Source organism: Saccopteryx leptura, chromosome 6 (genome assembly GCF_036850995.1).
Source record: "Saccopteryx leptura isolate mSacLep1 chromosome 6, mSacLep1_pri_phased_curated, whole genome shotgun sequence".
Lineage (NCBI taxonomy): Eukaryota > Metazoa > Chordata > Mammalia > Chiroptera > Emballonuridae > Saccopteryx > Saccopteryx leptura.
The window spans coordinates 40320449-40382507 of NC_089508.1; the positions used below are offsets into that span (position 1 = coordinate 40320449).

General features: G+C 37.0%; 1 protein-coding gene across 6 annotated transcripts; it reads right to left on the bottom strand.

Moving 5' to 3' along the window:
* Positions 1-10645: 10645 nt before the first annotated feature.
* PCNX4 (pecanex 4) lies at positions 10646-53371 on the bottom strand. Of its 6 annotated transcripts, XM_066388271.1 has the most exons (12): positions 52132-53369; positions 38308-39052; positions 33920-33964; positions 31311-31490; positions 30707-31221; positions 30374-30474; positions 30134-30256; positions 25203-25563; positions 21902-22005; positions 19403-20430; positions 18864-19050; positions 10646-11322 (listed from the first exon to the last, which is right to left on the bottom strand). In XM_066388271.1, exons 2-12 carry the CDS (start codon positions 38994-38996, stop codon positions 11071-11073), a joined length of 3585 nt encoding a protein of 1194 aa, XP_066244368.1. In that variant the 5' UTR covers positions 38997-39052; positions 52132-53369; the 3' UTR covers positions 10646-11070. The 6 variants fall into 6 exon arrangements, with proteins under 6 accessions (XP_066244368.1, XP_066244370.1, XP_066244372.1 ...); XM_066388273.1 differs by lacking the exon at positions 30134-30256 and having other exon boundaries at positions 52132-53371; XM_066388275.1 differs by lacking the exons at positions 33920-33964; positions 52132-53369 and adding an exon at positions 37739-37760 and having other exon boundaries at positions 38308-38383.
* Positions 53372-62059: the final 8688 nt, after the last annotated feature.

Sequence of the window (62059 nt, forward strand, 5' to 3'; positions counted from 1 at the left end):
GAGTGCTGTTGTTAAGAACACTAAGAAAACAACTAAAAATATGAAAAATTAATATTAAAAAATACAATAAAAATTTAAAAAATGACAAGTAAAAAACACATAAAGATCGAAAACCAAAACAATAACAACAACAAAAAACACCCACAAAAATTAAGAATAAAACATATAAAAATTAGCCCTGGCCAGTTTGCTCAGTGGGAGAGTGTCAGCCCAGCATGTGGAAGTCCCAGGTTTGATTTCCGGACAGGCACTCAGGAGAAGGAACCATCTGCTTCTTCATCCCTTCCCTTCCTCTCCCCTCTTCTCATTCTTTCTCCCCCCACTCCCATAGTCATGGCTCATTTGAGCAAGTTGGCCCTGGGTGCTGAAGATGGCATCATGGCCTTGCCTCAGGTGCTAAAATAGCTCAGTTGCTGAGCAACAGAGCAACAGCCCTAGATGGGCACAGCATTGCCCCAGTCAGGGGTTGCCCAATGGATCCCAGTATGGGAGCATGTGGGAATCTATTTCTGCCTCCCCACCTCTCAATAATAATAAAAACCATAAAAATTTTAAAAAAATTTCAAAAGAGAAAGAAGAAAAGAAGAGGGAAAAAGAAAAAGTTTAAAAAGGGAAAAATAAATTTTGGTTTTGAGAGGCTTCTTCTAGTAGGTGTCGCTGTACAGTATTACAAGTTTTAGCTCTGAAATTCCTTGGCTGTCCTTCGCTGAGACGGTTCCATCATAGTGCTGTAGATGGTGCCGCAGTTGCGTTGTTGAGTGGGGTGTATTGTGAGGGCATTGCGGCTTCTGATTTTGGCTTTAGGGCTCTAGTAATGGTGATCTCAGGCTTCCGGGTGCTCCTCCCCACCTGTCAAACGGCTCCAGGTCTAAATGCAGAGTACCTCTGTTCTTCAGGAGAGACCAGCTCTGGAAAGCTAGCTGTGGGGTTTGTCTCTGCCACTCTCCATACTGTGAGGTGAGGGAGGTGGGATCTGGGAGGCTGGGGGCCACATTTTAGCTTTCTCTGAGTGCAGGCTGCAGGCTGAGTGTGAGCTGCAGTTTGACTGTGGGAACACTGCCTGTGACCCTGCCTTCCAGCCGCTTTGATTCATCTCCCCCTCTGCTCCTCTATCCCACTGCTCCTCCTGGCAGAACGAGACCGTCTCTATGGGTTTCCCTCTCTGTACCCCTCAGACAAAACCGAGAGAGCCTGACATTCCTTCCTCCCTGTTGTCCAGCAGAGGAAAAAAAAACCACCCTGTCATTCCAGGTTTGTTTCCTCTCCAGAGCTGACCCAAATGTGCTTTTATCTTCTGGTCCCCTTTTAAACCCGTCCCACTTTTACTCCATTCTGTGCGTGGATCTTTCAGATGCACCTGTAGCCCAGTTGGGCTGCATTATAGTTATTATATTTATTGAAATTTCAAGGGGAGAGATCAGGAGTATCTCTCATCCCGCCATCACTCTTATGTCATCACATACTTTTTAAAAAGTGTTTATTACTTTGCACTGACATCTTATTTCCTAATTATCACCAATGGCCCCTTGAATAGGGAGGAAATGGTGTGTTCCATTCTACGAGTGCTGAACGTGAGGCATAGACAGGGTTGTACAAGATGATAACTGGTGAGTCGGTGGAAGAGTCACCAGTAGATGCTATGGTTTTAGGGTTCCTCTGCTTAACTACTGAGTGCACCAGTAAATCACATGAGACCTTAGAGTCAATTTCTAACAAGCAGGTTTAATAAAATCCTGTTAATTTTTAACACCTTTACTGGAGTATAATCAATATACAATAAACTGCATGTATTTAAAATGTACAATTTGATGTTTTCCACTTTTTTGCGTTATTACTTTCCTCCTCAGCTTAATGATATACTTGTTTTCTTTCTATTTTTTAGTGGTTATCCTATTGGTGATACAGGAAGTCTAATTACTTGGTACTTTTCCTGCAGCAACTTACATACTGTTATTGTCATGTATTAAATATATTTATTTTAACCTCCACAACCATTTTATTTCATCACTATTAATAAAGTTGAACCACATTTTTAAAAATCACTGTTCCTTCCTGTATCCCTGAGCTACTTCAGGATAATTTTTCTTCTGTCTGAAAATATACTTGTTTCATTTTATGAGAATCTGCTGTTGGATTTACTGTGTTTGAAAGTATCTTTACCCTCATTTTTTTTTTTTTTGTATTTTTCTGAAGTTGGAAACGGGGAGGCAGACAGATTCCCACATGCACCTGACCAGGATCCACCCGGCATTCCCACCAGGGGGCAATGCTTTGCCTATCTGGGGCGTTGCTCTGTTGTGACCAGAGTCATTCTAGTGCCTGAGGCAGAGGCCATGGAGCCGTCCCCAGCGCCCGGGCCAACTTTGCTCCAATGGAGCCTTGGCTGCGGGAGGGGAAGAGAGAGACAGAGAGGAAGGAGAGGGGGAGGGGTGGAGAAGCAGATGGGCACCTCTCCTGTGTGCCCTGGCCGGGAATCAAACCCGGGACTCCTGCACACCAGGCCAACGCTCTACCACTGAGCCAACCGGCCAGGGCCACTCTCTTTTTTTTTTTTAAAGTTACTTCCCTACTTTATTTTTTAATTTTTATTTTATTTATTTATTTTAGAGATGAGAGAGAGAGGGAGAGAGAGAAACAGAGAAAGAGAGGAGAGAGAGACAGGGGGGAGGAGCTGGAAGCATCAACTCCCATATGTGCCTTGACCAGGCAAGCCCAGGGTTTCGAACCGGCGACCTCAGCATTTCCAGGTCGATGCTTTATCCACTGCGCCACCACAGGTCAGGCCCACCCTCACTCTTAAAGAGTTGTTTTTTGGGGGAAGGCTGAGTATAGTTTACTGTCTTTAAGCAAATTTAAGATATTCCACTGATTTTTCATTTACATATTTTCTATTGTAAAGTTGGTTGCCATTTTAATAATACTGTTGCTCCTTTGATAATAATGTTATATCTTTCCGGCTGCTTTTATGATTTTGTTTATATTTTTTCTTAGGTATAGGGATGTGGTTTTATTTATCATGCTTTGATCTTGCAGGGATTGGTGGCTCTAAACAATTTGACAAATTCTCAGTCATTATCTCCTCAAATATTGCTTCTGCCAGATTCTCCTCTCCTGGAATTCCAATTCCTTGTATGTTAGATCTCATGGTGACTCTATGTCTCTTATCCTCAGTGTATTTTCTAGTCTTCCAGTCATTTTTCATATCAGATTTTGTTTTTGAACTAACTTCTAGTTCACGAATTGTTGCTTTAGCTGTGTCCAGTATCTATCAAATATATTCACTGAGTTCTTAAACTTGATTTAGTATTTTTCAGGTTGAGACATGTCAATTCTTCTGTATCATTTCTAATTCTCTGCTGAAACTTTCAGTCTTGTTTTATACCTTTAAATGTACCAAATAAAATTTTCAAGCCTGTGCTTAGAAACTCATTATCTGGATCCCTGTGGGTCTGTTCATATTGTCTATCATTTCCCTCGGGTTTTGATCATGCTGTCTTATCTCTTAAGGTGCTTTATTTTAGATTGTCTAATATTAAGTATGAAAAATTATAAAAATAACTTAAAAGGTCAGTCCAGAGAAGGTTTACATTTGCTCTGGGTAATGGCTAGGTACACTAGGAATTAGGGTTACCTTAATCCAATTTTAGGGATTGAGAAGATTCAAACTGCATCTATTTTTTGTTCACCCTTAAAATTAGGAGGTAGTCTTTGAGGTCCTAATCTAGTGTGTGGTCAGTTACTAAAGTCCCTCCTTCCTACTAGAGGTTTGGACCCCAATTTTTATCCCTCTAATTCCATAGCAAGGCTATATACAATGTTTAGCTTCTCAGACTCTCAACCACCTCCTCCTGATCTGCAAATGTTCCTAGAAGAAAAACAGCCCAAATGCTGGGCTCAAGTCTAAGTTTCATTCTGCCTTGAACTTTGATGTAATTCTTCATTATCATCTTGGTTCACTAATACCTTTACATTGATTTAAAAATATTATTTTCCCCAGCTTTGCTAGGTTTTCTCTGTGAGATGGCTGCTGTGAAATACCTATATGCTACTAAAATTAGAAGTCAGAAAAGTAGGCTTCTGGGGAAATTCAGTAAAGTCACTTTTGCATACATCAGATAGAGAAAACGAACAAGTTACTTCATGGCCTTGGTGCTAAGAAGAGAGGCTGACTTAGGTTCCTATATTTGAACATCCTCAATGTATTGATATTTAAGTGTTGGGAGTGGATTAGATTGTTTATGGTGTCTTATGATTTTTCTTTTACGGGTTGGACTCGCAAGGAATAAGACACATCAGATGAAAGTAGTATAAGCAGAGGGCTGAAACTCATAAGGTGGAATGAGACCCAAGAAACTGCACCACTGCATATTTATTGAGTTCCAAAAGCCACAGCTCAGCAGATAAAACTAGAAAGCTACAAAAGCCTTTTTTCCCAACCATACCATCCCCAATCCTGCCCGTTGACTGTTTCCTTCATGATCAAAGACACAAGAAGAGTCAGAGTCTCAGAGTTTATCAATCATAAAGGACATCTGGTTCTTGAAGGCATTCCTCCAAGAATCCTGTGTACTTGCATTCAAGAGACCCCAGGCCAGTCTCCTGTTATGGTTAACACACTCCAAGATCTCTTGTCTCCAAGTAACCCCTGCTCTGAAGTTAGCTACCATTTATATTTGTGCAGGGTCTTTCCCTTCATATACCCCTTTTTTGTTTAGTTCGCACTTCTAGTATAAGAGAAAACATGGCAGATGGCTGCTCTATTTTGCTTTGATGCCGATTTCCTCGTCTTGTGAGTATATATAATAAAATAAATATAAAGCAAATGATTAGTATAATGCTTCCTACAGTTCCTCCAAATATATTAAACTGTTTTAGAGGATTCAAATTACTGATTCCATCAGAAATAGCAGTTAATAAATTTTCTCCACCAATCAATTTCAACTGATCCTTAAAAGTAGTGTCGTTATGCTTTTGTAAATCGAAAATTTCCATAGTTAAGTTTCCATGATTTAACAAGTGTTTTTTAACAATTTCCTAAGGGAAATGAGTATGATTTTAAGGAATAGGGGTAATACAAAAAGTAGTTACAGGCCCTGGCCGGTTGGCTCAGCGGTAGAGCATTGGCCTGGCGTGCAGGGGACCCGGGTTCGATTCCCGGCCAGGGCACATAGGAGAAGCGCCCATTTGCTTCTCCACCCCCCTTCCTTCCTCTCTGTCTCTCTCTTCCCCTCCCACAGCCAAGGCTCCATTGGAGCAAAGATGGCCCGGGCGCTGGGGATGGCTCCTTGGCCTTTGCCCCAGGCGCTGGAGTGGCTCTGGTCTCGGCAGAGCGACGCCCCCTGGTGGGCAGAGCATCGCCCCTGGTGGGCGTGCCGGGTGGATCCCGGTCCGGCGCATGCGGGAGTCTGGCTGTCTCTCCCGGTATCTAGCTTCAGAAAAATACAAAAAAAAAAGAAAAAAAGAAAAAGTAGTTACATTCTAATCACATTTTAGTTCAATTTGTCTTTGCAGACTAACAATTTGATCTCCTGACATAATCACAGTCTGTTCTAAATCATTAACCTTAGCATTAATTTTGCTATCTATATGTCATTGAAAATCCACAGTTGTTCAGAATTTTCATGCCAGTTTTGTACAAAGTCCACAGTCTGTATACTTTGATGTAATGCAACTCCAGATATAGCAGCCATGGTGGTTACAGCTATTAATCCTATAAAGATGGTGATGATCAGTCCAACTAGTCTCTTGGTTCGCTTCAAAGACTTAATAAGATGTTGTAACAGCATCATAGAAGGGGAATCTTGTCACATATTTTGCATTTGTACTGGAATCCATACTCCTGTTTTGGCTCTTAAAATGTATAGATTTTGATGGAATTGTTACCAAGACAATCATTGCTAAGAACAGATTAGTAGCATTTTGTTCTTTTCTAGTAGCTTGTAGCATCTTGTTACCCTTAAAGGTCAGCTTTTTAAGTTGACCCCAACTTGGTATTTTAGCCTGTTCAGTACTAAGCAGTGGCACCTTTAAGGTTCTTCTGAGGTTCAATGCTTCCATCTCAGCAATGGGCAGATATGGAAAGAATCTATTTCTTTTACTCATGTTGTTAGTTTAATTCTGCAGGCAGGGATCCAAAGGACTTCACTGGATTCTCCTGGCTAAGTTTCTTTAGTTGCCCCCAAGTAGGCAGTTCAGCTTTTTGTGTTGTAGTTGCCTTCATCTTTATTTCTCTAAGAACCTTTGGCTCTAGGCTTAGTCTCCTTATTTCTTCTTCTGACAGCTCAAAGATGTCAAATCTCCCTTTCTTTTATTTCTGACTCATGTCGAGGCTTCAATCTTCTGGAAGGTATCTACTGGTCTCCTGTATCTGTGGAAATAAGAGCAAATCCTCGCCCCTATATTTTGCTTATATTGCTGTTGTAAATCAGTAAACTTTCTGTGTCCAAAAAGTTTATCTTGTGTAAACAGGAGGGTTAGCGTTAGCATTCTGATTAGCCTGAATACAAGCCTGATCGTCCTACTATGTCATAAATTGTAACTATTCCACTTTTGAAAGAAGAGTTTGAGCTAACATCTCTAAATTTTTTGAGATAAAACGTTTAGAGTCCGTGAAGGAGGGTAGCAGTCTCTGCATATAAGGAGAGTTAGTTCTATACTGGGAGCAAGCTGTTTTTAACTCTTAACGAGTTTTGACGGGAATTTGGTCATACTGAGTATAAAAACCTCCTTGAAGGAATTGTGCATTAGGTCCAAATGGAGTGAATGTGACAGAAAAAGCTTCTAATGCTGGAATTATGAATTTTAAATCCCCTTCTTGTCTAGCCTGCATTATTCCTTTCGTAAGAGGTGTAAGAATAGGTCCCTTAGCTTGTTTTTCAGGTACAACAATAGGTACTGAATCTACAAATGGATTAGCAGAGGGGGCTTCTGTGGATAGGGCTAGATACAAGGAAAATGGTGGTGGAGCAGAGGAAGCAACAGAAGGAGATGGAGCCTAATTATCTTGGTCAGTTTTGAAAGAGTTAATACTATATCGAACCACCTTGTCAGAAAGTTTAGACTGTAATTTAAAAAGTCGCTCCTTTAATTGTTTAGAAGATAAATGTTTTTCTTCATCAGAGGCCAAATGATTCTTGTTATCTTCTCATTGTAAAAAAACTTAGAGCTTTGTTAGGGTCTTTGCCCTAAGTTTTGCAGCTTAGTGACTACTGCATAAGTGGGCCAGGAAGAAAACCAATGTTGCTTAGCAATAACAGATGCATTAGCTTCTATATCTAAAAGTCTTTTGTATTATTAAGGCTATTTCAGGGCATGAGAGGAGCCAAATTCCTGCTTTCCTTGGGGCCCCTTTTGCAGAATATGGCCTGACAAGCAGCCAACTGCCTGAAGCACTTTGAGACAAATTCTTGAAATGACTTATCAGGGCCCTGCTTAATTTTGCTTAATTCCTTTGTTTTACAAATCTGAGCATATCTTTACACACAATCAAGACAATTTTCAGCACAGAAACACAAGTATAATATATAACTTTGATTAATCCTAATACTTGAATTACTATTTGACTTCTAACTTTGAATACACCTTACAATGCATTAACCAAATTAGCAAGTCTTAAGGATCCATATTCTATTCAATTTAAATTTAAATGAGCGTTCCTTACAAGTTCTAATTTTAAAATAAAAAATGTAGGGATGAAACTATTTTTTCCATATAAGAGCAGGCATTTCCAAGTTTTGCATGCAAGAACTTAATTCAGGCCTTAAAAAATCACATTTTAGACAACATCAAACAAGAACTAAACAGAAACTAGAATCAGACAAACCAGAGAGAAATCCAGGATTTCAGAGCACAATCAGACTAGAAAGATGCCTGCATGATTTTAGCCAGGGCATTTTCTGACAGAGACTAAGGATGGATGAGACTAATCAAAATCTCTCCAAGAAGAAAATAAAACTCAGTGGCCACTAAGAGATTTTGTAATTGGATCCATCAGGAGTCCCCCATCTAAATTTCCAGGCAAAGAATAAGAAAGAAACAAAATGATAGTTCAGAGAATTGTAGCTAAACATTAAAGAAAATCAGTAAGCATTCTCCATATTCCAGATTTTCTTTTTATTACAAAGACTGGAGAATTCCAAGGACTTTGTGATTCCTCTATATGTCCTAATTCTAATTGAGTCTGTACCATTTGATGTAAAGCTTCAAGCTTCTCTCCTTTTAGCAGCTACTGCTCAACCTATATTGGTTTTTTACTTAATCATTATCAATATCAGACATTACCTGACGAGCTGGAGGCTGTGAGGATTCAGAAGCAGATTGTAATGGTTGAAAAACCAAGGAAATTGAATTACAAAGAGACCAAACAGAAAGAGGAACAGTATCTCCTTGTTGATGAGCACGTCGTAAAGCTCTCATTACTTGTTTCCACATTTTCAAACATAAAGCAGCTTTTCCTTGTGGCTGGAACCAATAACAATGCTTCCTAACATTTTTAAAAAGTAACTTAAAATTCTTATCCTTAACAGTTATACCGGACCCCTTTAACAATGCCTGCAGTAATTTTATATACTTGGTCTCAACTGATGGGGAATTCCCCATGACTCTGTCTAAGATATCCTGAAGGTTTCGCTTACCACGGAGCAGACTTTTTCTCCTTTGGTCTGATGATCCTGAGACTGCAAACTCACTCCTTTTTGAGCCCTACATTGGGTGCCAGATATTAAGATTTTTCTTTTACGGTTTGGACTTGCAAGGAATAAGACACATCAGGCCCTGGCCGGTTGGCTCAGTGGTAGAGCGTCAGCCTGGCGTGCAGGAGTCCCAAGTTCGATTCCAAGCCAGGGCACACAGGAGAAGCGCCCATCTGCTTCTCCACCCCTCCCCCTCTCCTTCCTCTCTGTCTCTCTCTTCCCCTCCTGCAGCCGAGGCTCCATTGGAGCAAAGTTGGCCCAGGCACTGAGGATGGCTCTGTGGCCTCTGCCTCAGGCACTAGAATGGCTCTGGTTGCAACAGAGCAACACCCCAGATGGGCAGAGCATCGCCCCCTGGTGGGCATGCCCAGTGGATCCCAGTCGGGCACATGCAGGAGTCTGTCTGACTGCCTCCCTGTTTCCAACTTCAGAAAAATACAAAAAAAAAAAAAAAAAAAAAAAAAGGAATAAGACACATGAGATGAAAGTAGTATAAGCAGAGAGCTGAAACTCATAAGGTGGAATCAGCCCGGAGAAACTGCACCACTGCATATTTATTGAGTTCCAAAAGCCACAGCTCAGCAGATAAAACTAGAAAGCTACAAAAGCCTTTTTTTTCCCAACCATACCATCCCCAATCCTGCCCGTTTACTGTTGTTTCCTTCATGATCAAGGTCACAAGAAGAATCCAAGTCTCAGAGTTTATTAATCATAAAGGATCTCTAATTCTTGAAGGCATTCCTCCAAGAATCCTGGGTACTTGCATTCAAGTGACCCCAGGCCAGTCTCCTGTTATAATAAGCACACTCCAAGATCTCTTGTCTCCAAGTAACCCCTGCTCTGAAGTTAGCTATCATTCATATTTATGCATGGTTTCCCCCTTCAATGGTGAATGTAGAATAAGAAGAGCAGGCCTGGAACTAATTGGTGAGAAGTTTCAAAAGTTATAGGTTAGGTAGAAAACGAAAAGCAGTGAGAGACTGAGTTGTAGCCAGGGAGATAGGAAGCAAATGAAGATAATGTGGTTTCAGAGAGTCCCCAAAAGAAAAAAATAAAGGGGCCATGCTTGTAACCAAGCTATTTTTAGTGCATGAGTCAGAGGCTCCATGGAGCCATCTTCAGTGCCTGGGGCCGATTTGCTTGAACCCATCAAGCCACAAGCCCTATCTTCTTAATAACTATATTGCTTCCCCTAAATGGACTAACATACACACCTTACAAATTCATTAATTAAAAATTAGTCTGAAAGTTATCCTTTAACATTGCTGGATCAAATTGTTCCATATACTAAATAAATGGAATAATAATAAAAACCCAATCACTACATTTCAAACAATTTCTAAAGAGAACGTATTACTGTATTACCAACCTACGAGTCTACAACAGATTTATTGTAGATGGACGTAATGGATAGAGGATTGTAAAGTCTCAAGTGATGCAGATTTACTGTTCATCCTCATTATAAGTACCTGTAAAAAGTTTGTAAGCAGCTAGAGAATGAAAATAAAATCTTAATCACATTATGAAAAAATTTCTCCCATCTCTTTTTGCCTTTGGCTTAGATACCTTAAGACACTAATAGCTGGTAGTTCTATTGGATAGGTCATTCTTTAGAAGCAATATATTCAGTTGAAAATAAAATGCATAAGGAACCAGATCAGAACAACCTCCATCAATCATACTCAGATTACCCTAATATTGCTTATCCTGTATTAAGTGATGAATGGGATAAATCCCTTTCCTTTTACATGTATAAAAAACATGGAAGAAATGTGGAAGAAAAAAAATTTTATTGGAAGAAATTTTGTTAAAAAATTTTATGCTTTCTGAATTGAGGTATATATGAAAAGAAAACAATTATGAAAATATTCAGACCATGTTAAATGTTAAAATAAAACAGCACAAAGTTTGAAAATATAAAGTTTAATTGTATTTAAAATAAATATATATACATTATATAACCTTTTATAGCATCCATTAATTAAGACTTAAAAACATTGATATGTATATCTTTTAAGTATGTAAAAATTACATAGTTGTTGACTTTTGTAAGGCAAATCACCTATCACATTTAAGAAAACATTTAAAAATTCATTATCTAATCACACAAATATTGTATTAATATTTAACAAACCCTACCACAATCCACAGGGCACAAGTATTGGCTAATAGTTACAACTTTTATGTTCGACAAACTTTTTAAATCATTAAGATAGCCAAGAGAATCAACTTTATAGGGCTTAGCTTTTCCCAGGCATCTGACTTGTGGGAGGAGAGAGGGAAGGTCAGTGAAGTTTGAGAAATCACCTGGTTACTTTTCTAGAATGAAACTATAAAGGCATCTCATTTGATGACAATACATTTAAAGTCAAAATGAGCTCTAATACAAACGTATATAAAGAGGTTTTGAAGAATAAATTGGATATCCCAGGGGAGGATCAGCTGCTTGTACTGTGAGGTTTCTTAAAAGTAGTGGATGAGCTTGTATACTATAACGTTCCTCATCATCATTTGTGGCATAAAGCAATTCCCACGAAAGATTGGCCCACTGACCTCTAACAGCTTCAGCATTTAACTTCCCAACTTGGATCAATAATTCTTGAAGGGTAAGTACTCTCCCAGTGTAAACTTCCTTTAAAATATAAAAAGGGTGGGGAAGGGAAAAAGATTATATTTAGGCCTTTGTATTTTATTTATAAACTTAGGAAAAAATTCCATTGTATCGAGGCAAACTTAAACCTAAAGTGGCATATTAAAATGTACACATGTAAGTTGCTTGTCTTCAGAATTACCCAAGTCACCTCTATTTGGTAATTCTCCGAATAAATATGAGAAGAAAAATTCCCTGACAGTCATTTCACTCAGTGAACAGAACAGCAAAATCTTACTAATTTTCTTCTCTATTCCTTCATCCCATTTGGTCTCAGCAATGCATTAGTCACAAATACTAGTCAGTGGACAATCACACAATAGGCTTTTTTAAAAAACAGCTTCAGTTCATACAATTTAATGTAAAGTGTATTCAGTAATTCAACAGCTTTTTTCATTATATTCATATATGTACAACTATCACTCTTCAATTTTGAAACATTTTCACACTTCAAAAAGAAATCTGTACTCTTTTAACTATTATCCTTCTATCCCTTCATTCCCCCAAGCCTAAGCAACCACTCAAGTACTTTATCATTTTTTCTATTTTTTTGCAGCAAGCAAAGGAAGAATTTATTGGCCAGGTAAGAAGCATGTTAGAGGAAAGAGGACCATGGAGACAAATTCAGAGGTCAGCCCGGGACAAGCTGCTGCTGCCCACTGTTCCCCTAGTTGCAAGTCTTGTGGGGGTCCCTTAGAACTTAGGAGAGAGGGGCAAGGAAAATGTGCCAGAGGGTGAGGAAGGAGAGAAGAAGGAGGAGGAGAAGAGAAAGGCACAGGTGTACTCCTGGAAGGGACAGTGCCTAAAGTACTATCTAACTCCAAAGATTTGCCTGTTCAGGAAATTTCATATGAATGGAATCATATATCATAGTATGTGGACTTCTGTGAGTGGTGTCTTTAACTTAGCAGAATGATTTCAAGGTTCACTCATGTCAAGCACATAACAGTACTTCACTCCTTTTTTATGGTTGAATAATATTTCATTGTATGGATATACCATAGTTTGTGATCCATCAGTTGATGAACAGTTGGGTTATTCATCTTTTGGAAATTGTGAATAATTGCTATCAACAGTCATGTACAAGTTTTTATTTGTATCTGTTTTCATTTCTCTTGGGTATATACCTAGGAGTAGTATAACTGGATCAGATGGTAACTCTGTTTAAGCATTTGAGAAACTATCAGGATGTTTTTCAGTGTTTGCCCCATTTTACATTTCTGCCAGCACTGTATTAGAGTTCCAAATCCTCTATATCCTTGTCAGCACCTATTATCTGACATTTTCATTTTAGCCATCCTAGTGTTTATAAAGTGGTATTTCATTGTGGTTTTGATTTACATTTCCCTTATGATGAAAGATGTTGAATGTATTTTTATGTGCTTTTTGTACATCTCCTTTGGAGAAATGTTTATACAGATTTTTTGATCACTTTAAAATTGGGTTGTCATTTTATTATTGAGCTGTAAGAGTTCTTTATATATACCAGTAACAGGTTCCGTATCAGATATATGCAATTTTTTCTTCCATTCTGTGATCTGTCTTTTCACTTTCTTGATGGTATCTTTTGAAGCACAAAAGGTTTACTTTTGAAGTCCTATTTATTTTTTTCCCGTTTTTGGTGTAATATCTGAGAATTCATTGCTACTTTGAGACTGTGAAGATTTACTCCTTTGCTTTCTTCTAAGATTTTTATGGTGTTAGCTCTTACGTTTAGGTCTTCATGCCATTTTGAGTTCATTATAATATAGTTTGAAGTAAGGGTCTACAGTTGGTTGAATAGCATCTTTCAAAGAAAATATATCCCAGCCCTAACCCATGGTACCTGTGGCTGTGACCTTATTTGGAATAGGTCTTTGCAGATGTAACTAAGTTAAGAATCCTGGGAAGATCCTTACTTAGGTGAGCCCTAAATACAATGACTGGAGTCTACTTGAAGTTCACTGAGCTTCCTAGATGTTTAATGTTTTTCAACAGATTTGGGAAGTTTCTGGCCATTATCTCTTCAAATAATTTTTTCTGCTCCTTTCTTTCTCTCCTCTCCTTCTGGCACCCTCATTATGTGTATGTTGGGGAGTTAATGGTGTCCTACAGAAAGGTACACATTTCTGTAAGGCTCTTTTCCTTTTTATTTATTCTTTTTTCTTTCTCATCTTGGATTGCATATCTCTGTTGATCTAAAATATTCATGTTCACTAATTCCTTCTTCCACCAGTTCAAATCTATTGTTGATTCCTTCTAGTAAATTTGTCATTCAGTTATTTTTTTTTACAAATAATTTCTATCTTTATCAATATTCTTTCTCTATTTGATGTGAGATTGTCATTATTCATTCCTTTAAATTATTTTTAAAAATTTAGATAGAATTGACATGCATATATTAGTTTCAGGTGTACAACATAATTATTTGATATTTGTATGTTGTGAAATGATCACAGTAAGTCTAGTTTACATCTATTATCACATATAGCTACACTTTTGTTTCACCTTGTGATGACAACTTTTAAGATCTCTCCTAGCAACCTGAAAATATACAATGCCGTATTATTAACTAATAATTATTACTAAGTACAGTCTCCATGCTATACATTACATTCCAAAGACTTATTTTGTAACTGGAAACTTGTATCTTTTGTACATTCACCTATTTTGACCATCTCATAATCCCTGGCAATCACCAATGTACCCTCTGTATCAATGAGGGTTTAAAAAATTTTTTTTAGATTCCATGTAAAAGTGAGATTATATAGTATTTGCATTGCTCTGTCTGGCTTATTGCAGTTAGCATAATGCCCTCAAAGTCCATCCCAGTTATTGCAAATGGCAAGATTTCCTTTTTTATGACAGAATAATATTCCTGTGTGTGTGTCTACTGAATTTTCTTTATCCATTTATTTATTAATGGACACTTAGGTTGTCTTCCATATCCTGTTATCTTGGCTATTGTAAATAATGTTGAAGTGAAAATAGGGGTCCATATAACTTTTCAAGTTAGTGTTTTCATATCCTTTGGATAAATACCCAGAAGTGGGATTGCTGAATCATATGGTAATTCTATTTTTAATTTTTGGAGGAATTTCCATATTGTTTTCAATAGCTGCTGCTGGATTTACATTCCTACCAATAGTACACAAGGGTTCCATTTTCTCCACATTCTTGGCAACACATTTTATTCTCATTTTGATAATAGCCATTCTAACAGGTATGAGGTGATAGCTCACTGTGGTTTTGATTTGCATTTCCCTGATGATTGGTGTTGTTGAGCACCTTTTCATACACCTGTTGGCCATGTGTCTGTCTTCTTTGGAAAAATGTCTATTCAGATCCTTTTCCTATTTTTAATTAAATTATTTTTTGCTATTGATATGTATGAGCTCTTTATATATATTTGGTGTCCTATCCAAAAAATCTTCACCGATATTGATGTTAAGGAGTTTATCAGCTATTTTTTTTTTCTAGGAGTTTTATGGTTTCAGGTCTTATGTTCAAGTCTTAAATACACTGAGGTAGTTTATATGTACAGTGTAACATAGTAGTCCAATTTCATTCATTTGCAGGTAGCTGTCCAATGTTCCCAGCACCATTTATTGAAGAGACTGTCCTTTTCCCACTGTATATTCTTGGCTACTCTATTGTAAATTAATTGAGTATATATGCATGAGTTTATTTCTGGGCTCTGTATTCTGTTCTATTGATCTGTTTATTTTTTTATGTCAATACCATACTGTTTTTGATTACTATGGATTTGTAATAGATTAATAGTTTGAAATCAGAAAGTGGGATGCCTCCAGCTTTGTTCTTTCTCAAGACTGCTTTGGCTACTTGGGTTTTTTATGGTTTTATACAAATTTTAGGTTGTTTATTTCTGTGAAAACTAGCATTTAAATTTTGATAGGGATGCACTGAATCTGTAGATTGCTTTGGGTAGTATGAACATTTTAATAATATTAATTCTTCTAATTCCATTTACTTGTATCTCCTTCCATTTCTTTCATCAATGTCTGAAGAGTTTTCAGTGTATAGGTCTTTCACTTCCTTGATTAAATTTATTCCTAGATGTTTTATTCTTTGTGATGCAACTGTAAATGGGATTGTTTTAATTTCTCTTTAAGATAGTTATTATTCTACAGAAATGCAACAGATCTTTTATATGTTAATTTTGTATCCTGAAACTTTACTTAGTTTGGTGGAGTCTTTAGGGCTTTTTATATATAACATCATATCATCTACAGGTAGTGACAGTTTTATTTTTCTGATCTTGATGCCTTTTATTTCTTTTTCTTGCCTAATTTCTCTAGTTAAGGCTTTCAATACTGTATTCAATAAAGTGGCAAGAGCCTGACCAGGTGGTTGCACAATGGTTAGAACATCAACTTGGGACACTGAGGACCCAGGTTCAAAGCCCTGAAATTGCTGCCTTGAGCATGGCTTCTCAGCTTGAAGTGCTAGGTCACCAGCTCAAGTGTGGGATCATAGACATGACCACCCTGTCACTGGCTTGAGCCCAAAGGTTGCTGGCTTAAAGCCCAAGGTCACTAGCTTAGCTGAAGCACCCCTCAACCCACCCCACCCCCCATCAAGGCATATATGAGAAAGCAATCAATGAACAACTAAAGTGCGCAACTGTGAATTCATGCTTCTCATCTTTCTCCGTTCCTGTCTCTCTCTCTCTCTCCCTCCTACTAAAATAAATAAATAAATAAATAAATAAATAAAGTGTTGAGAACAGTCATCCTTGTCTCGTTACTAATCTTACAGGGAAAGCTTTTAGCTTTTCACTGTTGAGAATATTGGCTGTGGGCTTGTCATATAAGGCCTTTGTTAAGGTATATATTCCTTTTATATCCATTTTGCTGCCTACTTTATTGATTTTTTTAAAGCATAGTTTCTTTCAGTCTGTTGAACATATTTACAATGACTATTTTGAAATCTCTGTTAAATCTGACATCTGGTCACTCTCACAGGCAGTTTCTGTTGTCTTTTTTTCCTCTGGTGTATGGGTCAGACTTTCCCATTTCTATTCATGTCTCATAATTTTTGTTGAAAACTGGACATTTTAGATAACACTGTAGCAATTCTGGGTACTGACCTTTGCTTCTCCCTACCGCAGGGCTTGTTATTGCTTTTTTGTTATAGAGACAGAGAGAGGGACAGATAGGAAGGGAGAGAGATGAGAAGCATCAATTCCTTGTTGCAGAACCTTAGTTGTTCATTGATTGCTTTCTCTTATGTGCCTTGACCGGGGGTGGGGGAGCTACAGCAGACCGAGTTACCCCTTGCTAAAGCCAGTGACCTTAGGCTCAAGCTGGTGAGCTTTGCTCAAACCAGATGAACACATGCTTAAGCTGGCGACCTCGGGGTTTGAACCTGGGTCCTCCGTATCCCAGTCTGACGCTCTATCCACTGCGCCTCTGCCTGGTCAGGCAGGGCTTGTTATTGTTATTTGCTTATTATGAAATATTTTAGTGAGTTCTTGGATGACTATAGTGAAATTAATCCATACCTTCCTTCCAAGTGTGAAGTCTTCTTTCATGTTGCTCCTTGGAGTGCTGTCTTGTGAATGCCCAGTTACCGTGGGATAGCAGTGGTTGTGGCAGAGCTCCCTTTGTTAAGTTCTCACATCCAGTTGTTAAGTGCCACTGATTGTTCTACATTTCCAACAATAACCTAGAGTATAAATTGCTCCATAGACTGACCCAATTAAATTTGGGCTCCTTTGAAAGAACAGCTTTGGAGATGAATATTTGAGATTTGTTCTGACCCTAGGACAGTTCTCTGCTGTTCTCTGTTAATCCACCCAGCCTATAGTTTAGCTTATATTTCTAATGAATTTACCAGCTGCCTGTTAATTACTTTCCATCACAATCTCCATCATTTCTGAAAGAATCTTAGGTGTCAATGTGTTCAAACTGTTTTGCAAATAACATTACGTACTTCCTTTGGGAAGAGATTCTTTTTTTAATGGTTTGCTTCTCCCACTGAGCAAAAAATCTCTGAGTCAGAGCTCCGAATCTGAAGGAGAGAGAATGATGTGCTTCTCTCTGAGTGACACCTCTGCTTTAAGAGATAAGTGCTTGGTAGAGGAGGAGCAGTAGCTTCTGGTCTTCTTGTTTATGCCTCTCCCAGTGTGGAACCTCCACCTTACAGGTAGGCAAAGATATCAGCGCCATAGTATTCTCAGTGGCACCACGCCAAGGTTAAAGCCTCAATCCAATGAGTTGGATTATTCAGAAAGGAGTTCCCACTTCTTGACTACACATGCTCAGAACCTAGCCTGACAACAGGTAGCTGAGAATAAGATGAGAAATGCCGAAGTCCTGCCTCTCTCAGGAAAACAGTCCTCCAAGTGGCAGCTGAGGAGAGAGGGGGCTCAGTGTTCTTGTCTGAATGAATGATTCTGTCTTACTGAGCTGGGAGAAAAATGGGTCTTGGCTCAAATACTGCAGTGTCTCATTATACTTACTGGGTTTTAGTTGATTTTCTTAACTAAATATTTCTTCATTTCTTGTAAGCTTTTAGGACCATTTCTAAGACTTTAAATGCATGCTTATTTTTAAAAATATCTTTAATCAGCCTGACTGGTGGTGGTGTAGTAGATAAGAGTGTTGACCTGGAATGTTGAGGTCCCAGGTTTGAAACTCCAAGGTCACTGGCTTGAGCACGGACTCAACTGGCTTGAGGGCAGGCTGGCTAGCTTGAGTGTGGGGTCACTGGCTTGAGCATGGGATCATCAAAATGATCCCATGGCTACTGGCCTGAGCCCAAAGGTCAGTGTCTTGAAGCCCAAGGTCATAGGCTTGAACAAGGGGTCACTGGCTTGCCCCCTGGTCAAGGCACATATGAGAAGCAATCAATGAACAACTAAAAGTGAAGTACCTACGAGTTGATGCTTCTCATCTGTCTCCCCCTCTCAAAAATAACAAAACAAATACAAACCTTTCATCATTTTCACTGGGAAGGACATCCGCAGAGTGTCTTTGGCTCTGTGCCAGACATGAAACCCAAAGCAGCTCATAACATTGAATCTTTCATACTTGTAAACACTCAATGACTTTTTAAATACAATGAAAACAAGTACTAAATCTTAAAAAATGTTATTTACTGTTTGGAGTCTCTTAATTTTCACTGGTCAGATACACTTCAAATAAAGAATAAAAAGAAATATTTTGCCACTTATGAATTAATTTTTATCCTAGGAGTCCACTCCAAAGTGTTAATTCACCTACTCGAATTCAGCACAGAAATACAATCCTTTTCATCAAATATGCTATAACAAATAACATTTACTTGACTATATGACTATTCAACATTTTTAATTGGCTCCAATTAAGTTTGTAAAAGTATATAATCAGTCATTCTAGGATTGAACTATGTTGGCCATAAAGTCATGATTACAAATGCCTTAAAACTGTAATTAATATGTAGAATGTCATATCTCTGTCACTCAGTTCAAATACTTTATAACTGATTTCCATTGTTTAAGATAATATACAAAAACATTTAAAACCTCATTTTGACCTTACCATATTATGATCATACCCCAAAGAAAACAAGTATGGTTTTTCTTGTAAAACTGCTTCTTTCCATTTTTCATCAGATACCAAACCAATGTACCAGTCACTTTCATATTCTTTAAGGCAGTTAGTTAGCTCTTTGAAATCTTCTATTGGACCTAAGCTTGCTTTATCAATCATTAGTTTCAGGGTATACCTAAAAAATGAAGAAAGAAAGAATTTTTATCAACTTTATAAATAAGTGAAATAGACTTTTTCAATCAATATTAGTAAGACAGTAAATTGTAATGATACATATGGATTTCAGCTAAAAAGGGAGAATTGATAAAATAAAGAAATTCAAATGAAAAAAAGTTCCCCATATAGAGAAAACAAAAGGAAGTGTACTCCTGATAGAATCACCATACATACTAAAGCAATTTTTTCATTTTTAGGAAAGTGATTATTTCTTAAAATTAGAAATGAAGGTGTATCTCCTTCTAGGTTATTTAAAACACTCAATACATTTGTGCAAATGTTACAAGTTGTATATAATCAGAATGAATTACCTGAAAGCTTTCAGTGCTAGTTGGAATAGTTCTGGCTTTTCAGTCAGCCAATCCAAGGCAAGAGACCAAGGCAAAACACCACTGTAAACTCTTAATATATGACCAGGACTGGGATTCATATTTTCTACTCCAAATAAACTAAAATAACAAGTCATTACTGCATGAACATAAAAGTCTTTTAAAACTCTGTCCTTTGCAATTTCTTCCAGTATATTTGGAACATTTTCTTTTGAAGGAAAATATTCCAAATGCTTTAAGACAAATTGGTACCAGTCTTCTGGAAACAATAAGCTCATCTCTCTCATTTTGTAATTAGGCAAACAGTTAGACTTCCACTCTTCAGGTAAGCTTAACAGGTGAGAATGAGAACTGAACTCCATGAGAGGAATACATGCCACGTCTTCTTGTTTTCCTTTGTCAACAGCAGGGTATCCCAATAAAACTGCTTTGTAAAGATTATCTTCAGGAACTTTGTCTACAGAATGATCTCCGAACACCTGTGATTCTACTGACCCTGGAAGAGGCAAATTTATACTTTGTAAAAATTTTAATTGATCTTTTACTTCATTTATCTTTTTGGTAGTTGGCTCATCACCCAAAACGTCATCAGACCAGTCTTCTAAAGTTTCTGAATTTAAACTAAGTGTATCTTCTGAGGATTTGCTTTGTGGTGAAGTATTCAAATCGGGCAAAATTACCACAGATGCTTTCTCTTTTTCAGTTTTGTGAACGTTTTCCTGCATGCTGGACTTTCTGGAGCAGTACTGAACAAGTATCCACACAAGTACTTTAACAAGGTCACCTTTAAATTCTCTTAAGTTATCCTGAGAATCTATTATACCAGAAAGAACATTCCTGGCATCAGAATAGAGTTTCACAGGCAAAACAGTACAGGGTGTTAAGACATTTCCAAAGTGTCCGTTAATGGCTATTTTTGCATTGTGTTCTTGTTCAAAGGCATCTTCAAAAACTTCATCAACTCTTTGAGCTTCAGCGGTATGACAGGATGTCTCCTGCAATTCTAACCCCTGAAACGGAAATAAAAAGGTACTCAAGTTTATATCACTTATTACACAGAGAAAAGCAACTAGTTTTGTTACTGAACTGGTTTCTCAAAATATAAATATTTTAAAAATGTAATTTTAACTGAAGAGCTACACCTTAACTCAAACTGAATGGTATTTAAGACATCTGATGTTGGGTGCAGAGATAAAAAATAATCTCATAATATCAAAAGAAATTACAGAAAGTCCACTAGAAATTAACAAAAACAATTTTACTGAATATGACTGTAATTTTAAAAGACTGTATCCTTAGTCAATGTTGAATCACCCTTATTCAAAATTTTTAAATTATAAAAATTTTTGGAGGGCCTGACCGGGCAGTGGTGCAGTGCATAGAGCGTTGGACTGGGATGCGGAAGACCCAGGTTCGAGACCCCAAGGGCGCCAGTTTGAGCAAGGGCTCATCTGGTTTGAGCAAAAGCTCACCAGCTTGAACCCAAGGTTGCTGGCTCGAGCAAAGGGTTACTTGTTCTGCTGAAGGCCCGCGGTCAAGGCACATATGAGAAAGCAATCAATGAATAATTAAGGTGTTGCAATGCACAATGAAAAACTAATGATTGATGCTTCTCATCTTTCTGTTCCTGTCTGTCTGTCCCTGTCCATCCCTCTCTCTGATTTTCTCTGTCTCTGTAAAAAAAAAAAAAAAATGTTTGGAGGGAAAAAAGTAAAATTAGAATTACACAATATGCACAGTAGTTTTGTATTCTTCCCATCCTACTTTATGTGAGAGCATTATTCTATTGTATGGATATTGCATAATTTATTTAACCATTCTCATGTTTCAGTTTTTTTTACTATAATAACATAATAATACAGATTTATGTATTTGATTATTGTCTGTTGCTTCAAACTATAATGTGAGCTTCATAAAGCAGCTCTCTTTTGGTTACAACTAGCTCTGCAGTGCCTTGACCAGTACATGGCACACACTAGGTACGCAACAAATATATGTTGAGAGAATAAATATTATGAACACATTCTTATATTACTTTTAAACATATTTTGATTATTAGGTTTATAAGCAACTCTAATAAGGCACTTAACTCTAAAAGGAATAAGAAAAACGGAGTGTAGCGGGTAGAAGCAGTGGGGTCAAAAGGTTTCCATTAAATTGAGAATGCTTATATGATCAGGTGTGAAAAAAATATTACTGAGTCATACTTTTGAGATGCTCAACTACATAGGGATAAAAAGAACAGGACTGGACAAAAAGGAGGAAGATACATTTTGTTACTATGCTCTATTACACAATCAATACTAGTCTGCCTATCATATTTAAATATCTTCTAAAAATCCCTGGGTGTTTTCACAGGTAACTAAAAGATACTCTATCAAATTGAGTTATTAAGTGTCTGATGTGCACAGAACAGGTAAAACTTTACAGATGTACTATAAAAATATGATAGTACTAGGGAGGTTTCAAATGCACACTGACCTTAATGTTAATACTGCAGTAAGTATAGCCATGTTCTAAAATCATTATCCATATTAAACGATCCTGAAAACGGCCCAAGTAATGAGAACCAGGTAAGAGGATACCTAAAAGAAATTTGAAAAAAAGAAAAGAAATTGTTCAAGCTTATTTTGCCACGTGAATCTTCAAAATTGAGGAATATAATTTGAACTAATTCACAACTCCTTCGACCCTCTAGGTCAAAAATAGAAATGGCTATTCACTGCCTATCATGAGGATTAAATTAAGTTCTCTACAGGTGATAATACATAAAAAGTCAAAGATATAGAGAAAAACAATAAATTAGAACCTGCTATATAAAATCCTAACTATATGTTAAATATATTAGGAAAAGTATTAATTACTGTACATAAAACTTTACATTAATAATTTACATTATGGACACTGTTATACATAAAAATGTTTTGTAGTATTAAAATTTACATAAAATGCTATCTACCATACTGTACAAATACTTTTAAAACTTAGTTTTTCTTTCAACATTATGTCTCTGAGATTTTCCCATGTTGACTGCAAACAGCTCGAAGTCATTCATTATCACTGCATTGAGAATTCATTGTATGAATATAGTTGTATATTAATTTCCCATTTAACAAACATTTCAGACGCTTCTAATTTTTTACCGTTTTAATAATGCTGCAGAATATTTTTGTGCAAGTCTGCTTGTACAAGGTGTTGTGCAGAAAAGAGCAGACATAGCAGAACTGATACGCTGTGAAAGGCTTGCTTATAAAGTTGGCCCTTGACTGACACCTGGGAACTTGAATTTCAGAGCAAACTATACAGTTTATACTAAACACTGGCTTTCCTTCTGGGAGTCTGGAATTTTTGTATGTGTTAGGCAGAGAGGGTGCCTCATGACCAGCCCCAATAAAAGCCCTAGGCATTGAGTCTCAAATAAACTTATTGTTGTCAATAAGTAGTAGTCAACATATCACACATGTCGTCACAATGCATTGTTGGGGAATTAAGCACCTTCTCTGTTGACTATAATGAGGACTCCTGGACATTTGCATCTAGTCCCTTTTACCCCATGTGACTTTTCCCTTTGCTGATTTTGCTATACATCCTTTAACTATAAAACATCTTAGTACAACTCTATGCTGAATCCTGTGAGCCCTCGGAGCAAATCATCAAACCTAGGAATGGTCTTGTGGATCCCAAAACAGGTAAGTCAAAGTTTCTCTAGAATTGGAATCACAGGATCATGGACTCTAAAACTGGAATCACTAGGCGATGGGATTCATACATCTTTACTATAGACTACAAGTTTATTCTTCAAGATGGCTGTACAAATTTACACATTTCATTCTGGCAAGGTTTAAAGGTTCCTGGTCCTCATACCCTAACCAATACTTGGTAATGCCAGACTTTTTTTACATTTTTGCCAGTCAAATATGTGTGAAATATTACCATATTTTTTTCCAGAAAATAGTTTATAACACACTTCTTGATTTAGTGTAATTGATTTGGTAATAAAGTATATAATTTCTACTTTATTACCAAGTTAGTTATTATTCAGATATGTTTAATCTTACAGGTATTTTAAAAAGTGGCACAGCACTGCATAATAAAAATTAATTGGAACTGGATACAAGTATTAAAAGTATAGAATACTTCCTATAAGAAAGAAAAATAATTATTCATAAAAAATTTGTACTACAAAGATAAATTTTTTTTCTAAATTATCTAACATAATTATAGATAAATAGAAAAGTTCAATCTAAGTAAACATTCACTTAAATTTTAATTTTAAATTGCTACTCTTCCTTGCATCACTTGGCTAGGAAGTCATCAGACATTTCTAAAACAAGTTTCAGGGGCTAAGGCTTATGGTAGAAGACAATACCCTGTTGTCACCAGCTTATACCTTATCTAAAACCAACATTGAGAAATATATTTGAATTTTCAGTTAGTGTATGACAAAATTATAAAAGTTACATAACATTATGATTACCATATAATCAGTTCATTCTCATCAAAAATCTTGCTAACTTACAGAGAACTTCATTTTGGGAGGTAACCAATCATTCACCAAAGCCTTTATTTTATTTTGTCCTGTAACTGTGTCAGACTGGTTAAATTGCTATATAACATAATGCAAGGGTCCCCAAACTACAGCCCGCAGGCCGCATGCGGCCCCCTGAGGCCATTTATCTGGCCCCCACCGCACTTCCAGAAGGGGCACCTCTTTCATTGGTGGTCAGTGAGAGGAGCACATTGACCATCTCATTAACCAAAAGCAGGCCCATAGTTCCCATTGAAATACTGGTCAGTTTGATTTAAATTTACTTGTTCTTTATTTTAAATGTTGTATTTGTTCCCGTTTTGTTTTTTTTACTTTAAAATAAGATATGTGCAGTGTGCATAGGGATTTGTTCACAGTTTTTTTTATAGTCTGGCCCTCCAACGGTCTGAGGGACAGTGAACTGGCCCCCTGTGTAAAAAGTTTGGGGACCCCTGACATAATAAGCAAACTCCCTTAAGCTCTTCAATCTGATACTATGTAAAGCTAGTTTTCACTCTTTATGAGTCTAAAACTGTTGCATCTACTTGATATGAACTCATTAAAAATACATAAAAATTTTGGGAGATAAGGTATTTTTATGTTTAAATGATGAGGCTACAACCTGATTTTACACAAGGAGATATATTTTTTTGTCAAATTACATTAGGCCCTGGCTGGTTGGCTCAGTGGTAGAGCGTTGGCCTGGCATGCAGGAGTCCTGGGTTCGATTCCCAGCCAGGAAAGGCGCCCATCTGCTTCTCCACCCCTCTCCCTCTCCTTCCTCTCTGTCTCTCTCTTCTCCTCCCGCAGCCAAGGCTCCATTGGGGCAAAGTTGGCCCAGGCGCTGAGGATGGCTCTATGGCCTCTGCCTCAGGTGCTAGAATGGCTCTGGTTGCAACAGAGCAATGCCCCAGATGGGCAGAGCATCACCCCCTGGTGGCATGCCGGGTGGATCCCGGTCAGGCGCATTCGGGAGTCTGTCTGACTGCCTCCCCGTTTCCAACTTCAGAAAAATACAAAAAAAAAAAAAAAAATTACCTTAATTAAATTTTCCCTTATTATTTTTATTTTATAACTTTAACTCAAAATAAGGAGTAGGAGATATACTACTACTTCATATTTAGTCTTTCTGCCTACATATCAAAGTATTAGAATTTGTATAATGGTTAGCTCAAAAGACTATTTTTCTGTGTGTTCCCGTTTTTGTACTTTAAAAATGCATTAGTGAGGATTTAAGACTACCCTTTTACTTACCTAAACTTCCAGCTACCATTGCAGACTGCAATGCAGTGGTCAAACTTGGGATCATTTGGTGGTAGTACACTGTATCTGCACACATGCAGGCGGCAGTGCCCACCACACCGGGCCAGCTCTGCACAGGTCGGGGAAACCCCACCAAGAACAACGGAAGGGTGAAGAGGGGGAGTAGGGGAGAAGAGAGTAGTGTAGAAAAAACTATGAAGAGCAACACAAATGGAAAGAAAACAAGGTTGAGTATACATAAGGTGGTGGCTGATTTTCTACGTTTTTTCTCTGTCCATGATGTCAAAAGTACAGCCACAGCAAACTGCAATTTAGAGACGAACTGAATCAGACGATCACACATGATACCAACCTGCAGAGACATAAAAATAATATATATTTTTATTCTTAAAGAATCTGCTCTGGCCAGACAGCTCAGTTGGTTAGAACATTATCCTGATGTACAGAGGTTGCTGGTTTAATTCCCAATCTGGGCACATACAGGAACAGATTGATGTTTCTGTTTCTCTCTCTCTCTTTCTCTTTCTCTCCCTTCTTCTCTCTCCAAAAGCAATAAGTACAATTAAAACAAAAGAATCTTTTATATTTATTTTTTATTCTTAAAAATATTTTTTAATTCTTATTCTTTATTCTATCTATTTCATGAATTTTCAAGATCATAAAAGGAAAACAGTAATCTTATTATTGCCCCAATATTTCAGAGGATAGATCCTTTATATGAGATTCTTTGTTATACTTTTCTCTAACCTCACAATTAATAAATGAGACTATATTTTTAATAGTTTGGGCTCCCTTAAAAAAGGGTAGTACTAACAGTTCTCTTTAGTACTCTCTGTTATCTTAAGGTTGACTGAGCTTTACATTACAATCTTGTTAAGTCATGAGAACTAGAAATGGAAAATAGTCAAGCTACTATTCTTTTTTTTTTTTTTTTTGTATTTTTCTGAAGCTGGAAACGGGGAGAGACAGCCAGACTCCTGCATGCGCCCGACCGGGATCCACCCGGCACGCCCACCAGGGGTCGATGCTCTGCCCCTCCGGGGCGTCGCTCTGTCGACCAGAGCCACTCTAGCGCCTGGGGCAGAGGCCAAGGAGCCATCCCCAGCGCCCAGGCCATCTTTGCTCCAATGGAACCTCGCTGCGGGAGGGGAAGAGAGAGACAGAGAGGAAGGAGAGGGGGAGGGGTGGAGAAGCAGATGGGCGCTTCTCCTGTGTGCCCTGGCCGGGAATCGAACCTGGGACTTCTGCAAGCCAGGCCCACGCTCTACCACTGAGCCAACCGGCCAGGGCTCAAGCTACTATTCTTAATTTATCCTTATTTTAGAGAACATTTTACAGACTAAGAAAGAGAATTCATGCCATAAAACAAACCTCAATAGCTTGAACTCATACTAAGTATGTTCACACAAATCACACAAAATGTTTTTTAACCAAAACACAATTAAATCAATAGAAATATGAAAATTAAAAGACATATTCCTAAATAACCAGTAGGTAAAAAAGAAATCATAAGATACCTAAGAAAATATTTTGAAATGAATAAAACAAAAATACTATGTATTAGCTAAAACAGTGCCCAGAGGAAATTTATAGCTTTAAATACCTGTATTAAGTGAAAAAACAAAGATCTTAAATCAATAACCTAATCTTCTACCTTAGGACACCAGAAAAATTAAAAAACAAAGAGCAAACAAAACCAAGTAAACAAAAGGAAGAAATAAAGATTAGAGCAGAAATTAATAAAATAGAGAAAAACAACAAAGAAGATCAATGAAACCAAAGCTGTGTTTTTGAGAGAGACAGAGACAGAGAAAGAGAGATAGGAAAGAAGAGAGATGAAAAGTATCAACTCATAGTTGCATCACTTTAGTTGTTCATTAGTTGCTTCTCATACATGCCTTGGCCACAGGACTCAAGCTGAGCCAGTGACTCCTTGCTCAAGCCAGCTACCTTGGGCTCAAGCCAGCGACCTTTGGGCTCAAGCCAGTGACCAGGCTGGTGACCTTGTGTTCACACTGGAGAGCTAGCGCTCAAGATCGACTCTCTATCCACTATGTGCTATCACCAGTCAGGCCAAAAGCTGGTTTTTTCAGATCAACAAAACTGACAAACCTTTAATTAGATCGATAAGAAAAAAGAGAAGACTCAAATTACTAAAATCAGGAAAGAAAGAGGTAACATTATCTTACAGAAAAAATAAAAGAGATTAGAAGAATACAATGAACAATTTGTATGCCAATAAATTATATCACTTAGATGAAACTAAAAAGTTCCTAGAAAGACATAAATTTCTGAAACTGATCAAGAATAGAAAATCAGAATAGACCGGTAACAAGAATGTGAATTAATAATTTTAAAGCTACCCACAGAAAAAGCTGAGGTCCAGATGGCTTCCATACTAAAAACTATTACATACTACAAAATATTTATGACATATGTTGACTACTACAAAACATCTAAAAATAATATGAAATTCCCAACTTATTCTATGAAGTCATTACTATTATATGTAACCAAAGACATAAGAAGAAAAGAAAGGCATATCACATAAAAGTTCTCAACAAAACACTAGACAACCAAATCCTGCAACATATAAATAGGATTATATACCATGACCAAGTGGGATTTATTCCAGGAATGCAAGGTTGGTTTAAAAACAAAAATCAATGTATTACATCAGGTTGATAAAGGACCCAAATCACATGACCATTTCAACAGACACAGAAAAAAACATTTGACAAAATCCAACAACCTTCATGATAAAAAGACTTAACTGGGAATAAAAGGAAATTTTCATCTGGTAAAGAGCACCTACAAAAAACCCAAAAAACCAATAGCTGATCTCAGATTTAATGATAAAAAACTGACATTAACTTAATGTAGAAAGACTGAATGCTTTATTCATAGGATATACAGTTTTCCTCCTATCAACACTATACTAGAAGTTCTATCCAGGACAATTAAGTAAAAGAAATGAAAGATATCTACGGTATATTGGAAAGGAAGAAGTAAAACTTTATTTACTATATCTAATTTGCAGGTAACAATATATACAGGACATCCTATGAAATCCACTAAAAATCTATTAGAATAAGAATTTACTGAGGTTTTAATATACAAGATTAATACTAAAAAATCAACTGTATTCTACACTGTAGCAATGAACAAGCCAAAAGTGAATTAAGGAAATAATTCTATTTATAATATCATCATAAAGAATATAGTACTTAGGTATAAATTTAATAAAAGCATAAAACTTGTACACTGAAAACTACAAAACATTGTTGAAATAAAGAATATCTAAATAAGTGTAAAGACATTTCATGTCCATGGATAAGAAAAATTAGACATGGCAATACTCCCCAAATTGAGCTACAGACTTGAGGGTATTCCTATCAAAGGCTCATATGCTTTTCTGCAAAAAATTAAATGCTGAAACCATTATTTATATGGTAATATAATAGTACCAGAATAGTTAAAAAATCTTTTAAAAAGAACAAAGCTGGAGGACTTACACTTTCCAATGTCAAAACCTACTACAAAATTATAGTAATCAAGACAGTCTAATCAAAGATAGGTATAAAAATGAATGAAAAGGAACTTGAACGTCCAGAAATTAAACCTTCACATTTGTCATTTGGTGTTTTACAAGGGTTCCAGGAAGTCATTGAGGAAAGAATGGTTTTTCCAATAAATGATGCTGAGACAATTGTACATCCTTATACAAAGGAATGGAATTGGAACTCGACCACACATCATATATAAAAATAGCAATCAGAATCAAATGTAAGAGCTGAAATTGTAAAACTCTTAGAAGAAAACATAGTAAAGCTTTATGATCTTGGAATAGGAACTGTTTATTAGAGATGGCACAAAAATATGTGAAAAAAGAGAAAAATTCATAAACTGAACTTCACCAAAATAAAAATTCTTTTGCTGCAAAGGAAATTACCAAGAAAGTCAAAGACAACCTACAGAAAGAGAGAAAATTTTTGTTTATTATGTACCTGTTGAGGAACTTGTATCTAGAATATATAGAGAATTCTTACTACTCAACAATAAGAAGACAAATAATTCAAATAAAAGTGGATAAAGGATTTGAATAGACATTTCTCCAAAAAATGTAAAAATGGCCAATAAACATAAAAAGGTGCATCATTAACATTCAGAGAGATACAAATCAAAATCACAAAATAGCAGTTCTTTTTCACTAGAATGACTACAATGAAAAGGTCAGATAATAACAAATGTTTGTGAGGATGTAGAGAAAATAGAATCCTCATGCACTGCTGGTGGGAATGTAAAATGGTGCAGCCACTTTGGAAAAATATTTGTCAATACCTTTATGGGCTAAACATAGTATCACTGCATGAATGAAATTCCAGTCCTAGATACACAGACCCAAGAAAAATGAAAATATATCCATGTAAAGAACTTATACATGAATGTGCATAGTGGCATCACTAATAACAGTCAAAAGTGAAAACAACCTAAATGTTCATTTTCTAATGAATGAACCAACCAAATGTTATATCCATCCTACAGAATACCATTCAGCAACAAAAAAGAATACTGGTATATGCTATAATATGGAGGAACCTTGAAAACATAAGTGAAAGAGGCCAGATGCAAAAGACTACATATTGAATAATTCCATTTGTGTGCAATGTCCAGGGTAGGAAAATCCATAGAAACAGAAAGTAGATTAATGGTTGGTGGGGCTGGAATAAGGGGTGCATTTGATGGAGAGCAGGAATGAGAAATGACAATGTGTATGAGGTTTTTTGGGGGATGTAGAAAATGTTCTAAAATTAGATGGTGGCAATGGCTGCAAAATTCTAAATATACCACTAAACTGCATACTTTAAATGGGTGATTTTGTAATGAATAAATAAAATCTTAAAAAGAAAAAAAACATTTACCAGTAAGAGTCTGATTCCTGTGTTTAGGCTTCTGTTCCACCACATGTCTATACCAGAGGTCAACAAGTGCACTGCTGATACAATAACTATCTCCAATAAGGCATTTTCTGTATTCTGCCATACCTGCAGTACACAAATTACCCACTTGATTAGGGAAAATTTGATAATCTGTGTAAACTATTAAATAAAGTCACAATTAAATTTAGAAATAGGAAAATATTAAGTGCATACTAAGATTACCATTCTAAAAGCTCTTGTGAATCCAATGGAGACAGACACAGAGTAGAGCCCTTGTAAGGAACTGTCCAATGAAAGATATGCTATCATAGCAAAAGGTGACACTAAGACAAACAAAATAAGACCAAGTTAATTAAGGCAAAGTAACCGCTTCTACCATATTTTATTTTGGCCAATATGAGTTTTTTTAAAAAAGCAATTAGCTAAAGAAAAATATGAATAAACCCAAACATAAAATAAATGCTTATATGAAGTGTATTATACAAATACAGGAATTCTATAATATTTCAGTACACTTCATATATATAATACAAGGTGAGATTTTTACCTTCCTACCTAGATTTAGCAAAATCCGTCTGGCAACACCAATCTTCATGAGCCTTGCTTGCTTCTCTAGGAATAATGTCACAGTTTGCACATCCTTTGGATAGAAAGGGTTTCGGAAAATTCCAAAGATATAGACACTCTGAATTTCTCTAAGTATCCACAGTATTAAAAATAATGTCATCAAAACATAGCCAACAATAGCCTGCGGGCTGTTTTTGGAGATCTGTGAGCAACAAGCAAAGTGATGCAGCAAAACACTTTCTAAGAGAGCCAAGACTAATATAATGATGTAAAACAGGCATTCCTTCCAAGTAAACTGTTTTTCTGAACCACTGGGTAAAGCCTTAGATTTGGTTCGAACTCTGTGTCTGGCTACACTGTGTTTGAAGGCAAACCCCATCTCACTTAGGTTAAGACTCAACAAGAACCCAAGTCCAGTCATGAAGAGAACCATTCCAACAGTGCTGGGAATGAAATACGATGTTACAGCTGTTCCAGCAGAAATGATGAACATTATTAATAACCTGGAGAGAAAAAAAAAAAGGAGTTGCTTGAAAAGAAGAAGTGTCCTTTAAGAGTAAGTTCCATATAACTTTATTTCTAAAATAATTACCGTAGGTGGGTTGACATAGATGAGCCTCCAAGGCCAAACTCTAAAATCTGCTCCATTGCCCATAAGAAAAGTGCATCCGGTGGGGGCAGAATCCCTAGTGCCCACAGAAAGGGTAAAAATATAAACAAGATGTGTAAAATCTGATTCATTTGTTCTAGAGCTGGTATATTTGCCATAAACCTATAGGAAAAAGAAAACATTTAAGTCATACAAAATAATATATAGCAGAGAATCTTTTCAGGAAAAATAATAATACACACACCATTCTCCCCCTGCCATACACACCTCCCCCCAAACAAAAGAACATTTACAGAAAAGTCCTAGTCCCAACTTTCAAAAGATTAACACATATAAATTGTGATCATTGTCCTTTCCTTATACCAGGAACTATCCTACCCAACAGTGTACAAATTTAGCACTTAGAGAATATGTGGATTCAAATATGGAAGATATAATTAAAAATAACTTACTGAATGAAATTAAATTTAGGAGTCTGTAAAACTGAGACATCTCTCCCTTAAATGTTTAAGCTACATTGGCTAAATTCTACCAATGATTCTTTTTTTTTTTTACAGAGACAGAGACAGAGAAAGGGATAGGGACAGATAGACAGGAATGGAGAGAGATGAGAAGCATCAATCATTAGTTTTTCGTTGCGACACCTTAGTTGTTCATTGATTGCTTTCTCATATGTGCCTTGACCGTGGAGCTACAGCAGACCGAGTAATCCCTTGCTTGAGCCAGCGACCTTGGGTCCAAGCTGGTGAGCTTTGCTCAAACCAGATGAGCCTGTGCTCAAGCTGGCAACCTCGGGGTCTCAAACCTGGGTCCTCTGCATCCCAGTCCAACGTTCCATCCACTGCGCCACTGCCTGGTCAGGCTACCAATGATTCTTTTAGAGTATAAATTTTTTAATTTAAATTTGTAAGTAACTCTAGGAAAGCCTTACTGCTGTTCACCCATTAGCAGCTGGCAGACAGGACGTTCTTCTCTTTCTTCCCCTCTCTCTTGTACTGTCTTGCTCCCAGGTCCCAGAATTTGAATTTAGATAGTAGAAGTCAGCAACATCAGATTATGAATGTCTCTGTGGGTTAGCCTGGAAACTTAACTAGCACTTGTAATATTGCTTCTGTTTTGTATATACAGTGGTATGTATGGATTTGAGAACACAGGTATGTACAGTACAATCTCATAAATTATAGATGGCTTTTCTCTTAAGTGAAGAAACTGGTTTTTGATACAGTACTGACCAGTTAAATACAACATTATTAAATTATTTCAAATAATTCAATAATTTTAAAGCATAAAAGAATAAACATCAATATGTTACTAGTTTTTGGAATGAGGCTAAACAAACAGTTTGTCTGAAAATAATGTAATAGTAGTTATGTACTTCCAGAGATAATTTTCAGAAGACATAAATCTCAAAATTTATAGCATAATTGCACTTGAATACTTGAGCTGCTAGAAATCAAGGTCAAGGAGAAAGGCAACTTCGGTTATAATCACCACTTAAATGTATGTTAACAATCCAGAAGCAAATGTATAAAAAACTACAGATATAATAACAGCCTAATGTGCTTGGCCACACGCATACCAGGGCTATGCCTGCTAATGCACTCTGCATCATAATGTATGTCCTTCAAATTTTTATAAGCAGAGAATTAATGAAAATAAGGTTAACAATGTGATGCTAAATTAGAGAACAATATTTTGTGTAGGATAGTTTAAAATAAGATTCATTGTATCTTGAGGAGAAAACACTGAAGTAACAAAAAAGAAAATCAAATCATACAGAATAAGCCACAGGAGGGACAAAGAAAACATGGAGATATAGACTGTTATTATTACTTTTTAAGATAATGCTTCTCTTGCTAATATAGTCAAGGTATATGATAATGTGTAAAAATAATGTATACTCAGGACACTATTTTATCCAAATTAGATTTTACTCCCCAAATCTTTTTGTTCTTATCAGAAGCAATGAGCAATGGCACAGAAAAGTATTTATATACAAAGAGATAATAAATAAATAGAAGCAAATGTAATTAAGGTGACCAAACATTCTGATTACATTTTTGTATATGACTCAGCTCTAAATAGATGATTATGATTATTTTATATGAAAAAATGTTGAAATTCTAATTTTTCTGATAAGGTAAGAATTTTCTATGGCAAAAAAATCTGAGCCCTCAAGAAAAACAAAACAACTACTTTGTTTTGACTCTAACAGCCATAAGAGTATTTCAAATTCTATACACTCACTAGAATCCACATGCCCAGAAAAAAGATGTTCTTTATAGTGGATAAGAGGCTATAAATATGCATCATTCATTCAAACAATTCCTGAGTCTGTGAACAACGCACTGCAGATGTAGCACTTGACTTTGGTAAAACTGCACAGAGTCATAAAAAATTATTAATACACAACTGTACTGGGTAGAATAAAAAAATGGGAAAAAAGAAAAGATCACTACACTGTAGGACTCAGCTCTTCAATGTTCATATTCTCTAAAATAAAATTAAGACAATTTGATATATATGACAGTTGTCCATATTTGAATACTGTACACATTTCATACATTATTTATTTGTAGTATCATACCTACCATAGAATGATCTTGATTGTTATTTTGCTAATCAGAAGGTATTTTCTAAAAATGAAATGGGAGGTAATTTTTCTGAACAAAAATAATTATTTTTCTTTAAAAATAAATTTGAACACTCCCTTTCTTTCAGCTAATTTTTCTCTCTAATTATTAAACTGTAAACATTGAAACTATATGAAATCAAAATACAATGTAGTAAAAAATTTTTATGTTTTTAAAGAAATGAGTAATACAGAAAATCAAGGTAACCAATTTATAAATTAATTTTTTTTTTTTTTGAGGAGGGAGAGAGAGAGACAGAACACTGAGCTGCTCCTGTATGTGCCCTGACCGGGGATCGAACCGGCAACTTCTGCATTTTGGGGCGATGCTCCAACCGAGCTATCCGGCCAAGGATTAATTCTTTTATTTATTGATTGACTTTTAGAGACAGAGAGAGGAAGAAAGAGAGAGGGGGTGGGGGAAGGGAAGCATTCATTTGTTGTTCCGCTCAATTGTGCATTCATTGCTTGCTTCCCGTGTGCGCCCTGACAAAGAGTGAAACCCACAACCTTGTCCTTTCAGGATGACACATTTAATCGACTGAACTAACAGGCCGGGGCCAAATTAACTGAGATTTTTTGAAAATTAAAGAACCTAGGGCAGTGGTTCTCAAACTTTTTGAAGTTGGGGCGCATTTAAAATCCTACAAACAATTGTAGGTGCACTATATACAAATTTCTGAGAAATATAATAATTAAGTCAAATATTAAAGAAAAAATATAAAGTCCAAGCGTGCTTTTATGGGAATTAAACAAAATAAATACAAAATTAAATTGACATTAAAAAACATTTTTGTTACATTTTTTTGAGTTTTGCTTTTTAGAATTCGTAAAAAAGGGGTTAAAAAAAAACGACAAAAAAGTTATCTTTTTATATATTATATGTAGATACATTCTTAGTATGATTTAGTAAATTCGGCAGGTCCCAGAGCAAATGTGTTAAGTTTTTTCATTCTTGTGTTTATGAGAAACATGACCTGGTATGTCCTGGCGATTTCTTCAATGTTTGGGCATATATTTGAAAGGCAAACTCTCATTTCCTCGCAAATACGTTGAAGAATTCCTCTCTTTTTACTCTTAATTGTGTTGAATGCAGAAAACCCCCACCATACATATCATCTTAACTTTACACCAAACAAAGGATAGAAGAAACTTGCCTCCAGTCTTTCCGGGGAACATGGGGGGTTGTGTAAACAGTCCAGCACCACAGCTTAACAGTCTTTTGCAACCTAGTCAAGGAAGTGAGGTGGGGGGTTGGGCAGACTGTCAGCTTATAGCCAATTCCCCACACCTCTGTTCTCCAAAAAATCTAAACTTCAAATATCCTGTTGGTTTTTTGGTCCCCAACAGGCATATATTTCTCTGGAATACCATAGTGCGTACCTGGAAATCTTCTAGGGCACACCAGTGCACCCTGGCACACACTTTGAGAACCACTGACCTAGGGCATAATTTTAAATGCAAAGATGTATAATTTCTGATTTCATAAGTAGCACAGTGAAATAGTAACTTAAGAATTTGTACTCTGAAAACAATAACCGTATCAGCTTAAACCTCTTAAAAGCAGTCAAATGTATATATATTTTAAACTCAATTTTACTACTACTGCTTCAAAATCAAGCATTTAACTGTAATATATTTTACAGTAACAAAATGGTAGTGGTTCTGAGAAACCAGTTATAAATGATTTTCCCATAAATTTGATTAGATGAAGAACTACAAGGATATTATAGTATCCAATGGTCAACAAATGTAGCATAATTAGAAGAGATTAAGAGTTAAGAAACAGCAGACACTTAAGCAAAAGTCAGTTTCAGTGCACAAGCTTGCTAAATATTTTTAAATGCCTCATTTTATTTCAGGCCACCATACATGCCATTTTATACACGCCACCATAGACTAAGTGACTCACACAACAGAACTTTCTCACAGTTCTGGAGGCAGGAAGTATGAGATCAGAGCGCCTTTATGGTGGGCTTCTAATGAGAACTCTTTTCCTGGCTTGCAGACAGCCAACTTCTCATTGTACCCTCACATGGCAGAGAGAGAGAGAGAGAGAGAGAGAGAGAGAGAGAGAGAGAGAGAGAGAGAGAAAGAGAGATCAAGTGCTCTGGTGTTTCTTCTTATAGGGATAATAATCCCATCTAGGGCCACCTGAATGACATAATTACGTCCCAAAGACTCAATCTTCAACTACCATCACATTGGGGACTAGGGATTTAACATATGAATTCTGAGGGGACAGCCTATAATATTCCACTCCGGTCTCCCAAATTCATGTTCTTATATGCAAAATACATTAATTCCATACCAACAGCACCAAAAGTCTTAACTCATTTCAGCATCAATTCTCAAGTCTAGTTTCATCTACATCCAGACATAAGTGAGACCGGAGGTACACCTGATCCTGAGCAAAATTCCTCTCTAGCTTTGAAACTATGGAAATCAGACAAGTTATGTCCTTCCAAAATACAGTGGTAGAACAGGCATAAGTAGTCCTATTCCAAATGGGAGAAACAGGAAAGAAGAAAGGCATGACAGGTCTGAATGAAGTCCAGAACCTAGCAAGGCAAATTTCATTAGGTCTTAAGGCTGGAGAGTAATCCTTCAGGCCCACAGGGTGACAGTGTCTCCCAGACAGCTCTCTAGGTAAAGGTCTCACTCCCACGATTCAGTAGGGCTGTGTCAGTTCAAGGATTCCAGCTGTGGCCTTCTAGCCTGATGAAACCAAGGGTAATCTTTGAATCACTTGCAGGGTCATGTTTCCCTCTTCTTAAAGAATAGAGCTTATTCACATACAGCTAGGTCTTATTATTTGACAGGTCTTCCATCCTGTCAAATCTAAGAAGTCTAACAGCCTTCATTCATCTTGTATAATTCCACAAACTACTCAGTGATAGTTCAGCCACACTGTTGGTATTCTCTTCAGCATATGCTTTCTCATTTTTGCAATATAAATAGGTCAAAAAATTTCCAAGTCTTCATGTTCTGGTTATTTTTTGCTTAGCAATTTCTTCTTCAATTTCTCTCTCCCCTTTCATAGTTTACTATAAGCACTCAGGAGGAATCAAGCTGTTCTTCAACACTTTGCTTAGAAATCTTCTCATATACATACACAATCTCATCACATTCAAGTTCTACCCTCCACACAACACTAGAAAATAGTCCACCCAACTTCTTTGCCATTTTAACACATGGATCGCCAACCTTCCACTTTCTAATAACATGATTTCATGTCTGTCTGAGAACTCAACAGAATCACCTTTAATGTCCCTATTTCTAGTATATACATCAAAACTCTTCCAGCCTTCACTCACTACCCAGTTCTAAAGCCACTTCTACACTTTGAGGTTATTGGTTACAAGAGCACCCCCACCTCTAGGTATGAAAATATGTCTTAATCAGCTTGGGCTGTCATAACAAAATGCTGCAGACTGGGTGGTTTGAACAACAGAAATTTATTCCTCATAGTTTTGGAGGCTGGAAGTCTGAAATCAGAGTGGCATTATGGTTAGGTTCTGGTGGGAACTCAACTCCTGGCTTGTAGATAGCCAACTCCTCATTGTATCCTCAAAGAGATCAAGCTCTCTGGTATTTCTTTCTATAAGGGCACTAATCCCACTAGACCAGGGCCTCACCTTTATTATACTAATTGCCTCCCAAAGGCCCTATCTCCAAATACCATCACATGGGGGATAAAGCTTTAAACACATGAATTTGGGGAGAACACAAACAGTCAGTCTGTAACCTGACTGACCATTTCTACCTGGACACTAACCTGTAAAAGAGAAAGCTGCAATCTACAGAAACAGAGAAATAAAAGTCGGATTTAGAAAAGGCAAGCAAATGGGGTTATCAAACAATTCTGTAAACAAACATTTTCTATTTTTCTTTCATAGCCAATTGATTTTAAAATAATATTTCCTTTATATAGTTATTATAACAAAATTGGATGTTATTCTATTCACCATTAATTTATTCAATCTGTACATAATATTTGTGTACATAAATTTTAAATTCTTCATGTTCTTCTTACCAGGAAGTTCTATCTCTTTCCACATGTTTCAGCCAGCTATCTTATAGGCACAGCTCCTTATTTAAAGTGAAACACAGAATTGAAATTTTGCTGACTTATATATGGTCTTTTTACGCTCCAATAAGATTTAATTACTGCTTTAGTATGTTTAACAGAGATTAGTCCTAAGAGATTAATCATCAAAACAGTTATCCAATGATTTGTCTTGATGACTTCTAATTCACAGATACATTTTTTAGTACTAAGGAGAGTGTTCCTATTATGTATGCTTAAAAACAAAGCAAGTTATAAAGTATCTGATAGCTTATTACCTGTATGCAAGATCTACAGAAACAAAGAAAAAAATATATAGAGGTCTCATAAGAGGAATGATTTCATAAGTATCCTGGGTTTGGAAAGTCGCAGTTTCTACAGCTGTGTTTACAATTAACGAGTATTCTCCAGTACATAATGTCATCCATCCAAAGAAAAACAGTAGAACAGTGCCTCCTGCATTGCCATACAGCAAGGTCATTCTATTCGGGAGCAGATACCACGTTCCAAGACCACACATTAACCCAGCAAGAACAGAATGAAAAACTGTATTGGCTATATATTTCTTGCCAGGAATTAGAAATTTGATAGTCTCAGTACCAGCACAACTTGTAAATTCATGCTCATCTTCCTCTGCTAAGATATCTGTCCTTAGCATTCTTTCTACAGTCACTGATTTGTTTCTGGCATAGAAACTTGTGACCTGGATGATAAATGCAGTGAAAAGCATTAGTCCGCCTGAGAGTGCTGCTGTATAATAGTCTTCCAGGATGCCTAATTGGTACAAAAATGTTCCTATTCCACCCCAAACCCATGGCATCAGGAAGAGGATAATTTGATTAATATATACGTAGGGAGGGGCACAGTAGCCTAATTTGAGTCGAGGGCCTCCAAGAACAGTCTGTGTAAAGCGCTTCAGAAGGAAGTCCTTTTTGTAATCATTCAGTAGAGGCACACCAGGACTCATCCTTCTCACTCAGGGGTATCCTGAAAGTCACATCCTTTTCTGTAACACAGCAGCCTCTGGAAAAAAAAGAAGCAGAAAGAGAAAAAGTCATTATTTAAAAAGTAATTTAAAAACATGTGGGGGAAAGCCACCATTTCTATTTTACTTCTTTAATTCCTCAAGGGCAGGATTGAAAGCTTCATTTCTCAACCTCCTCCCTATTGCCTGACTCATACTTGGCACTAAACAAATAGTGGTTGTTTTTTATTTGAAAAACATTATTAATTTATCTAGTACTTGAAATCTGGAATTAGATCTTAAAGTTAACTCACGTTTTTAGATTTTGAGACTAAAAAAGCTAGTACTCTCACCTCAAAACCGCAAATCTGGTTTAATAATCATTTCCCTGAGAGCTTTTGTAGTTTGATTGTTAACTTTTTCCTCTATTACAAAGATCAGAAATTTTTTTTCTGTAAATGGCCAAACAGGAAACATTTCAGGTTTTGTGGACCATGTGGTCTCCGTTACAATGACTCCCCCCTGCTGTCGCTGCAGAGGGGCAGCCACAGATAACAGGTATATATAAATGGATAGGGGTGGCTGTACTCCAATAAAACTTCTCAGTATTTACCCAAACAGGCTGTGGGCAAGATGTAGCCTGTGGGTCATAGTTTACCAACCCCTGCCCTATAAAATAAGGATATTCTCTATAATTACCTTAAATTAAATTGTAAATAGAAGGGGTAAAGAGAAATATTGAGTGTTAGTAACATCACTTAACTATTACAGTAAATTTAGGATTTTCTGTAATTTAAAAAGTCAAATCCTGCAGTTCAATATGTAGTAGGAAAAATAATGACTGCATTGTTCAAATGAAATCTTCAGGTATCAGAGTAATGCTTATTATTAGCTACTTTACCACACAGGCAAACCACTTCATGATTCAAATTTTAATCTCTTTCTGTTGTCAGTTTCCAAAATTCTACCAGCACTAGGAAGGCACTTGAGACAACCCAAACATGCTTCAGTGTAGGTCAGAGACTTTCCACCAGTGTGCTGCAAGAATTTTTAAAACATGTAATACCTGACTAGTCAGGGGCACTGACCTCTTTTCCCTTCGATTGTCAAATAAAACAATGACAACAGCCAACATAACAATAGTTGTCTGGTGTGAATGCTCTGTCTTGAACCATAAATACATATATTGGTTAAACAACAGAGTTGAATCTTATTGGTCATGTCACATAGGTTGTGTCTGATTGGTTAATTCTTGGTACCAGAAATCCTTATATACAAGTATAAGTACCTGATTTTTTAAAAAGTCACTTCGGAGCAAAAAGGGTAGGTAATTACTATTATTTTTTAAAATAATAATGCAATCAAAATTTTACCTATTTTTTTGTCAGATTGGCAAAAAAGTTATTTTTTTGTGTGCCACAGAATTTTAATAATTAATTTATGTGTGCCATGAGATGAAAAAGGTTGAGTATCACTGGCCTAGATTATTTTATTTTATTTATTTATTTATTTTATTTTATTTTTTTTCTGAAGCTGGAAATGGGGAGAGACAGTCAGACAGACTCCCGCATGCCCCCAACCGGGATCCACCCGGTACGCCCACCAGGGGCAACGCTCTGCCCACCAGGGGGCGATGCTCTGTCCCTCTGGGGCATCGCTCTGCCGCGACCAGAGCCACTCTAGCGCCTGGGGCAGAGGCCAAGGAGCCATCCCCAGCACCCGGGCCATCTTTGCTCCAATGGAGCCTTGGCTGCGGGAGGGAAAGAGAGAGACAGAGAGGAAGGAGGGGGTGGGGGTGGAGAAGCAAATGGGCGCTTCTCCTATGTGCCCTGGCCGGGAATTGAACCCGGATCCCCCGCACGCCAGGCCGACGCTCTACCGCTGAGCCAACCGGCCAGGGCTGGCCTAGATTATTTTAATTTAAGGGCCACAAAAATCTATGTATCATATAATGTGGATTCTCTTATTTTCAAGTTTTCCTTTTTCTAGAATACACTCAGATGCTTATTTGGAAAAACAGCTGCTTGACACAAGGTCAGTTAGCAGAGTATTACTTCAGGGATCATATGCTGTGCTAGAAAAGAAAAATTATTTAAAGCCATCTTGATGGTAGAGAGAGACTTGACTTGGGATAGTGAACGCACAATGCAAATGATGTACTGTGTAGAATCATGCACCTAAAACCTGTATATGTTTTTTAAAAGCCATCTTCATACAGATAAACATATAGACCAATGGAACAGAGAACCGAGAAATAAACTTTTACATATATGGTCAAATATTTGTCAAGGGTGCAAGTCCATTCAATGAGGAAAGGGCAGTCTTTTTAACAAATAGTTCTGGGAAAACGGGATATCCACATGCAAAAGAATGAAGTCAGACCCTTACCTAGCACCATATACAAAAACTAACTCTAAATCTAAGACCTAAAACAATAAAGCTCTTAGAGGAATATCCATGAGAAAAGCTTCTGACATTGGATTCGGCAATGAGTTTCTGAATATGACACCAAAGTACAGGTAACAAAAGAAAAAAATAGACAAATTGGACTTAATAAAAATTTAAAAAGTGTGTGCATCAGAAGACACTATCAATAGAGTGAAAAGCAACCCAAAGAATGAGAGAAAATATTTGCAAATCATATACCTGATAAGGGTTAATATGCATATTAAGTACATTATCACACTCCTAAAATTCAACGACAAAAACAAACAACCCAATTCAAAAGTTGGCGAAGGACTTGAATAGGCATTTGTCCAAAGAGACATACAAATTCCAATACGCAAATGAAAAGATGCTCAACATCACTAATAATTCATACCCATTGGGATAGCTACTATCAAAAAACCAAAAAAACACAAGTATTGGCAAGGATATGGAAAAACTGGAATTCTTGTACACTGTTGTTGGGAATGTGAAATGGTACAATTTCTGTGGAAAACAATATGGTGGTTCCTCAAAAACTTAAAAATTGAATTACCGTAAAACCTAGGAATTCCACCTCTGATTATATGTACCACAAAGAATTGAAAGCAGGGTCTCAAAGAGATTATATATATATTATATATATATAATAATGCTGCATTATTCACAATGACTGAAATATGGAGGCAACCAATGTCCAACAAAGGATTAATGGATAAGCAAAATGTGGTATATACTTACAAGGGAATATTAATCAGCCTTAAAAAGGAAATCCTGCAATATGCTACAACATGGATGAACCTTGAGAACGTTAAGCTAAGTGAAATAAGCCAGTCACATTACAAATACTGTATGATTCTACTTATATGAGGTACTTAGAATAATCAAAACATAGATAAAAAGTAGAATGATGGTTGTGATTTGCAAGGAGGGCAGGAGAATGGGGAGTTATTGTTTAATGGGTATAGAGGTTTTTTGTTTGTTTGTTTTTGTTTTTGTATTTTTCCGAAGTTGGAAACGGGGAGGCAGTCAGACAGACTCCCGCATGCGCCCAACCGGGATTCACCCAGCATGCCCACCAGGGGGCGATGCTCTGCCCATCCGGGGCATCGCTCTGCCACAATCAGAGCCATTCTAGTGCCTGAGGCAGAGGCCACAGAGCCATCCTCAGTGCCCGGGCAAACTCTGCTCCAATGGAGCCTTGGCTGCGGGAGGGGATGAGAGAGACAGAAAGGAAGGAGAAGGGGAGTTGCAAGGCTACTCACGATAGCCCTGCAAGTAACTCACAAAGCAGATGGGCGCTCCTCCTGTGTGCCCTGGCCGGGAATCGAACCCAGGACTCCTGCACGCCAGGCTGACGCTCTACCACTGAGCCCACCGGCCAGGGCCATGGGTATAGAGTTTTACAAGATGAAAAGAGTCATAGAGAAGGATGGTGTTAATGGCTACACAACAATGTGATAATGTACTTAATATTACGGAACTGTAGACTAGAAAATGGTTAAGGTGATAAAATTTGTTATATGTATTTAACGACACATAAAATTCAAAGCCATCTTTAAAACAGCCTTTCTTCCTGTCAGTTTAAAATAGAACTGCAAGTCAGTTCTACCCAATCAAAATTAGCCCTGGAGAGAGCTTTTGGGTATCACAAAAGGTTTTGGGGTCACCACTAAAATTTATTGCCTACAGCACCTCTTGTTATACTGTTAGGAAGTTCTTTCAAGTATAAATACTGTCTTATATCTTCAAGCCTCTGGTCTTAGTTCTGCACAGAACAAGTTACAGCTTTTACTCACGATAGCCCTGCAAGTAACTCACAAAACAGCAGAATCAGAGGGAATGTGTGTGGTTGATGGTTCAATTGAGGAAATGAACAGACTGCCTCCTTGTCCTTTGCTGCCTCCTTGCCCTTTGAGATGAGCTTATCTCCTGTACTGATGTCTGGCTCAGAGTACTGTATTCTGATATGATTGTTCCATAGAAGCCATAGGGTAAGTAAAGACACATTCTTGTGAGCAGGGGAAAACGTTCTGATTTCATTTATCTATGAAGGATGTCATCAGACAGGAAAATACACTTGGATGGCTGGCCTGCAATTTTTGAAGACTGTGGATAGCTTGCAATTTCCACAGGGAGTTAGGAAAAGCTGGTGTCTCCTGCTCCACTGAGGCAAGTGAGGAACAGGGTAAGATAGCTTGCTGGGAAAGGGAGCCCAAAACTGAAGCAAGCCACTTACAAACTAGATTATCTAGCTGCATGTTACTACACATGCTCATTTAACTTTTAGCATTTGTTAGTCTTTTGTAAAGTTTAGTTTAAATCAGTGGTTCTCAACCTTTCTAATGCCGTGACCCTGCAATACAGTTCCTCATGTTGTGGTGACCCCAATCCAAAAAATAATTTTGGTGGCTACTTCATAACTGTAATTTTGCTACAAGTTATGATTCGGAATGTAAATACCTGATATGCATTATGTATTTTCCGATGGCTTTAGGCGACCCCGCCGAGGTCGCGACCCACAGGTTGAGAACTGCTGGTTTAAATGTTCTTATCCTTTGGATAGAATACTCTGTGATTTTATTTCAAACAGTAAAATATTCTAAAGATCTACTGTCGATGTGGAAACATGAAAAGATTCCCATGATATACTGGAAAGTAAAGCAATTACACTCAAGACCCGTTTGTATTTTGAAAATAGTACATACTCTTATATGTATACATGGTTGTATAAGAGTAAAAAGTTTCAGAAGGCGTATACACTATGCAGTGTTTGTCTTTTACATATAACATTTTCTTTTCTTTTTCATTAATTTTTATTCAATGAGAGGAGAGGAGGAAGAGAGATGGACTTCCATGTATGCCCCAACAGAGATCTACCCCCAAGCCTAATAGGGGGTGATGGTCTGCCCATCTGGGACGTTCCTCCATTGCTCAGCAATCAAGCTCTTCCTAGCACCTGAGGTAGAGGCCATGGAGCCATCCTCAGTGTCTGGGGCCAACTCGCTCCAACTGAGCCATGGCTATAGGAGGGAAAAAGAGAGAGAGAAATAGAGAGAGAGAGAGAAGTGAGAGGGGGAGGGGTAGAGAAGCAGATGGGTGCTTCTCCTGTGTGCTGACTGAGAATTGAACTGGGACATCCACACGCCGGGCAAGACTCTATCACTGAGCCAGCTGGCCAGAGCCCATATAACATTTTCACACTTCTTCAGATTATGAAGTATCCTCTCTAACTCTCAACCCCATACCCTGCAAACATTCTGTGCACTTCTGCTCAAACGCTCTCTTTTGCCTAGGATACCCTCTACTTCCTTCCCTAAGTAGTAATCTTAGGAAACTTTCAAGATTCAGTCTACTCTTTTCTGAAATTTTTGCAGAAGACTTGGGCCATGCCCCTCTTCTTTCTGTATATCAAACACACTGCTTGTTCATACTACTCATCTTTTAACATGTATCAATATAAGGTGTTTCTTGTATTCACCTTTTCACATGTTATTTTTTCATACGTCTTTTTTCCTCTACTAAAAAATTATTTGTGGGTAGGGGCCAACTCTTGAGATACTTCTGATTCTCCATAATATTTAGTAAAATAACCTGACATGAAATGGCATGTAATACATTAATGGCATAGCTTAAATGAGATGATTAAAGTTGAGAAACATTAACTATTGGTATTTAAAAGGGAAGTTGTGGTCTTGGCTGGTTGGCTCAGTGGTAGAGCATCAGCATGTGGAAGTCCTGGGTTCGATTCCCAATCAGGGCACACAGGAGAAGCGACCATCTGCTTCTCCACCCTTCCCTATCTCCCTTCCCTCTCTCTCTCTCTTCCCCTCCTGCATCCCCTCCTGCAGCCAGCCAAGGCTCCAGTGGAGCCAGTTGGCCCGGGCACTGAGGGTGGCACTACGGCCTTGCCTCAGGCACTGAAATGGCTCTGGTTGCAATGGAGCAATGGCCCCAGGTGGGGCAGAGCATCATCCCCTAGTGGGCTTGCCTGACAGATGGATTCTGGTCGGGTGCATGTGGGAGTCTGTCTCTGCCTCTCCATTTCTTATTTAAGAAAAAAAAAATCCAGCATATCCTCCTCCACTCAAAACAGCAAGCCCATAAACACTTTATTCCCAGGTTTTTGTTGTTGTTGTTGTTTTTTGTATTTTTCTGAAGCTGGAAACAGGGAGAGACAGACAGACTCCCGCATGCCCCCGACCGGGATCCACCCGGCACGCCCACCAGTGGGCGACGCTCTGCCCCTCAGGGGCGTTGCTCAGCCGCGACCAGAGCCACTCTAGCACCTGGGGCAGAGGCCAAGGAGCCATCCCCAGCACCCAGGCCATCTCTGCTCCAATGGAGCCCCAGCTGCGGGAGGGAAGAGAGAGACAGAGAGGAAGGAAGGAGGGGAGGGGTGGAGAAGCAAATGGGCGCTTCTCCTATGTGCCCTGGCCGGGAATTGAACCCGGGTCCCCCACACGCCAGGCCGACGCTCTACTGCTGAGCCAACCGGCCAGGGCGTATTCCCAGGTTTTAATTGTTTGGAAAGAATCTTCACTAATTTTTATTATGAAATAAATAATAGTATTTATTGATAGTCTCATTGGGTCAGAGAAGATTTTGCCTAGAGCAGCATATCCCAAAGCAATACAGGAGCAGGACCTGCCAGAGTGAGAAACATGACCAGGTTTCTCCACTGGAGAAGGAAATGGCTGGAAAATTTTAACATGTCAAAAGTCCAATTTGTTCTTTGTCCTTTGCTACACTTTAATTTCCTTTATGGTGAGGATGGAGGAGCTAGTTCATACCAGGAGAGAAAGGCAGAGGTAGAATAGGCATAAGAGGAAAAAAAGGGGGGGGGAGGACAATCAATAATGAAGTCAGAACAGACAAAGAAGTATAAGGAGAATTTGAGTTCCCTCAAGAAGCCTTAGATTAGAAGCATGAGGGAGGATATTGGGATGGTAATTTGTTACTTTAATAGGCTATTCAAAGAAAGGCTGGGAAAAAATGTATAGAAAAGGAAAGAAACGACAAAAATAAAAGAAAAATGAAAAAGCAAGGCTGAAGGTTACTTGCCTTAAACAATGTTTCTTGAAAAGGGGTCTACGGTCAAAGGAGTTTGAGAAATTCTACACTAGACTGTCATCTTGAAGAGTCATAAAGAGCATCAGCAAGCTAAAGATTTTGAAACATCTCTGAAGTTAAAAGAACAACACAGCAAACCTGCTTAAAATATGTAATCTGAGTTTTCCAAATTTATTTGACTATGAAACCCATTTTGCCCATGATATCTAATATGTAGAGTGTTTTTATGGAAACTAGTTTGAGAAGTATTGGCTGGGGCTTCAATTACGACCTTAAAAATTTAGCTAAGCCAAGGAGAATATAAAAGGTCAAGGAGGAATGTTATGAACAAAGACACACAAGAAAAAAATTATTGGGCTTATTTGAAGGTAGCAAGTATAGGTTGCTAAAAGACCAATTTAAAGTATGGGTATTTTTTTTTCTACTCTCCTAAGGATAAAAGAAGATTACATGTTAGATACTGGAAATTAGGGCAAAAATTATGATAAATTGACACTGTTTGACTTTTAATTACAGATCTTGGAGTATTTTAAAAATATTTTCTTTGTAGAAAGCAACAATTACATTTACATGGAGAGCTCCCAAATTTTAATCTGGATTACTATTATAGAAAAATAAAATCAGAATAATTAAAATTTAATCCGTGAATGAGAATTTGGCACACTCTTTGAAAGACTGTTAATTCTCAAACAGATTGATGCATTTATACAGCTGCTACCTCCAACATGTTAAAAATGAAAAATGACTCAAGGCTTAGAGAAAAAAAATAAAAGCTGGGAAGAGGGAGGCTACGGGATAAAGATAGCACCCTAACACTGACTCAGGCCATATGCTTCCCTCTTACACTGCTCTGAAGGTGGGGAAACAAAAACCGCCATGGAAATGTTGCTTTACTTGGAATTTGCTCTGTTTCATATGCATTACCTGATCAAAAGAGAGTGTACTAGGAGGGAATTCTTAGTTACCAAAACTTTAACTCAACAATCATGCAAAAACACTTGCCTGAAAATCCTTTAAAACAAAGAAAGATAAAAAGTGGCAATTTTCTGGGATTATACTAAATTATAGTTCTCTAAATTTGGCAAATAGGATTCTTAAAAATAGAAGTCTTAGCAATTGTCTCAATTTTCTTTAGCAAAGGTTACTTTTAAAAAATCAATCATTTAGCCTGACCAGGCAGTGGCGCAGTAGATAGAGCGTCGGACTGGGATGCGGAAGGATCCAGGTTCGAGACCCCAAGGTCGCCAGCTTGAGCGCGGCTCATCTGGTTTGAGCAAAGAGCTCACCAGCTTGGACCCAAGGTCGCTGGCTCCAGCAAGGGGTTGCTCGGTTTGCTGAAGGCCCATGGTCAGGGCACGTGTGAGAAAGCAATCAATGAACAACTAAGAAGTCGCAACGTGCAACGAGAAATTGATGATTGATGCTTCTCATCTCTCTCCGTTCCTTTCTGTCTGTCCCTGTCTATCTCTGCCTCTGTAAAAAAAAAAAAAAAAAAAAAAAAATCATTTATTTTTATTGATTGCTTTCATTCATTGACTACACTCATTTCTTTTTCTGTTCTGTTAGATTCAGATTTTTTTTTATGGTGAACAGGAGTGTATCTACCCTATTAACAAATTTTTAGGGTACAATAGAATATTATTAACTAGCAACACATGTTGTACAGTAGATCTCTAGAATTTACTCATTTTGTATAACTAAACCTTTGTATTTATTCAACAGCAACTCTCCATTTCTTCCTCCCTCAAGTCCCTGAAAACCATCATTCTAATTTCTGTTTCTAGGAGTTTGATGATACCTCATATAAGTGGAATCATGCACTATTTGTGCTGCTGTGATTGACTTATTTCATTTACCATGATGTCTTTAAGGCTCATCCATGTTGCAGATGGCAGGGTTTCCTTGTTTTTTAGGGCTGAATAACATTGTATACATATACTGTATTTTCTCTTTCTTTTTTTGTGTGTATGACAGAGAGAGGGACAGACAGGGATAGACAGACAGGAAGGGAGAGAGATGAGAAGCATCAATTCTTTGTTGCAGCCGCTTAGTTGTTCATTGACTGCTTTCTCATATGTGCCTTGACTGGGGACTATAGCAGAGTATGTGACCCCTTGCTTAAGCCAGCGACCTTTGGGCTTAAACCAGAGACCATGGGGTCATGTCTATGATCTCACACTCAAGCCAGCGACCGTGCGCTCAAGCTGGTGAGCCTGCACTCAAGCCAGCGACCTCGGGGTTTCGAACCTGGGTCCTCTATGTCCAGTCCAATGCTCTATCCACTGAGCCACTGCCTGGTCAGGCCCGTATTTTCTTTATTCATTCATCTGTTGATGGATACTTGATTTGCTTCCACTTTTGAGCTACTATAAATAAGGTTGCAATGAACATGAGGGTTCAAATATCTTTTTGAGATCTTGGGTATCTGGATAAATACCCAGAAATGAAATTGCTGGGTTGCTCTATTTTTAATTTTTCTTTTTCTTTTTTTTTTTGAGGACCCTACGTACTATTTTCCATAGCAGAGGCACCATTTTGCATTCCCAGTTTATAAGGGCTCAAATTTCTCTACATCCTTGCCAATGCATATCTTTTGTAAAATATATACATAACAGTGATCCTAACAAGTCTGAGGTTATGCTGAATACATACATATTTACTGAATAATTCTGCACTGTGTCTCAACTCTATTTTTGTTGTACTTTTGGGAAACTTACTATCTCCCAATTATTTAATTTTTATTAAATCTATTTTTAATTTATAAGAGTACTTCCTTAATCCCTGAATATTTCTTTTTATAGAACCCAATTATTCCAAGAATATGATCTATCTGCAAATATTCACTACACACATGTATATGTTTGCATGTGTAGCTAAATGTCATTTTTAAATGTAAATTGCTTCTTCGTGTCCTTTGCCTTTTTTTATATTGTAGTGTTCACATTTCTTATTAATTTGAAAGAACTTTTTATATATGAAGGATATTAACACTGACACATTAGGATCCTTTTTCTCCCCTATGTTAATTTGCTGTGAAAGTAGTTAGAGGATGCTGGTAAGGATTAAAGATTACAATTTGTCGTTGTTAATATAGACTAAATGTATTATCTTTTCTTTCATAGAGAAATAGTTAAATGATAAATTAGTACTTTCTACAAATTTAAACTTTTGAATAACTTGTTAGGTGATAGCAATAAGGCTGGTCTCTGACCCGAAGAAGTTTATAATCCAGTAGGGTAGAGATGATTTTCCTCTCAAATAATTGTTACTGGTAAAAGCAACTCCAGAATCATTTCAATTTTCATTATCAAGAAAACAAGCAAGTTTATAAATAGCCTTAAATTATTAAACAAAATTAAACTTAAGAAAAAGTAATTCCTGCTTATGTTAAAAAACTCCTGCCCAAACTATCAGTACAGTAATAACAGCATGCACTTACCCATGTTCCTAAAATGTATTTTAAAAAATTCATAAGGAAATATACTAAAGTTCCACTTTTCCAAGAATCACCACCCTTACTAATTTGGAAAATGGCCAATAAGCACCCAAGACAGTGCTCATTAGGGAAAGAGTATCATTACTCATTAGGGAAATGCAAACCAAAACCACAAGGAGATACCACTTCAATCCACCTGACTAACAAGCTTCCGTGAGGTTTTGGAAGAATTAGAAACTTCAAGTGGTAATGTAAAATGGTGTACTATTTTTCAGCTGCTCTGGGAAACTGTCTGGCAGTTCCTCAAAAAGCTAAACATAACAGTGCCCACGTGACTTAAAAATTTCATTTCTAGGTATTTACCTAAGAGAAATGAAAACAAGTCTACACAAAAATTTATACATGAAACTTCATAGCAGAAATATTATTAATAGTCCCAAAATAGAAACAACCCAAATGTCCATGAACTAGATGAAATAAAAAGTGGTATACACATACAATGTTAGATCATTAGGCATAAATAAGAATGAAGTACTGATATATGCTACAACATGGATGAACCTTGAAAATAAAATCCTAAGTGGAAGAAACCAATCACAAAAAGACACATATTATTTGATTCCATTTATATAAAATGTCCAGAACAAACAAATCTCTGAAGGCAGAAAATAGACTAGTGTTTGCCTACACTGGTGTGAATAGTGAGAAGGGAACAGGGCAGAGTGATTGCTAAAAAGTACAAGGCATCTTTTAGGGGTGATGAAAATGTTCTAAAATTGACTGTACAGCCTGACCTGTGGTGACGCAGTGGATAAAGCGTCGACCTGGAAATGCTGAGGTTGCCGGTTCGAAACCCTGGGCTTGCCTGGTCAAGGCACATATGGAGTTGATGCTTCCTGCTCCTCTCCCCTTCTCTCTCTCTGTCTCTGTCTCTCTCTCCCTCTCCTTTCTAAAATTAATAAATAAAATAAAAACAAATATTAAAAAACTATTAAAAAATAAAATAAAATAAAATTGACTGTACAGTAGTAAAGGTTGAACAATTCTATGACTATACTAAAACCTATTGAATTGTACAGTTTTAATGGGTGAGTTGTATCTCAACATTGTTCTTGCAAAAAAGGTTTCAACTTGGTATTTTCGGTGGCAGTTAGTAACTAGTAGGCAGCTGTTTAAGAAGGAAACTTAAAGAGTAATGTACATGCCCCAACATGTAAATTACTGAAATAGCAATACCTGTAATTGGAATGATAAAGGTTTGGGGATTTATCATGGGTGACAGAGCATACCCAATAACATAAAGATGGCTTTTGCCCTAATTGCAGGAATGAGTTAATCAAAAACAGACAAACACCGAATATTACACAGCTGAATAAGAAAGGAATAACAATAAAGCAGATAATTCAGAGGCCTGATAAATAACTTCTAATGAAGTAGAATTTATGGAAGTAAACGCAGGTCCTTGACAGAGAGTTGTGGAGAAAAGGAGATCAATGGGTAAAGACTCACGGACAGGAGACCATAAGAAGACCAATTTGGGGCAAAAGTGGTTTATTTGGAGATAAGGAGAGAAAAAGTTCAGTACCATCTAAGGGGCATAATTTGTTAATATTGGGGATAACATGGCCACTCCTAAAACAAAGATTAAAAGGGCATTTTCTATTTCACACGTGTCTCTTAGAAACAAAATGCTGTAAGTCAACGGACTAAAACGCCTTAAGAAAGCTGAACTTGCCTGCCCAGGCGGCGGCGCAATGAATAGAGCCCCGGACTGGGATGCTGGGATGCGGAGGACATCACCAGTGCGGGCTCATCTGGTTTGAACAAAAGCTGGCTCCAGCAAGTGGTTACTCGGTCTGCTGAAGGCCCAGTGGTCAAGACACATATGAGAAAGCAACCAATGAACAACTAAAGTGCAGCAATGAAGAACTGATGCTTCTCATCTCTCTCTTTTCCTGTCTGTCCCTATCTATCCCTCTCTCTGACTCTATCTCTGTCCCTGTATAAAAAGAAAAGCTAAACTCATATCGTATTGATACTTCTAGTGACTGAGTTCATCTGAAGTCTTAAAGGGTGCAATAATCGCACTTGAAGGTTTTATAAAGAAGAACGAGAAATTGTTGCAATTAAAACTGGAAAAACAACGTGTCTTGAAAATAACGCAACAAAAGAAGTCCCCAGGTGGGTGTTGGGGATCGAACATACCTCGAGTCACCCGAGGTTAGAGGCGATGCAAAGGCATCCCGACTGCACTTTTGCAGGTGAACAGGTTGGGCGCTCCCGCGGGGAGGCTGCCTGCGGCCAGAACCGGGAGGTTGAGAAGCTGTGCCGGCCAGGCAAATAGCTCCCCTCTGCAGCGCCGCGGCCCGATACACGTTTCCATGGCTAACGTCAACTCCGGTCCGCACGGAACTGAGCGCGCGCTCGGGGCCGGGCGGGGCGGGGCGGATCAGCTCGCCACGCCCCCAGGCCTGCTTTCGCTCCAGGCGGCCCCCTTGGGCCCCACAAAGCGAGGAGGGGTGGAGGAAGAAGTGCCCTTCGTACGCTCCAGACTTGGACAAAGTTCGCTTGGGCGGAGATCAGCTTAGCCGCCCGGGATCTGGCCTTCCTTTGGATCCAGAAGCGGCAGCAACGGCTACGAGATAGCCCTGAACTTTCAGCAGGACCGCACCCTTACGCACGAGCGTCGTTGCCCTGGTAACGTGACGTTCCTTGGCGGTGTAGTAGTCTCGCGCGTATAGATGCACTACCGCCATTTTGCTAGTGTCGGGTCCCCGGTGGTCTGACCGCCCCCTGTGGCGTGTAGTGCGACTCCTGCTGCTCAGGGTCCTGTGAACTCCAGGAACCATACGCTCTTTGGCTGTCACCATCCAACACACCAACGGTAATAAATGCTTCTAAGTGATACTTCATACGTCCAGTTCGGCTTGGAAGATTTGGAACTGCACAGAAGGTGCTCGCTATAGCTCCTTTATTGAATTTTCCCATCCTGAGTGGATTTGACCGCATTTTTAAATGCGAGGAACCAAAATGCCCATCACTGAAACATGCAACTAAGCTATCTGCTTATTAAGAACCTAAGGAAAAGCCCCTGTGTTCCAAGTGGGGAAGAAAAAGTTGTGGTAGATTATTACTTAGCATTAATTTCATACCCGGGAATGATTACAGGATGCCCACAGAGTCCCTAGTTTTACTGGTTTAAAAGTTACCCTTATGCCCTGTGCCCACCGCCTCCATTTTGCATGAAATTTCATTTCTTTCCCATGTTCTGGTCACCCTTCGTATTACTGGTTGAAAGTCTGCAAGGCAGCCCGTGAGAGCTTTAAATTGGTCTCATGATTTAGCCGTTCCTGGAAGGGAACTTGGAAGCCAATTTGTCGGTGTTGTACCCGCGTTTCCCCCTTGTGATGGCCACCGGGACTGTAGCAATTCTGCGTACAACTTGGGACTTCTGATTGGCTTTAGGACTGTCTCCTTTGGATCTCCTAATCTCAACTTTTGTTGTTAATATACCTGCAGTAGATATTTGGTGGTTAAATTTCTATCTTTTCCCAATGTTTGTAGTTTGCTTTATCTTAGAATAAAATTAGTAAAGCTTATGGCACAGACATTTGGTTAACTGTATAAAGTTATCATTCAACGTTTATTGAAATAGTGGATGCTGTTTGCCAGGAACCACACTAATTGCTGCAGATACCAAGTCAGATAAAACATTATTCCTGTCCTCAAGGAATTTACCAAAATATCACTTAGAAGACTGACAAGGAAATAGTAATGACAGAGTGTGTGATAAATATAGCACTGGAGATATGCAAGCAGAGAAGTGGAGCACAGAAGTCATTCTTGGGAAACTCATATGGCTGCAATTGAGTTTTAAAAGATAAGTAGAAAGTAGCTAGATGAAGATATGGGTGCCTTCATTCATTCATTCAATCAATATTTATAGCATATATGGAGTCAGGTACGCATATACCTTATTTAATCTTAATCTTATGATATAGCTTATTATTCTCATTTCAAATATAAGGAATCTGAGCTTATGAAAAGTAAAATAAGTGATAAGATCTGGAATTGAGCACATCTGAATGTCTACAATATCCATATTTTTTTGTTACCCTGCTGATTCACATAAAATGACACTTTACCAAAAATCTAGAACTCTTTTTTCAGCCAGAGAAAATGTAAACAGGCATTATAATGGCATACATGTTACTGTGTGGTAGTTCAGATAGCTCATTTTCAGTTCACGTTCATTACTCCTCTTAACAAAAAATAAAAAAACAAAATCCCCATAAAATCCTTATTCTGCTCTGTTGCCCATGGACCACTGACCAGAGGGCTCTGGAAATAAGCATGCAGAGCTGCAGCGCAGGGCAAGGTGAGTTCAAGAGGAGGTAAGACGGCCTCATGGAGTTAGGAAGCTGAGCTTGCACAGTAAGGCCATAGAATTGCTAAAATTTGGTCAAGATTGGCTTGGGGGTGGGAGTGGCGTGTGGTGGTAAAACCAAAGGAAAAAGTAGATGACTCAAACCTTCAAGCTGGGTGTAACAAAGTTTGAGGTACCCTCAAATAAATAAGCACAGGAGGAAAAATAGATTTGGAAAGAAAGATAAGCCACTTTCAGACATGTTTGAGGGGCTTGTGGGAAATGTCCAGTTAGAAATAATTAGAGTGGACTTTGGGTGAGTGGTCAAGATAGATTTGGGAGTACTTTACTTTAAAAAAGAAGTTGAAATGAGATTGGAAGACAGTGCCAAGATTTGGATATTGTGGGCGTGAAGAAAACCATCAGAAGAGAAGAAAGGGGCTCTGAAATAAGATGATTTCTTGCACGGTTTGTTGAAATTTATCTCAATTGTTTTACATCGCAGATCATGCTATGCATGTAAATGAACACAAAGACCACATGTGATGGGTAGAAATTTTAGTGTGCTTCAGCATGCTCATAGGTGTGTGGGTTGAGTGACATGAGTTACCAGTACGTATGTGAAAGAAGACAGGGAGTGTGAGCAATTGTTAATTACAAAGTTTCATACCAAAACTTCCATTAATATAGAAAAAATTCCATACCACATAAACATTCATAAATAGAAACATTAAATAATATATAATGTAATCATAGCTTTGCCATTAATTGTTTTTTTGGGGGGAGGAGTGGGCAATGCTCCAATCTTTATTTTTTTGCTAATAATACATTTTAAATGTATTCTTAAAAGTTCTGCAACTTGTCTTTTTTTTAATTTAATAACGATCTTTCATCTCATATATGTACACTCCTCATTCTTTTTAATAGTTGCACATTATACCATTGTATGCATGTACTTTTAATTTATTCTTTTAATTCATTTTTTTTCTCATTAATTGGTTTTAAGCTTTGTTGTGAAACACAATATATTTTCAGTTATACTTTAGAAAATCTTACAGTAATTCCTGATGAGGAGTAAAGGGTGAAAGGATTGAGTTTCTCAGATTTTGGTTTTGAATAAAAAATGTGAATTTTCTTGTGTAGCTCTTAAGTTTCATTATTTCATTATTTCACAGATTAGATCTTTAACTTTAGGAGTGTTTCAATTAATATTATTTTTAAAAATTATCAACACTGGAAACATAAAAATTTCTGAAACTATAGTTAGCATACACTTACTGTTTTCAGATGTGTTCAACATAGTGATTTGACATTATATACCTTATGATATGATCACCATATGTCTAATCACCATTTGTCACTGATAGAAACTTATTTTAAATAATTATTTCAAAGGAACATGGTAGAATTATTGGCAGACTGAAAATTACTAAATCGGGATATTTTAAAGGCTAGACTTTCATTTGAAAAATAATGTTAAATTTTGTAAAAGTTTGTGAGTCTAACTTCACTGGAAGATGAAATTTTAGAGGTCACCAAACTCAGTAAATAGCCACAGGAATATTTATAATTTGACACTATAAAAATTAAGTTACACACATCTGAATTAATTACCATGATTCCTCTTTATTTGGTACATATAATTAAGAGTTGGTTGCAGATTTCATAGTCTTTATCCCCAGTGTACGACCTCTTCTATTGAACAGTGTTATTAAGGATGTGATGTGTTCTTATTAGTAATATAAATTTGTAAAGCTAATATTGAAGTTAGTATCCTGACATAGGTGTTCTTTTCCTGGCATTTGCCTAATAATTTCTTTGTTTATAAATGTACCAACTGTTTAGAATTGTGTGAATATTACTTCACTTTCTTGTAGAATGCATATATAAAGAAATGCAGTGAATAAGTTGCCTGATAAGATTTCTGTTTGAATTTGTAATTAAATAATTAGAATGTAGTGTAATTTGCCTAAAGATAGAGGAAGAGAGGAAAGCTCAGATGCCCTCTCACAACCTTGTGATACTATTGCTGTTGAATGAAAAATCTACACTGGTTAGAATTACTTTCTACAACTTAACATTGTGATGCCCAATTCAGTATTTTTAATAAACCTATATTTAAAAATATGAGAACTGGAGATTATTTACAGATAAATATTTAGGGAAAATAAAGCCACATTTGGTAAATGAATTTACACATAAAATATAAATAATAACAATAACAGTAATATCCATTGTTGGTGGGGTGGTATATTGCAGGTACATTTTAAAACTTAGCTTAACTCTAACAAAATTTAAAATGCAGTTCTCTTTTACAGAGAAATTTTATCTCTAGGAATAGACTGTACAGATATCTTACCTAAGTATGCAACAATACTGTATTGATACAAAGATACGCTTAGAACATGTATAATAATAGCAAAACACAAAACATTTTCCAGTAAGGAACAGGTAAAATAAATTAGGTAAGAAAAAAAAAGGAGGTGTACTTACATGTACTTGCTATAAAAGTATATCCACCTTATATTAAATAAAAAAAAATCTAAAAGTTACAATTTTACAGTTTGTATAGTGTAATCTTATGTAAAAACTAGATGTGAGCAAGCATGCTTTATATAGGCTTTGTTTTGAAGGATACATATGAAAATATGAAAGAAATTAATCTTAATAGTTTAAGGCTTTATAAGAAAGGGAACTTTTACCTTTACTTTTGTGCTATTAATATATTCTTAACAATCAGTATGTATTGCTTTTATAATCTTTAAATCATAAAATAAGAAACAAAATTAAATGAACAATCAGAAATAGCCTTTTTATCCCTTACCCTCCCCCCCAAAAACAATAAACAAAAAACACCAAGCTGCTTATAATCAGAAAAATGGCAAGCATAGTGGCTTTTTATTTTTATAATTATCTTTATCGAGAAAATAATTTAGACAATATAGTTGCTAGTTTCTATGAATGAATTATTATACTATTGGTGTTTCATAGGGAAATGCTATATTGTTTTTTAGGTTTATATTAGGTTTAAAAATTATAATAACTTATTTGATGTGTAATACACCAGTAAATTTTGAACTCTGATAATCAGGGACCACTTAGAATCTGGACCACTTCAGTGCTTCATTAATAGGGATTCTTAAAACTAGTTTATTTTATATTAAATGAGAGCATTTACTGAATTTATGAATTCTCAATATTATTAGAATTCCTTTCTAGTGTTGCATATAAAATCCTAATTTTCTGTATAGAATATGTAAAATATACATATATTAGTGTACTTATGCAGATAGGTATGCATGTAAAATACTTGTACATTTAAAAAGTATATGTTAAACAATATGCAAAAATAAAGTACATGGCAGTCCTATGTTACTGAACAAACAATGACTATTAATGGAAGAAATTTTCAGATGTGGCTTATCTTTAGCATTATAATATTAAAGTACAATAATTTTAAATAAAATTTATTCTAGTAATTAAGTGTTCCTTTTTTATACCAAAGATGCCATATAGATTCTTAGTTTAAATTAAAACTAGTGTATAGAGATTAATATCAGAATAATTATATATTTTACTGAATTTAAAAGATTATTTATTATGGATTTCAAGCCAAATATCAGATTTGTATTTTTACATAGAAATTTTCCTCCTTAAAGACTTTGTAATTAGTAGAAAATGTATATACCAGTAAAGAGTAGCATGCAAGGAAGAGATGCATTTACTTGTAGAGGTAACCATATATTAAGAAACAAACTGTGGATTTTTAAATTGTTTCTTAATATAAAACTAGCCTATGGATATAAAACTAGGTCCTTATATAAAACTAGCCTATGGATTTTTTTCCCTTGTGAATTTTTTACTTTATAACTTTTTCTCCTGGTAACTATACTGAATAAAATTTTAAAGACAAGCTTCCCAAATACTCATACTATGTATTGGAAATAAATAAAATATTTTTATTCCAAATGACCCAGTTCATGCAGAGGCTTTGAATGCCACAATTCGGTATATCTGGACATTGTATCATTGGTATACCCTGTAGTACTCTGGGTTAGAACACTGGTCTATGAACACCTAAGGGTTACATTTACACTATAAAAAAGACTTTCTTTGTTTATATATGTCTCCTTTACCCAGCATACATTTTCTTAAAAATATGGTATATCTTAAAAATACTAACCTGAATGTGATGTAGATTTTCCAGAAAGAATTTTTATTCCTTTTTCTCCTGGTGCACGCAGTGAAGTGTTTACTTTACGAGACAGTATAAGAACAAGGGGAGATTTTCCCCTCCTGAGCAGATTTTCCCCTCCTTTTGATTATTGCTCCAGTATCCCATCCATTACTGCCTCCTCCCAAAGAGAATGACTCATTCTGTTCAGAAACAAAAGCAGCCCTACCTGAGTATACTCTGAAATACTTGTCCTCTTTTCAGCATCTCCATTTACTTGGCCAATATTTTCCTTACTCTTTACAAAGCATGAACCCAATAACTGATTTCTTCTTTGTTGGATAAATGGACATGGAAACTTTACTCCAGATGAAAATAGTGGAAATTTAAGAAAAACAGTGCTCTTATTGTGAAGGAAAAAGCCAATGATTTTCATAGCTCTATAAAAAGCATACTTAATCAGAAATAATAAGATGTGAGTTATAATTCACTGTCAGCAAGTAACTTGGTAATTTGACATTGGGCAAGTCATTTAAATGCCACTTCAGTTTTCTCTTCAGTAATATTACGAGATTGGGCTGCATCTCTAAATTTCCATTTAATTCTACATTTCTGCAGTTCTGTTATTTTTGTGTTAAATTTATCATGATATGGGTAAAAGTGAAGACAGGCTATAACATTTTTTTATGCAGTTTTTTAAGGTGTGTGTGTAAGTTTTTCAAGTAACCATACTTTAAACACAAGAGTGAGATTTATGTATTAAGTAGACCTAAGCAAAACATGATTATTATTGGGAAACTAAATTTTGCCAAGTTCTGTACTGACCACTTTACCTGGAACAGTGATTTCTGTTACTGTTAACATCATGCAATGTGTCCTTTTAATCAGAATTCACTTAGTACCAACTATTTACTTTCCGAGGGCTCTCTTTTTAAAGGTCACTTAAGTAAAAATGTTAAAGTCAGTATTGTTAAGATTTTTTTCTGCTACATAATAGTCAAATTATTTTATGTATAGTTTCTTTGATTAAAAGTAGTGTTCAGAAATGTTGAAGCCCTTGATGGTGATTTTGAAGCTGGAGAAGTGCTGGGACCACACAGGCAGCAATCAGAAACAATTAGGAAAAACGTACCAAATGCTTCATTCTTTCTCTAGGCTGCATGACAAATTACATTTAATATTTCAGGCTAGTTGAATTTCTTTAAAAAAGGCCTCCAACTAATCATTTTCAAGACAGCTCCAATCAAAAGATGCTGCTTAAAATTTTCTTATTGCTATAGAAATGAAAAGAGTGATTGTCTATGTTGATTAGCTTGAAGATTGCTTTGGGGAGAATTTGACAGTTCTGGTAACATTCCCATAATTTAAAACCTGTGAAGAAGAATTGAATACTACATTGAATATCAGGATAATTTAAAGCTTCCTTTATATTTGATCATTTTATTCTACTATAACATGAAGACAGGATCCTTGTAATGTATATTTTTAAATGAATATATAATTTATCATGAGTCCTGAGAATTATTCTCAATGAGGTCAGAGATAAATATATAGCATGATAAATATACCAAAGTATTTACTGATGCCAACTATATACAAAATATTTTGTGCTAGTCAGTTGACAAATACAAAAAAGGCACCACATTTAATATCAAAGAATTAGCAGTTTATTCACAAGGATTAAAGCAAAGTAAGGAAAACTTAGAACGATTTATAATTTGGTTATGATGAGTTGAGTATAGGTGATACTGTTTTATTTGTTTATACATAAATGCTAAATAGAGCTTATCTCTGATACCACAAAATGTGACAAGTTAGGAAAATGACTCCATAATAATGTTTTATGTTTAGAAGAAAAGTTATAATTGAGTGAAACTATCACACTTGGCAATGTATAGGAAGTGCTGTACAAAACATTGTGTTTGCCTAGGATGAAGCGAGGTGAACAAACTTAAATGGTGTGTGGAAAAAACTGTGTCCCCAGTTTGTGTATAACTTCCATGGTTTTCAGGAATCAGTGGAGACTGTAACAGAAGGTTGTTGCTATGGGTAAACAGCTTAATTTGGAGGTGGAGACTGAGGATGTCACAGAGCTACTGACATCATATGGAGAGGAGCTATCTGCTGAGGACCTCTTTCAGCTGGAGAAGCAGCTGATTGAAGAGGAAGAGAGAGAAACCCCAGAACCCAAGAGATTTACTACCAAGGGTCTGGCAGAAGGTTTTTCTATGGTAGAGGATGGGTTGGCAAAATTTCAGGCTGAGAACCCCAGCGATGACAGATTCAGTAAGGTCTACAGAGCTGTTATGGATGCCTTGCAATGCTATAGGCAGATTTTGGAAGAGAAGAAGTCATCAACCTTCCAGAGTAGCCTGGAACAATTCTTTAAGAAGACAGAGAGCCCTGCAACAGATCCTGTACCCTCTACATCAGCTGCTTCTTGAGATGAAACACCTGTAGTACAGGTAGAATCATCTCCAATGTCTCCTGCATGTTCCTTAGGCAATCCTGATTCACCTGACCCAGTATCTCCAGCACTTCTGCAGGTTCGACTGCCTCTCTAGCTTCCTCCTCCCAATAGGTCACTCTCTCCCACTTTGCAATGCCCCATCCAGTGTGCAAGCCAACCACAGGAATAAAGGTAAGGAATTATTTTTTACACTCATTTTTTGTCATTTTCTTCTGTTACTACAGTACAGTGTACAGTACAGTATATTTATGTCCTTTTCCTGTGGCTTAGTTGTGTTTTTATGTTCTAGATGATGATTTTACAACTGTGTTAGGCTAGATGAGTGACTTAGGCTAGGGTATATTTAGACTTCACCAAAATTCAGGTTGCATCACTATCATAGAAATGGAACTGTGTCAAAGACCCTGTGTATATACTTCTTTAAATATACTAGTCAAACTCATTTTATTTCTGTTAACCTAATAAAAACTAAATGAATACACTAGCTGTCCTTTAGATTAATATGGCTTTACTCAGCATTTCAAACACTAAAGTAGAACATAATTTTTTTTTGTTTGGAAAAGATGAAAATTTTTATATAGGGACTTCTGGATGAAGTTAGGGGAATGAATTATGGTCCCCAATTTCTAAAAATACAACAGCAGCAGCAATAGAAACCAAAAAAAAAAAAAATTACCATCAACAACCAAACAAAAAATTTTCAGGGCCCTAGCCAGTTGGCTCAGTGGTGGAGAATCAACCTGGCATGTGGATGCCCCAGGTTTGATTCCCAGTCAGGGCATACAGGAGAAGTGGCCATTTGTTTATCCACCCCTCCCCCTTCTCTCTCTCTCTCTCTCTCTCTCTCTCTCTCTCAAATACTGGTTGCCATTAAAGGAAACAAAAATTTTGAAGCATATTTGAAAGCTATAGTTAATAAGCTTTAAGGATAAATAAAAAGAATTGTTTGGCTCTCAGTCAAAATGATCAAATTACCTACAATTGGAGAAAATAAATCACAGTATAGTTGGGGGTAGAGTAGACTTGGGAGCTTAATGAACTGGATGTACTATACTGTAGACTGCTGTGTTACACAGTAGGTCTGGTGTTTGCATCAGCCTAAGGGAAAGCAATAGCCCCAACT

Coding starts and splice junctions, on each gene's coding strand:
- PCNX4 (XM_066388271.1), bottom strand. CDS start 38,996: ATGAGTCCTGGTGTGCCTCTACTGAATGATTACAAAAAGGACTTCCTT. Junction 30,475..30,706: donor ACGGATTTTGCTAAATCTAG/GTAGGAAGGTAA, acceptor TGTTTGTCTTAG/TGTCACCTTTTGCTATGATA. Junction 19,051..19,402: donor CTAGCACTGAAAGCTTTCAG/GTAATTCATTCT, acceptor TTCATTTTTTAG/GTATACCCTGAAACTAATGA.